We start from the raw sequence: 72,089 nt of genomic DNA on the forward strand, positions 1-72,089 counted from the left end.
TAGACATTTAGTAAATATTTATTCCCAGGCTTTAGGGAGATATGCGTGTTACTGTTCTGTATGCTTGCTGAATGGTCTGAATCACGTGGTGTGGCAAGGCCACGTCTTGGTGTGCTGTGGGCATATGTACAACCATAAGATGACTACAACTATACAGTAACTTAAGTTCAGTCAGGACCGCTTTGTTGAGAAACACACTTGATGTGTGGTTATAAATTTGCACTCACTGCCATTTGCTTTCATGCTTGTTCATTTCAAACTCTCTGAAAGGTTATTGGTTGCCTTCGTCAGATTTGACCAGTTATCAATAAAACTATTGCTGAATTGTAAATGAGCTGTTACATAACTAAACCTGTCAGGTTTGAATAATAGGTGGAAGTCATTAATAAAGTTGTAACAGTATTTTTATTCTTTATGAAAAGTTTCCGGTTGCCATCATAACCACTGTGTTGACTAAAACACACAAGAGCAAAAATCTATAAAAATCCAGGAGCATGCACCATGTGCATGAGAAATGTTTGTCACTGTCAGTAGGAGCTCAGAGTCAGAAGTCGGGCTCCAGCCGGGGTAGCACAGGGAGGATGAGGTTCCCAAACGAGGAGTCCTGTGTGATGAAGAAGCCGGAGGAGTGGACGTGAGCGTGCTGCAGAGCGGCCTTCTGCTGGGCGGCGATGTGCTGCTGCTCCGCGCTGTCCCTCACCTCCTTCAGGCTGGCTCTGGACGACAACGGGATGTTCGCTCCGGGGCTGTTCATGGACTGGCCCTGCATCAGCCTCTTCTTCTCCTTGTCCAGCTCTGCCAGGATGGCCACTCGGGTTTTGTTTTGAAAGCCTGGTCCTGGAGGGTTAGCAGCCATGTCGGTCTAGCGACGTTAGCGGCGAAAATTTAAGTTTTTACAAGTCCATGAAGCAGATAATTACGAAACGTTAGGTCACGTGCTGGTCCGGCTGTTGTTTCCTTTAAAGGAAAATACCGAGAATTTGTGCTGAAGTCGAGTTTGCTCACTGTGGGCTAACAGTGCTAACACTTCCGGCTTAGGCGTTTACCTTTCAAAATAAAAGCACTGAAACCTTTTTGTGTTTACGTCATCATTACATTCGTTGTTGAAGCTCCTAATTTCTAAGGAGAAGCGGCCCACAATAAACTACTTGAGATTTATAAATATATATTACGAGATATAATTTATTTTAAAAAAACGGAAGTCATGGGTGTTAATTATTACACAAAATATGTGGTATACATTTGCTACCGTTGAAGAAACTACCTAACATAACGTTAAAAAGCTGTTTATGCCCTACTCGCATGGGACTAGTAATACCTAGGGACCTCAGTAATTTGTGTTTTTAATCCCGTATGAATCGACCATGTCTGTTTGCAGTTTAAAAATTCCAGGCAAATGACCATATTTCAGCAACACAGACTTCTGATCCCGTACAAACAGGGCATTAAATGATATTGATATGTTTGCTAATATACATCTGTATCTAATATATCTATATCTAATATATGTAAAGTATATACTCAGTACTTTGAATTTAATACTTTTTACTTCTACAGACTAGATTTATCGACTACTTCTACTAAAGTTAATGTACTTTTCCTTGAGCAGGCTTTTTTTCTCTTTTTTTTAACCTCCTGAGACCCTGCATGCACATGTGAGGACATAGCATTTTGGCTTTCCTACAGCACAGTAATAACTCCTGTTCTTATTAATTTCGGATTAAGTTATTTTCCAGAATGTCCATTAACGTTGAACTAATTTGCTTAAAATGCTAGGAGAATTCACTGTTAAATTTTCTTGTATTTTCATGGAAATTTTGGAGATATGTTTGAATATTTTTGAAAGCGTAATTGGACGTTTTGGGGAGAATTTGCTTTGGAATTTTTTAGCATTTTAAAAGATATTAGGCAATTTGTTTGGAGGGATTGTTTGGAAATTTTCATGCATTTTTTTTGTGGAGATTTGGCACTTTTTTGTAATTTTTTTCAACTTGATTTGAATTTTGAAGGGAATTTGCTTTGAAATTTTGAAGGATTTTTTTATTGAAATATATTGAGAAGGGAAATTACAATGGAAATTCATGAAATGGAAAGAATTACTGCATTTGTCACTCATAAACATGAATAGTTCACTTCACTGTGGTAAAAATGGATTAACTATGCCACCCCTGTAGGTCTGATTTTAATTTCAGAAATTGGTAACTGTTGTGCATTCATGATCACTCCCTTTCTGTTAACCACATGTGGTTGCTTTTATTTATTTTGTTTTTTGGCTGGTTAGCAAATGCCTTTATGTAAAAAAATGTCTTCTTCTTCTTTTAAGTCTTACATAAATAACTCTTTGACTTGTGGCAGACATGTTGGATATACAAGTGAATGAGTTACAGCTGTCATTATGTTCTGCCAAATCTAAATAAAAAGATAATAAAATAAAAAAATTTTAAAAAAGGAAAAATATTGAGTCTCAGAGGAAGGGTGCTCTTACAATTTTCAGAAATTTTAATGGAATTTTTGGGGGGTAAATTTGCTTGAAAGAATCATGTATCTATAATTTCTTTGTAATTTAGATTTCCCCCCCAGGGAATTTCTGTCATTTTCATGGAATTTTAAGAAGGTTTTTGTATATTTGGGGGAATTTGCTTTGAAATATTGGAATGGAGAGGGGCAGGAATTTTTAAACTCTATGATAAAGTATTGTCCAAACATTTGGGGTTATTTTAGCAAGTTTTACATCAATTATTTAAAATTTGGGGAATTTCTGGTGCTTCTGGGAAGGAAAGGTTCAAGAAGTTCAGAGTGTTTGTAGAAATTTTGTTGATGCTCAGCCTCAACCAGTCCTTTTGGTCCATCATCAAAAAGAGAAAAAAGGCTCCACCATGTTTTTCAGTGATTGATCATTTCTGACTGAAGACCTCCAAAACTTCGCCAACATGTGTTCTAAAACCGATCCAGGTCCAGAGCTGTATTCTCTGCAGAAACAGGATCTTCAGGAGATTTGTGGTTTAATCTATCAGGTCTTACTGATCTCAAATAAATGGGTGAAACTAAAAATGCATTCCAAAGGAAAGCTCATGTCTCAGGATTATGCCAGCAGTATTTTACTTTAATTACAGGACAAGCCCTGACACTAGGTGGCAGTAGCGTACCGGGAACAACCCTGGGAAAGACTGGAGCCTCTGGAAAAGTTTAACAGAAGGGTTTCTGCCTTTGTAAGCACTCATTTTGGTAATGACTGGTTCACATAAAAGTGATGTTTGGTATGTGATGATATATGTGCAAAAAAAAGCCATGATAGCTAATTTAGTTTTAGTTGAAAACCTCCATAAGAAGTCACTCAAATACATAAAATACTTAAATCAAGGTGTTTGCATTAAAATCTCTCATGATCCTGTGTAAGATGTCCCAGGATTTAGCTGAAGAAAGAAGAAATACTGACACTCATCCACAGTACACTTATTAGTATTTATTAACAACCTTTCTCAATCTCAGCGTTTCTTTCTTAAATTACAATACAGTGTACATGGGGTCGTTTCACTTGCAGCCACAAATATCAAAGATATGTACAAGTTTACATACAATATATACATATGAACAGGAGGCATGTACACAAGGCTTCTGTGTGTCCCCGTGGGATTAAAGCTCACACATTTGGCTACAGCCTCAAGAGTCATGAGAGAAGTATACTGACAGGTAGGTAAAAGACCAGATAAGACATGATGAGATGGATAAGGTTCATTACAGGCAAAGTGAATGAAAATGGCACCATGATGGTATGTACAGTATCCTCTAGGAGGGGTATGCAAGAATTAAAGAGCATGTAAATGAAATAACAATTTCACATCGGCAACTGAGTTGTCAGAAACAACATGTCGAAGATGTAAGAGTATGTATAACATATGACTGTATGTACACATTTCCATATCAACAGATATGAAAAATGTCAATCCACACTTTCATGATGGGGATTGAAACGATCACAAAGCATCTTTGTTGTTCCTTCAATAAACATACACATGTATATACAAAAAAATAAACATTCAAAAAGACACCCAAGAGGGACTGCAACGAGTTTACTTCCCAATCTTTCAATCATTTTTTCTTCACGATTATGTGCTTCCCTTTATGAATGCATATGCAGTAAAGACGGTAAGGATGGCATTAAAAGGTGTGTGAAAAGTTGAAAATCGGAGTCCCCGCTTCCTTATATTGACACCTGCAGTTCAAGACCTTACAGGCCTTAAATAGATATAAATATGGCAAAAAGCAAAACTTTCCAGCAAACACAAATACAGGAAAACAGTAAAATCAAATCTAATAAATATTTAAACAGTGATAGAACTAGATTAGTACCTGTGTAGTCACTGTTTAGCTCGATATTAAGGAAATTAAAGCATGTGGAAGAAAAAGTTCCCCGTGACCAGTAGCTGTCCTATAAATAATGTCATTGCTGGATAAACATTGCAGTTCCGTGTGCAAACTAACTGCTACTATTGTAGTGGTTTCAGTACTTTGGTGGGAGAGTAAAAGGAGCCCTTTAGAGCAAAGCTGTCGCTGTCCCGCTACAAGATCAAACATCACATTATTTCAGCTTCCTTGGAGAAAGAAAAAAAAGCCAGTGGGAAAGGAAGGGGATAGAGACTTACTGGCTGACGGGTTTACGTAAACTACAAGGATTAACAACTCAAGAAAACATTTAAATTGTTCAAAACACACACCAAGTCAATGACTCGAGAGCAAGTGACCGGCACAAGTGTCCGTTCTGAACCCCAAAACGAGGCTGAAAATAAGGCGGCGTCACTGTTTGTTCAAGTTTCTCACAATGCTCACATCTATGAAGTTGATTTTTAACGCAGTGCTGAAGGTCATTAATGCTCACTGTGGTGTGTATGAGGATGGAAACTGTCCCGCTGCAGCAAGTAGCACCAATAATGAATGATGGCAGAACTGGCAAGACATGCTCCCATCACATTTCATGGTTTTTGTGCACTTTTCAACCTAGAGCAAGATCACACTTTAAGAAAACATTTCCTGGCAGTACTCAAAAGTGTTATGTTTTACTAAAAAAGTAAGGCTTTTGAGATCTTACTGAAGAAGCAGGAGAGTGAAACTCATGCCAGAAAACTCTTCTGAAGTCAAATTTATAGAGTCGAAACAGCAGCAATGTGATTGGACAAGGCAGTGTCTACATGATCCATCAGGTTCAGATCTGTTGGTCCCGCCGAGTGCAAAAAATGCCAATCGATCACCCGATTGGTGGTTGAGTCTCTGAAAGGTGCTCAGACCATGTTGGTCAGTTCTGTGGAGTCTGTTTCTGAATCTGCCTCGTTTTCCCTGCAAGAAAGAAAATAAAAACATCAGGATTGACTTCACAGACACAAACGAGCACGGTGGAGTGAAGACATTTCTATCCAAATCCTCACCTCTGCTCCTGAAGCAGCTTTCTGTTGCCTTGCCTCCTCTCCTCATCGATTGGATATGAGTACAATATGCCCAGGCCGATTATGATGAGAGCTACGGGGGCGGCGGAAACCAGCAGTTTTAAGGTCACATCCACTGCCTGTGGCTGGCTGCAGCCTCTGCTGATGTATCCTGCAAAACTGGAAAAGAAGAAACATGAGCATGAGAGTCGGAGGAAAACATCTGCATCTGTGATGGACTTGTTAGTGCAGCAGAGATCTGGATGTGGAGCAAAACTGCTGATCAAAGACAATCCTGTGCAGTAAAGTCATGTGAGGCATGCATGAGTATTCATGCGCTCGGCCTTACTGTACTTACACCGCTTTCTTTGAAGTGGGATTAAGGTTCTGGGAGGTTTAGCTTTCCAAGATTTTTAGTGTGTCCCTGTAAACTGAATGAAACACCTACAAACACTCTGACTTGATTATTAAGCGTGTGCCTGAGAAAATACTTACTCTAAACTGAGGGTGGAGATGCCGAGAGAGACTCCAGAGGCAAACTTGGTGAAGAAGACGTAGAAGGAGTAGAAGAGGGCTTCGTGGCCGGTGGAGTCAGGGTTCTGCACTTGGAAATCATCGACAACATCAGGCAGCATGGACCTATGAAAAGAGGAGAAAAAGTTAGAGTCACGGCCGATTAAACTAAATGTGCATCATGAGTAGAAAGCATGAAAAGGCCAAGCTGAGGTCTTACCAGGGCAGCAGGAAGGCTGCAGCCACTCCCACCCCGGCAGCGAAGGACACGATGTAGGTGACAATCAGGTTACTCTTCAGACAAACCACCAGGATCATGAAGGGAACCACAGACTGGAAGAACAGAAACAAATTACACCACATTAATTCACCCGCTTACTGATCTTTCACACTTTTAAGTGTTTGAGGTGTTTGTTTTTGGCTTACCAAGGTGCCGGTGTAAACCGCTGTCTTCTTCCCAAAGCGAGTCAGAAACCACTGCCAGAAGGGGATCGCCAGAGTAGCAGAGAGCTGAGGGAAAAAAACATTTCAGATCTGGTTAACCATCTGTTTGAAAGACGTTCCAGGAAATTCCACACCCGGACTCCTAATACAGGTAAACATGATTCCCATGGAACAATGCAAAACCCCCTCAGTCAGGTTATGTAATAATAAAGGTTCATAACGTCTGATGCATTCTCAAAATGCTTCAGCCTGAGAAACATGGAGTGTGGTGATGCAGAAAGAGTGGTGTTGCACATTTGACCTCTCACACCAGCCAAACACAACAGCGTGGATGGAAGACAATATGGAATCAGCAGCTCTTCCCAAAACAAATCCGAGCTCGATGTGACGCAGAATTCCACGGGGTCATAACGCGACTCTGCAGGGGGGCAGAGGGCTCGCTAGGATCCATTTGGTGTCTGACCTCTCCATGTTTGAATAAGATCAAGATAACACAAAGCGCTGGTGCAACAGTTTTTTTCCCGTCTTTGCTTATACCAGGAAAACGATGAGCTTGAAAGTGAAACCTCTTTGTCTCACAGCACAGGCATCTCTGAACTTTTATATGGAAAACCACTGTGAGTAAAATTTCTGCTCACTCATTTCCATGTAAAAAACAATATAGCTGTGGTGTTAAAGCAGCTTAGATTAGCTTTTATTTTTCAAAAATTCTTTTTCTAACTTTAGTTTCTAACTTTAAGTTTCAATTGTTTTAGTCCATGTTGTCTCACTTAACCCGACAAACCTCTCATAGACAGTGTTTGAGAAAGGGCAGAGCTCCCCGGAGGGTGACTGGATGAACGTTCTGTCACATAGCCGCTACTGAGCAGTAAACTCCATAGAGAACTGCACAGAGCGAACCGTGGTGACTGTAGACACGTAAGTACTCGACTTTTGTCGTTTTGAAAAGAAAACAACTGAATGCTGTCCTTTTTTTCTTTAAATGAAGAAATGTTGTCAATCCTTTGCTAAAAGTAGGAGAAATGGGTTAGAAGTGCCAAAAATTAGATAAAAGTAGGAGTGCACCGGTCGATCGGCCAAATCGGAATCGGCGCAGATTTCCTCAATTTTGGGGGATCGGCCAATACTTACATATGAAACCGATCTTATCCACCAAGCTTATCTAACTCTACCTACTAAAATGTGAAAAATGAAAGACTAAAGGAACTGATATAATTTAGTAGTTTGGACAGCAATGCTCTAAACTTTTCATTTATATTTAAGAGAACTACCTCATGTGCAGTTAAAACAACAAGTTTGTGTTGTTTCACTGGTATTGTTTAATGTTTTTCAATAAAATAAGATTGGAACATTGGAGGTGTATGCTGTCAGTTATTAAAAAAAAAAAAAAAAAGGTGGTATCGGCCAAAATCAGAATCGGCAGGTCAGGCTTTTTAAAGTTCAGTGATGGTGATCTGCAAGAAAATTTCAATCGGTGCACCCCCAGATAAAAGCGGCAAAAATAACCAAAAGAAGTGGACAAAAATGGGTTAAAGAGGCAAAAACAAGCATATTAAGTGGTAACAGGGGATAAAAAAAGTGGCTCAAATGGTGTTAAAGTGCCAAAAATAGGTGGAAATTTGGTGAAATGGGATGAAAAATTGATATAAGCCTGCAAAAAAGGGTTAGCTCAGGCAGAAATGGGAAGAAATGGGTGAAACTGTTAAAAATAGGCATATCAAATTGTGAAATGTGGTGTAAAAAGTGGTAAAGAGGGGTTGATAGTGGCAATAATGGGACAACAGAGTAAACAATAGGCGGAGAGTGTAAAGATTTGGCTTAGAAGAGGCAAAAACAGGCTGAAAAAATGTGGCGGAGAGGGTTTAAAACTGAGAAAAAAAGAGTTTTAAGTGGCAAAAATGTGTTAAAATTTGGCAAAGTTGGTGTAAAGTGGCAACAGTGTAATTAAAAAAAAAAAATTTGTTTATTAAGGCATCTAGAGACCCCATCTCAGTGTCTGGGGACCCCCAATGGAGTCTCGACCCCAACGTTGAGAACCCCTGCTTTAAATAACTGCCAGATTGTGTTGTGGCTGTACATTTAATTTGTGGTAATTATTTTCCTCTTATAAGATCTGATCTCCTCATATTAATCTGACGTCTCATCAGATTACAGTAGGGGCTGATTAGGATCATGGGCGACTTCTTACGGAGCACTTTCTGTGAAAGCTCACACTCTCAGAAGTCATTTCACTAAATAAATGTACTTTAACACAGGTTACTGCGTCGGTTCTATAATCCTCTCCATAAAGTAAAGGATCAAAGCGAGTAATCTTTCCAACCTCTGTAACCTGGACTCTCTCACACAGTACAGTCTGGCTGTGCGTGCCACAGGAGGCACATCTACAAATTAATTAGCTCTAATACCTGCCAGGGTCCGAGGTGATTCTGGACGTTGTTTTTCAGAGGGATCAGGAGATGAATGGAGGGATAATCAAATCTGGCTCTTTTACTGTCTGTGGGAATGGGATGGCATTCACACAGGGCATTAAGAGCAGACACCCATCAGTGAATGTGCAGCCAGGAGACACTGCTCTTAAACAGAGCAGCTTTGTAACTGAAGATAGTTTATATGTTCACCCTAGGGGGGGAGCTTTTGTCTGCATGCTGGAGCTAATGGCTTAACTTATTTCTGCACAAACGGGCAGATTAAGGTTTCGTGAGCTGAGGGAAATGCGGTCACTGTGGAGCAGAACACCTATCAGTCAATGCGACTGTAAATGCCACTTCTGTACTCACCATGATGATGAGCAGAATGTTCTGGAAGTCGTTTCTGAAGCCCAGTGTGGAGCTGCAGAAAAGGGCAAAGTTTCCCTCCAGGAGCTGCAGAGAGAAGCACAGACACACGCTCAGTCAAATTCTACGGACCGAACAAACAAACACGCTGCGAGCCAACGCCGCAGAGTAAACTCTGGCTGAGAGCGTAAAGCATTCAGAGACGTCCAGCATTCATATCAAAAGGCTCTGTGTCTCTTTATACGCACCATGAAAGCTAGTGAGGTGAAGAGGAAGACCATGACCAGTTTGGCGTACGGTCCATGCCCCATCACCAGCTTAATCCCCTGAAAGAAAGACATGGGCTCCGATCTGGGACGACACGACTCTGGAAAAAGAAGAAAATAAGATAGAGATGAAAGCAACATCAACTGAAAAGCCTCTTTAAAGTCTTTTATATCCATGTTTTTCTTTTTATTCTGCACAAGAAGAGGCTCATCCTCTCCGCTGGATAGTCCCTTCACTGGTCACAAGGCTTCAATTTACTGTGCTCTCTCACTCAGCATGTCAGCCCACGGTCAGGCCACAACATTACACTCCAGCCCAGCATCCTCATTGGTCTAGAGTGAAATCATCAATAACAGTTGTGTCGCATTAGTGATGCCGATCTGCTCAGGGATTTAAACTGGAGCAGCTGACGTTAATGGGAGTCTTAATAATGGCCACAAGTCATGACCACAAAACTTCAATAGTCACAAAAAGAGACATTTAAACATTTAAAGTAGCATAATTTAGGAGACATGGCGCATCAGTTTGAAAATATATGATGCAAAACTAATGTTTGGTAAACTAAGTCAATATTTATCTAACCTCAAGATATAAAACCAAAGCTTGAATTTCTTGTATTAAGTCAGAAAAGTTGTAGTTTTTTATTCTAATAAGATGTTTATAAGGTCTTGTTATAAGGTCAACAAGATATTTTTGACACAAATGGGACTGCGCCCTTGTTCAGATTTAAGTTTTTGATGTTCTAGTTTCCCTTTATCCATCGAGGCAAAATTTTATTTTATTTTAACACAATGAGACAGTTCGAGAAAGGGGACACAGTATGCAAAAATCACTTTTTCAAGCATTTATAACAAAAAAGTGCCCCTGGCCTGTCCACAATCCCCTCAAGTACCAGAAAAATCCAGTCCCTTCCCAACTCTCTTTCTCCACCTTTCAGAAAATGTGTGCTGAAACAAGCCGTTCTCAGATTTTTCCCTCATGATGTCATGTGGGGAGTTAACCCCGCCCCCAGGTTCAGTTGGCCCTCCCTGCTTGGAAGAAGGGTCTGCCCTCCTCTCCTGATCCTCCTCTCAGCTGGAGATGAGGATCCATCCACTAAACCACATCTATTTCCTGAGAGGGGCGGAGTCAGACAGCTCAGTAACATTTAAAGCCACAGACACAGAAACAGTTTGTTCTGAGCATGGCTGAAATACGCGGTTTTTAGACATGAAAAAATCCTACACTGGGATTTTTTTCAGCAACAAACTTCACAGGCATTTTTCAGAAACCTCTGAGACCAATATAAATGTGTCTTAAAAGGGTAAAATATGTCACCCTTAAGTGTCTTACCTTTCTTCTCTCTCACACCGAAGAAAAGAACGATGGCACAGAGGACATAGATCGAGCAGATGACACCAGAAGCAATCATGTATGCGGTTCTCTGTGAAAGGGACAGAAATAATAATAAGCTAACATGTCTTATTTCACAAGCACTTGTAAGAGTAGCAGATGATTTCTAGAGCCCTCGTTGACAAACGTATACGTTGACGTACCGTGTGCTCTAGAGAAATAACTGGCTCTGTGTTGTTGAGTCCGACTAAGTGTGTGCCGTTGCTCAGGTCTTCGACGATGTCCCCAGGTCCCGGGAGGCAGGGTGCATTCGCCATCCCGACAATCTGGCCCTGGATGGCTGTGCCAACAACAGTGCCCAAAACCTCCACTGTCATCCCTGAAGAGGAGAAGATGGAAGAAGTTAAACGGATGAAAAGATGACATCTGGTTTGTCTTTTCTTTCAGGATATTAGTTTAAAAAATAGTCTTTCTATGACACTCACTGTAGGCTGTGGCTGAGTCTCTTTCTTTCTGCTCTGAGCTGATGAACATTGTGAGTGCAGAGTACGGCACATGGAAGCACTGGAATGAAAGGAGAGAGGAAAAAAGGATCAATCGATTCCTTATTTCTACTATATGCTTGAATCATACAAGGATGTGCAGACAAATTATCTTCATCTCTACAATAACTGAAGTCTTAGGCCTGGTTTATGCTTGTGTGTAGAATCTATCCTGCTGTAGTAACCAATGCGTCGTGAGCACTACATAGTTGAGTATTGGTTTGCTCACATTGCTTTGCAATACATGCTGCTTGGAGGTAAAATTTTATGACAGTTCCTTGTCCTGCCACATTTTCTACTTGTTTGTGTTGAAAACTTTTCAGCTGAACGTATTATGTTGAATTTGGAGCAGATGGACACTGAGCAGCAGTTGATTATTACTGCAGTTATTGCACAAAGGAAGGGGGAAGATACAAAGAAGGAGATGGAGAGTACGGTGGCTGAATCAGTTGCAGCAGAGGATTGGGTAATTTTTGGCACTCATTTAGCCTCTGAAAGATGTGGATGAGGAAATGCACTTCTGCTATTTTTGGGTACCAGTTGGTAGATTTTCCCAATCATTTTGTCATTTATTACACACAATATGCCTGATAACAAGAAAGACCAGCAGTCACCAGATGCTACCATGCAAACCAATCACACTGCTAGGGATATGCATTACTAGGATGCATGGTGACATTGTTCTGCAGATGCACAGGCCTCTACATGAACCTACAGGGTATGCTACGGCATAGATCTGACACAGAAGTATACATCAGGATTCATGTCAAAGACAGTTTAAAAGCTTCCCTGCCCTTGCTAAAGCTTCCTACTCCTTCCTTCAGTGGATTATTTTAACACACAACATTTATTAAAGACCCTGTAAGGTGATAATAAATCTGTATTTAGGTCTGTTGTATGACAGGCCACTGTGTTATGAACCCTAAGGTCAAATTCAAGTAAATAAAACATCTCTAAGTTTAGAAAATAAAGCTTCAAAATCATGAAAAATGAGGCAGTAATATCCAGGATGGTGTGGGCGTGTCGGTTGACTGAGCTGAAGCCACGCCCACTCACGAGAAAGAATGCTACAGCCTGATAGGTTAAAAGTAGTCATGCTATTAGCCCGCCCCTTGACCTTTTGTTGACCTTATGAACAGAATGCAGCTGCCTGGCTCTGTGCCAGAGAAGAGACAAAGTCTGTTTTCTGGCTCAAATCTCAGTTATGATGCTTTAAATGATCCATAGACCACTGTGGCTGATAGATCTGGTAAATTTAACTCACAGTGAACAGAAAAACAGCATTTAACTGACTGTTAACTTTCAATAAAGGCAGAGACATCAGCTGACAACAGACTGGCCTGAGATGACCTGCTCTGTGATTTTATACTGTAGTTTAGAGGGGCGGGGTCATTCCCCTCTGTGGGCCGGTGACATCACCAGCCCATATATTAGCCCCACCCACATTAAACCCAGCCAGGAAAGAGGTGAAAAACTTTTTAACAGTCTAAATCCAAAATGCAGTCACATATAGGTCTGTGTTTTCACGTTTACAGCAACCTTATTCCAACATGTCTAGTGTGTTAAGACAAAGTCTGGATTTTACTTTAGAGGGTCTTCAATTTTTTTTGACGAAACAATATGTATATTTAGAAATAAAGCTCCATTTTTTTGCAGAATAGACTTAGAGATTAAACATTTAAGGCTACTTCATACTGACCCAATTATGATGGTTTAATCTAACATCAGTGAGCCAGTATAGCTGCTACATTTCCGAGAAAAGATTCATATCATCCTGTGTTACACAAAAGGAAATCAGATTATTCACTGGGAGTGTCTGTGCTCATGCCTGAGCGAGGTACTCACAGTCTGTAGCGTCTGGAATATGCAGTAGAAGAAGAGGTACCAGATGACTTTGCCATCCTCAAAGGGGGGAACGTACCATATGAGGAAATAGGAAAGCACAGCCAGAGGGGTAGAGAGCACGATCCTTCAAACACGGGCAAAAAAAGAAGAGGGAAGGGGGGAAAGAAGACATAACATCAGTAGAGAAAAACGTGATTGTACTCGAGCATGAAACACTCTTACTCAGAAACAATTAGCAGTCTAAAGGAAGAGGGGGCCACACATTACATAACACCCCGTGGCTGTTTGGGGGCATCGTTCATTCAAGTGGGGCTTCTTTTTCCTCAACTCAGCATTGTTTAGTGTTTCACTTGAGTTAACCATTTCACACCGATGATTATCAATGACACCGCTCCATCCTCATGCTCACATGCATGTAAAAAAAAATATGACAGCTCACAGTGAGGGCGATGGCAGAATGAACACTGGGGAATGCTGCAGAGCATAACAACGGTTCCTGCAGTTCTCTAAGGTCCAACAAGGCGACGATACAACCAAATATTCATCACGATAAAAGCATGTAGTGTTAGTTTTGTGGACACATCCGTGCCAGTCTGTAATCCTCCTCCTAGGAACATGAACATCCCGTAAATCTGCACCATGATGTCATTTTCAGAGGAAAGCCCCACAGGAGGAGAAATCCTTTGGTCACTTCCTAACTACGCATGATCCTCTTCCTATGGTCAGATCCACACTCTCCAATCAGATGCGAGACTCTGAAACTGACGACAGCTTCGGAAATAAGAGCCTGGTTTGAAGAGGAGGGAGCAGTCCATTGGGTCATTATGTTTACGGGAAAACAAATGACTAACATCAGGTGATTCATCCTTATCAGCAGGCGAGGTATGAGCTCATTAATACATCACACTGGACTACTAGGAACACTTTGCTTCTGTTTAACACAGTAATATCAAATTAAAAAGATGGATAATTATTGAACCTTTTAGGAGCTTCTGACAAACAGGAGGTGCTTCAGAAAGAGAAATGTCTGGAGTTGCAGGGCTCAGCAGCGCAGACTCTCCTATGTGTGATGAGATTAGCTGAACTCTTGTGTAAAGTCAGAGTGGGAGTGGTAAGCAAGTCAAAGCAGGAGTTTCATCTGGAAATGACAGCACACAAAGGAATGCATTTTTCACCCCTTATTTCCTCTGTGCAAAAAGAGATGAACGCCTTCTCAAGAAGACATGGTATCTGATTTAACCTTCACAGAGGCAAAGATTAACGCAACATCCTTGTAATTCTAAAATCAACTTCCCATCTTCTTCTCTACTGCACACTAACAAGGCCCAGTCTTACTACAGGCACATCTCACTGTTCTTACTGGACTACAGTGATACTGCACACCATTCGAGTGTCCGCCTGGTGCCATGACAGGAATCATGTTTAAAGCCTTTCTGGAATAGACGAGCTGACTCAGGAGAGGGGGGTTCATCTAGGGAAGCTAACTTAAGAGGGGGCAGCTTTCAGTCTGGTTCATATTATCAGTGTTTCATTGGAAGACAGAGATACGTCAGATCCCTGTTTTGGCAGCCGCCATGGGCTGGGCAACTGAACAGCTGTAATGAAAGATAACTGCCATGCTAGTCGTCTTGCTTTGAAGGCGCTGAGTTCATGTTTGCATGCTTTGATTCTCTGGACTTCAGGCCAGGGTTAATAGTCTTTAGGTTAAAATAACTTTTAGTTTTAGTCACATTTTATTCATTTTTAACCTTTAGAGTTTAGGTCAACAAAAACACAAAAACAGCTCTAGTCAGTAAAAAAGTCCTTATATTCAAGAGTAAATTACATTTACTCAAACTACTGTAACTGAGTAGTTTTTATACTTTTTGAGTACACTTTGAAATCAGTGTTTACTTCTAGAATGGAAGTTATTTTTGCAAGCTTTTCTAAAAAATTGACACTTAAATTCTTATGTTATGTGTAAAGCCCAACATCTCTGTGGCAAATATGGGTAAAAAAACTGGTATTTTTACCCAGTTTTCACTCTGTAGAAACATTGCACTGGTAGAATATTGCAGTAGGGCTGGGCAATGAATCGCAAATGAGACTAAATCCCAAATGGCCCACTGCAATTTTCAAATTGCAGAAGGTGCAATATTTCTTGAACCTTAAACTTGTGTCAAAATACCAGTTTAAACATTTTTGCAGAGCTGTGCATTACATATCAGGCAATCATTCTAGTGGCATATTTTAAGAAAAATGTACCAAAAAAATTACATTTTCTTCTTCTTTTTGTATGTTTTTCTTATTAAATATGAGAAATATATAAAAAATGATCACACAAATCCACATTCATATCCAATTTGCAAAATGAGTTGAAATCATCACAGTTAGATATTTTTTCAAGATCGTTCAGCCCTAGTTTAATCTAATATTGTGTTTGTTATAGTTTAGAATGAATTATTGCTTGTTTTAGTTGGAAAATACATGAGATGAGGAACTTAAGAAATAATCGCAAATTAAATTGGGTAAAAAAAAACTCAATTAGATTATTTTCTCAAATCATTCAGCACCGAACACCGAATTTTAATCAAAATTTCAGTATCGACATATCGATACATATAGTATTTAGTACTTTTAGTCAGAGTTTCAATTGATTTAATTTTTACCCTGAGGAAATACTGACATGCCTTGTATGCACAGAGGGGAAAAATCATGTTTTTTTTTATGTCCAACTCTCCAAATCTACCATTTTAGTCTAGTTTTAGTCTCCATGACAAAAACTAAACTTTCTTGTGTCAGAGTTTTTATCACCAAAGATCTAGTTTTAGCTATGCTTCCTTGTTAAAATAAAAGGTAGTTGACAAACATTTGTAGTCATAGTTTTAGGTCAGCATAATTTACACTACTGTGGGTGGGACAAACCCTCCAAATAATACAAATAACATAAAATATACTGCAACCAAAGCTATTGATCATTCAGAATGAGACCAATGAAAGGAAGACAGGGAGGCAGATTTTACTAAAGCAGTAAATACAGACAGAGGGTTTAGGAAGTCAGTGTTCAAACAAAATCCTTTAAATTCATGCGTAATAATCAGCAGGAAAACTGCAGTCTGTCTCTTCATACGCCTCCAGTCTCTCTGCAGCAGCAGAGCAACACAGTCTACCCTGCTCTGCAACTTGAACTCTAGTAACCCCCTGGATTCCTCAGTCAGTCTTTACAAAAAAGCCTTCGCAGATGAGAGCTCACACGCCATTGGCTCGCATATGTGGTGTGTTGTGGGCTGGACCAATGAGAAGCTAGCCTGACTCTCCTCTCCCCTCCCCCTCTCTGCACAGAGGAAGCCTTTAAGATGGAGCAGCTCTCTGCCGCTCCCACCCCGCTCTCAGGCTCGTCGCTCATTTCCTCACTTCTTTACGAGTGAACTGACCGTAATGTGACTGAACATGCCAATCATTCCTGCATCCTGTCCTCCTCTCACAGCCTCCCCACCCACATCCCACATCCCACATCCCGTCTCTGGTAACAAATGGAAGCGATGGTTCTCGCTCTTAAAGTGCAGAGCCAGGCATGACCCACTTTATACATCTGAACCTCAGCATCCAGATGTCTGCTTAAAATTACAATAATGACACACTGGCCTCACCCTTCTGCAATACAGTTCTATAACTGCTGAAGAATTCAGGACCTTAAGTCTGCTGAAAGGGAAAGCTTTTCTTTAATCTAACAATATTTAAACATCAATGAGAAGGGAGATTCTGCACCAGTTTTGCAGAAGTCACTGCAGCAGCGAGAAGCTCTTCTAAGAACCTTTGCATATCTGCTTGGTTTCATTTCCAAAGTTACATTACTGACAGACAGTGGAGGTGTTTAAACTGAACAGGAGGCTTGTGCATTTGTATTTTAAATCAATTACAGCAGTGTTCCTCATGTGTGAGCAGCTACGGGAACTGTGAACTCTGGGGAAGCTGGCCAAATGAGACCTTAGTGGCAGGGCTCGTCCCAGCGGTGTCCCTTTAAACACGAGGCTTCTCCAGCAGCTAGGGAGGTAATACCTTTAATTAACCAGGCAAAAAAAGTAAATACAGGTTGCGTCTCCCTGCGGTGCCCATTAAACAGCTGCCTCAATCCAAGGCGTTACCTTGCCTCGTCGTTCACTCTCACCTTTTGCCTGAGTGTCTGATAAAGGTCAGCAGTTTCCAAAACAGTGAGGGGACTCTAAAATATCCTCATCTATAACAAGCAGCTCTCACTGACACCCTATACTTCTCTCACGTAAGAGTAATATAACCTAAAGACAAATGGGGTTCAGCAAGATCTGCAGTTTTTGACAATGCGGCGGCCCCGGCTTGTTTGACTTTCTATACCCAGGAATTAATCGTACAAATTGGAAGGAACCCATGTTGGTTGCTGAGGGACACAGAGGCAGAGATCTGGGGGAGGGGGCTCAGCAGCTAAAAGAAAAGGGTCAGCAACCTCTCCTCAAAAAAGGGCCTGAAGCATTTTAGGCGACCCAGTCTCTCAGCCCAGCCGCCACCCACAGACAAAGACGCAAGGCAGCATTTGAGCATTCATTTGGCTTCAGGCTGTGAAGAAAGCAGTGCAATTCAAATTCAATTATTATCAGAATATACAGCTGAGAATGAGCTTTCTTAGAGATTTAACTATGTTGAAAAATGTGCTGTGTGCTTGCTGAGAGAGGAGGACTCAGTAGCAAGGAGGAGTTATATTTGTCAATGCCATGCTAAAGGCCACACTGAAGACCAGAGCCTACAGGATCTCCCTGTGTTTGTTTAGAAAAACCTTTACAGTTCGCCCTCAGTGGTTCAGTCTGGACTGTTTCAGCAGGATGCTGTGTGTGCACAGCTTCAGTTTAGGATATGTGTGTATGTTTAAGCAAAAAAGGGGAGTGTCCTTGAATGGGCACATGGAGGCATGTGTTGACCATGAGGAAGTGGTGCAGCAGTAATTGCATCAGCATGACCCACAGTTACCCCTCCTGGGAGATGGGAGAATTCAAACGCTAAGCCCCGCCCCCAAACACTGACACATGTAGAGAGCATGCCAGTTGGACGACTTCCACGAACAGCTCTGACTCACAAGAGCCCGACAGTGGCTCCCCCGTTACGCATTTCCAACAGCGAATAAGTGACAAGAGCCTTAGTGAAATAACTGGGCTTTTTCTAATGGAAATAGTCTGACAGTGAGAGCAACGTTAGAGCAGCGGGATTAAAGGAAAGTAGACTAAGCCGTCACAGCAGTCCATTAAAATCTGGAGCTCACACTTACCAGGGTAGCATGCGTCCAAAGCGGGTCCATGGACTTCTGGAGACCAGGAACCCCACTGTGGGGTCTGTTATGGCGTCCCATGCTCGGCCCACAAACAAGATGATGGAGGCGTAGAAGGGATCCAGCTGCAGAAGAGTTAGACATTACAATTAGTCCTGCTGCAGTAGTATCTGGCTGTTTTTGTTGAAAGTAAGCACATCTAAATGTTCTCCAGGGTTGTTGCTAAACTCATGATTGGTCCAAAAAGCTTAGCCACATATATAAACATAGCCTTTGACAGTAAATATATTGATCCAGAAATTATACACCATAAGTACAAGGTCAGCACAGAAAATCCTGGATGTAAACATGGCATGTGCTGAATAATTACGTGTTAAAGTGAGCATGTTAGTTACAAGTACAGCTGAACAGTTCGCGATAATACATTTATGATGATGCGTATTAAATAAGGAAATCATTTCAGAAGAAATTTATCCATTGTAGCAGGAATCTGAATATGAGCTTGCACCATGCTTTAGCATATCGTCATATTGCACGCAGCAGGCCATATTGGGATTTAATCTCATTTGCGATTAATGGCCTAGCCCTAGTTCAGTATATAACACAATCCTTTACCCATGGTTGAATGCATGTTTTACTCTTCGATCTACCCAAAATCCCTCATTTTCTTCCAAAATAAAGTGACTACATGTTCACACAGAGTTAATTACCTTTTCTTTAAGATGATGCAGAAATCCAAAATGAAGCAGAAATGGTTTTAATGCAAAAAAGGGGAATTTTAAAATGCAACAAAAGGGGGAGGTAATCAGTTGTAATCATTCGACAGCCCTAGATATTACATAGTGTATATAAATCTTACTGCATGTTCACTAAAGCTATTTTGTTCTGCAGCCCACGTCTCAGAAATAAAATTACAAAATAAAATCTGTTCTCTATTTGAGTGAGTCAACTGACATTTGCAACCTATTTCAAATCAAACACTTGGACACATTGTTACTTCACTAGTACAGCGTCCTGTGCAGCCTTCCATTGAGCCGTTTGGTAACAGAATCAGTGGTGCTGCTTTAAATCATGACCTTAAACTTGACATTACAGGGAGTAATGTTTGGCTGTGTACTTATTTTAAGTCAGTAGTCAAAGGGCAGCACTTAGCAAGGATCCAGTCAAACAGTGAAGGTGCCACTTGGCAGATCGTCCCATCTGCTGCTCAACCAGCTCTGTACAGAGGAGACGAGCCTGACTGGAAGCCAGGCATGATGAATGGCTGACTCCTGACTGTACCATCAGCGCCACGCTGCGTCGGCCAATAGACCCTTAATCAACCGTCTTGGTAGCAGGACAAAGCTCAACCGCTGGGAAGCTGTTGACTTACACGCTATTTTGGCCTAACCATCAGATTAGTGTCAGAGCCCATTAAAGCGAGCCCCTCCTCATCTTGCTACAACGGCCCCCTCCCAACATTTTTCAGAAAAGACCCTGTAAGCCGTTTGATACTGCTGAGCCACACCGTGGAGTCAATTGTGGAAACTTTTTTTCCACCTCTTTATTTTTCCAGGATAATAGCCTCCTTTGTTAGCAAGCTTTGGCGGTCACAATGTCCTGTATGTGCCCTCATGAGAGAGGTGACTTAAGGGCACAGAAAGGGCCATGTATGGCTACTTATTCTCAGTCTGAGAGGGCCTACACAAATACTCTGGCAAGTACAGGAGAGACAGTAGCTGGGGTACAGTATGTTCTCATTCCCAGTGAAGGTTGTCCTTGAAGGGTGACAGGTTGGCTATATTAAGATCTGTGGAAGAAAGTAACACCTAAACATGTGGACAGGTGTAATTTGGGAAGTGATTCCAACTCACCTGAGCTACATCAAGAAGATAGATCTGCAGAAAAAAGCCCAAGGCACATCCTGTGATCTGGTAGGGAGCTCCACCGATTGCATAGCACAGTTTGCTGCAGATTGACAACTTGTCATGATGCTCATGCTGGAAAAAAGAAGGAAACACGGTTAAATTATCGGCTACAGTAACACTTATGGGGTTAAAACAAGTGAAACCAGAAAAAATACATCTTCTATACATAGGGGATAATTCCTGACAAACAGCATTGACTTTAACCCTGCAGGCTGAATGATAGATCCCAAAGAAGTGACAGCAGCACGGCCGCAGAGTTAAACTCCTGAGGATAATACTGATAACTTTCCTTCCCTCTCACGTGTTGCTCTGCCAGTTTGAAGCTTCATCTGATTTCTAGTTTAAAATAGGACACATTTTTCTATGCCTCATTAGTAAATTAGACATTCAATTCTTCATCAGCAGAGTCTTTGAAGTCTTGAGGTTAACTGGCCAAAAGCTAACTACCATGTAGTGTTTTGGCAAACGTCAGGGACAGCCACAGAAAAACAAGAACCCCTTAGTTTTCTAACAAGTGCCCATTCTGTCCCATTTTCTCCACTGTAGTTGTGATAATTTCCTCAAAAGACAGACTATGAAAACTGTCCCACAAGTCTCTACAGATTAGTGCCACGACATGAAATCACCACACACTAAAAGCCGGGGCTTTCGGCTGGCTTCATCTCCAGAGTGATGCTGCCAGTTTGACCACTACTGTCCACAGAGGAACGAAATCACACCCTCCAGTCCGACCAATGAAATCCTCAGTCTCAGATGAAGACAGAGCCACATTTCTTGACTCAGACAAAGGGTAAATCTGTTTCAATTAGCATCATCGGATTATGAAACTGACAGGCTCATTTCAGTGTTCCTCAGGAACATGTCAGTGATAAGCATGAGAAGAAAACAGGCCCTGCCTCATGTCAGATCACTTTGTGATTGAATGAGCCGTCCTCCGTCTTGCTGATACACCCATCAAAGTCTTTGTTTAGGTGACAAAACTCTCAGCGGCTGAAAGGAGAAACCTGCACTATCAACACACAAGGAGATTATTCAAAACTTTAGAGACTGAGCACAATGCTTGGCAGAACAACAGTTACACTACTGAGTGATCTGGGTCAGGTCTCCGCGGAGGTGCGATGTCTGGAGGATCAAACTTGACCCAGCCATGTGAAGCATGTCACCCATCAAAACCAAACAACACAGCCGTAAAGCTGGGAATAGAGTGGGCACTAAAGCAGAGCCACTATCTTCAGTTCCTGCACACCTGTTTTACCTGTACGCATGCAGCTGCACACGTTTAGCCACTCCTTGTTTTAAAATGGCATATGTACCAATATTTCAAAAGAGGAAGTGTTCGTTAAACAGTGAATGAATGAGTGTCACCCTCTTCAAAAGGCTTCAGTGCATGCCAGCAGAGTTACTCCTCTTGCATAGCTATTAGTAATTACATCAGTGATAGTAGAGTACAAGTGACACTGGATTTATCCTGCCTCACCCACAAGAGGATTCCTTAAACTGATGAGTAAACCTGACGTGAAATCTCCCTGTCCTCCACACACTACTATCAGTGATGACATGTCACCACTGCAGACTAATGCCATGCTTAGCTCCAGCTATCCCAGAACACTTGGCTTTTTCCAGTCACACAGGCACCAGAAACGTTTCATTTAACATCAGAATGAAAGAAATTGGCAATCTTCAGTGCTATGTTTGTAATGGCAAAGCGGAAATGTCAAAAACCCTTATTTCGAATGGTATTTTCCGATATTGCTCTGTGCCAGCGTCCTCTGCATGTGACACGTCGCCTTGATGGGCGATTCTTGCTGCATTCAACGCAGTGGGAAAAATGGGAATCTCTCTACAACCTTCACAAGGAACACAAAATAAAGATCCACGTGATTAGTTTTCCAACAAAGAAGATGAGAAATAAAAGACTACACGAAAAAACCGCAGAAGCAACCTCTCCCCTCCTTATGCTGCCTCTTTCATGCACACATTGTGCCCCATTTAACAGAGAGGAGAAAAGCTAGCAGATGAGCAGTAAATCCCAGATTGTTTTGCTTTATTTTGGCTGGTAATTATCGCCTGAATGCCACGAGTATTAAAACAGTAATCATTTTCTCTCCTGCTTCTCATGAGCTCCTGAACTCAGCACAGCCACACGCCTTTTTGGCGACAGAATTAAAAAATGAGCTGGTATAAAGGAGACATAAACCCACCATTATTCAACCATATTAGACGGGATTCTTCGATGTAACTGCAGATATTCAGCATGTATAATTTAATAAAACAGGCTGTTATGAAAATGAGAATCCAGTGCTTGGGTATATTTCATTGGGGGCTTTGAAAGGAGCACGTTATTATACATGGCAGCTGCAAGACAGGGAGATAAATTTAGCTCTACAACGAGTTAAACCTCATTCATTACAGTCCGCAGAAACAAGACTGACTAAATGTAGGGTATTTTACAGTGGAAAACCCACGGTTAACCCCGTTTCTGCTCTGCTGAATTTCACCAAACTCAGAAAAGCGAAAGGGCTTTCTGAGCTGATGTACTGATTTCCACCCATCAATGCTGTGGCGGATAAAGATCCTTTCCAGTGATTTTACCTCGTTAATAGTTCAGTAAGTCCCCTATGGATATTTCTCATCAACACCTGCGTGAAAATGTCACAATGAACCGCTTCGCGCCTATCTAACGTACGTGACTCAGTCACTTAAAATGTCAGTTTACCGGTGTGACAATTCATCCTCTGTGGAAAAGACCCACTCCTCTGACCCAGCCTCGCCCTGTTCTCAGGCTGTCTGGTGGCTCGGTTAACATTTTAAATCTGTCGTTTCAATCTAGTTTTAATCATTAAATGAACATACCTTTCTGGCGAGTTTGATGCCATCCGGGCTGACCGGTTTATTCAATAAACTGGCGTTGGAGTATTGTTCACCACCCTCTCCTTTGGCCATATCAGGGTAGCTCGTTGTCTCTGTTGAATTTCACACAAAAATATAAAAGAAAAATATTTCAGAAGTCTTCCTATAAAGTCTGAGCAAACGCGTCCTGCGGTGTCGTTGAGGTCTACAACGTCTTTGATAAGTGAGGAGATGCAGCGAGGGTGGATGTAGTAATTTTTTTAGCGCTCCCCGCCCCTTTCAACGTGCCATTCACCCCATGTCTGACCCCGCCCCTCCAAGGCGGGCCAGGCTGAGCGGGTACACATGCTTTGTCAACTAGGATGCACCCGCAGTGATAGAAAAGGCAAATTTCACAGCTTTTAACATTAAAAACGTTTCCGGAGATCAAGCTTAAGGCAACAGTTAAGATGTAGACGGCATAAATAGGAGGAAAAATCCTTTATCCTCTAGCCTATATCCCCTGAACATAACCCTCTGAGATTTCAGGTCCATCATTGATGCTGTCTGAGGTCATGACCATGCAGATATAGACATACTGTACATAGAGTACACTGGACATTGTGTCTGGTTATATATGACTGCTTTACCCCGAAGGATTGTTATATCCAGGGGCGTACAAAAACATTTGCCAAATCTCCATGAAATGCTTGAAATTTTTCAGAGAATTCCCCCAAACAAATTGCCAAATTTTCATGAAAATACTACAAATATTTCAAGCAAATTAACCCCAAAATTTTCATTCAAATGCCCCCCCAAATATATTTCAATAAATTCTCTCACATTTAAAAGCAAATTTCCCCCTAAAATTCAAATCTAATTACAAAAACATTTTCCAAATCTCCATGAAAATGCTTGAAATTTCCAAACAATTCCCCAAACATTCAAATTCCCTGGAAAAAAAAAAATCAAATTTACCATGAAATTATAATTACATTTCCATGAAAATACAAAAAAAGAAATTCAAGCAAATTCCCCCCCAAAATTTCCCCCTACAAGTCAAATCAAATTACAAAAACATTTTCCAAAACTCCATGAAAACGCCTGAAATTTTCCAAAGAATTCCCCCAATCAAATTGCCAAATTTCCATGAAATACTGCAAAATTCCAAAGTAAATTCTCCCTAAAACTTCCAACAATACTTTCCAAAATATACAAACAAATCTCCAAAATTTCCATGAAAATACTAGAAAATGTAACAGTAAATTTATTCCAGCATTTCAAGCAAATTACTTTATTTTTAATGGACATTCTGGAAATTATCTCCAAAACCATAACAACAGGAGTTATTACCAAAAGCCAAAATGTTATGTCCTCATATGTGCATGCAGGTCTCAGGAGGATTTAGACATTACCTTCCCAACTTCAGAGCACAGCAGAGTTAGTCCGCTGGTTGTGGGTGTGCTGTATGTATAAGCTTACCGCTAGGAATATGGGGATTTTGTGCTGATGGCTTGTGTCATGTGAGGTTAGGACAGTGGTTCCCAAACTTTTGTGTCCCCCTTTGACAGATAAAATTATTTCAGCCCCCCTCCCTTCCCCTCAGGATACATATAAACATGTAGAAAAATGTAAACCTATGACAAACACACTGGCAGTCATGATTGTTGCAAACAAATGCCTGATTTTTGTTTGTTTTTTTTAGGATTTACCTCAGCATCTACCATAAATATTTGGAGAAATAACAACCATTGCCTCAAACAGTTTTAAAAATCTGGCTCTGATGATGAACAAGTCCCTGAAAATAAAAACTTAGCAAACACCATTAAAGGTTTGCACTTCTAGTCGTGCAATCACTACAGGAACTACACTGGGCCTATTTGGTGCTACACATCTGCTGTAGTCTTGGGGGGCAGCTCTGAGACTTGAACTGCAGCCACATTGTTGAATCTGTAGGTGACATCGGAGAACTGCTCCTCTTCTACAGTGCTGAGGTCATCAGCTGATGTTCCCCTGTCACGCCATCCTGGAGGAACCAGTGTTAGGACATAGTGTCATCATTTTACCGTACTTGTTTCATTTTTAACCCTTAAGTTCCTTTTTCCGTGGCTAAATTCATGTGATTATCTTAAATGTAGTCCAAGTTCCTAATTACCTCTCAGAATTAAAGCAGGGCTGTATCCAGTAAATCAGTTACCTCATAGAGAAGGTTAAAAAAAGTGCAGTTTTAAAAGGGAACTGATTAAACAAGATTATATATATGTACATTTTTTGTCTTTTCTTTTTTATCAGCTCTGCCATAAGCCCAGATCGGTGGACAGCTGCAGTGATGGTGGTCCATCTGGAACTTTGTCCTGTCTCTCGATCGCTCGTTTTGGCCAGGCGACCAGCTCTTGATTATGCAAAACTTCTTCCAGTTGAGAAACCTGGAGGCCGCTGTGCTCATGGGAACCTTCAGTGCAGAAGATTTTTGTAGCCTTTCTCAAATCTGTGCCTCGCAACAATCCTGTCTGAGCTCTGCAGCTCCTTGGACCTCATGGCTTGGATTTTGCTCTGAGGCATTAAGAGGCCTTAAGACCCATTTATGCTCAACGTTAAATACGAATCCGGATACGGATGGGGCCTTCCGTCCATGCTAGGCGTTCATTTCGTCCGTATTTCTGCACGTTTTCATAAAGCTTACGGATACGGGCAAAACGGAGCAGTACCACCGGAAACCGTGAAGGTAGTGTTGCTGTCACTACCAGATACGTAGCTCTAGTGAACAGGCTGGCCGCCTAGCAGGTCCGTCCCTAATAACGGCCCCACTTCTGTTGTGTTGTGACTTTTTATTTGCATCTGTTGCACCAAGTTGTTGTATTTTTGTGCTGTTGTGGATTCTGTTTGCCTCCGCGCTGTGCCGAGTTTATGTATCCATGCACGGCACTGAGTGTTTGTATTCATGCGCTGCAGCAAGTTTTTGTATTTGTGTTGTGAACTTTTGTTTTTGTGTTTTTTTCAAATGTCATCGTGTTTTTTCTTTTTGCAAAGCGTTTTGGAGTTGCATTCGTGTGAGACATCTCAGCCACCGTAGTTTCTAATACAGAGAATCGATTTCATCCACATACATAAACACATATATTTTGCACAAGGCTGGTAATGCTTGTGATTAATCTTGAAACCTTAACACGTTACAAAATAATAAAGCAATTTAAACATATGACTACATTTGACCACAACTTGATCCCGTAGTCCTCCAGCCTGAGGGTAGAGAGGTGAGAGGGTCAGACAGCCAGCAGTGATGAGTGAGGAGACAGGCCCAGGTCTGCTTAACGGTGGTTGTCTTTTTAAAAAGCTGGAGAATGTTGGTGAAGATAAAACCAAAACTGTGGGTACATGCTGCAGTGATGAACTGTCAAGCCATGGTCGTACCACTCTGTTCAGCTGCTTCAGGACAGTTTTCTTCTTCAGCTGCTCAGATAAATGCTGAAAAGTGCTCCAAAACTTTGAGACAGTCCTGTTTGTTAACAATATTAATCCAGTGTAGAAATCCACAGTGGAATCGGCAAAATTGAACTTTACCAGCTGAAGACGGAAAATATGACGCGTTCAGGTAACCTCGGTAAATTAGTTGACTGTATTCTATATATTATGATATGTTCACATGTCACATAAAAATGAGAAAATGTCGTTTGTGGTGATAAACTTTAATAAATACAGTGTGAATGTGTGTTTATATTTGAGAAATATACAATAGATGAGACAGACTGAATCATAGCTTTTTAACTCCAGCACTACTCAGCTAACTATTAAAAGTATTGATAGTGGTATTGAACAGGACTCAGATCAGCACTTTAATTTGCTGTACATAGAATTAAAAGAATAAGAATAAAACAGTTGATAATAAAAACCTTTAAAAAATCTGAAAACATAATAATATACTTAAACTATCTTTAAAAATGCTGTGATTAATCATGATTATTATTTTTTAATCGAGTAACAGCACTAATATAAACATATATTTTGCATAAATGGTTTATTTTGGTGACTGATTGGCCGAGGAGCATGTATGTGTTTGTTTACGTTTATGATCTGGTCAGTCATGCTCTATTTACCCATCATGCCCTGCATGCTGCTGACAGCTCACACGACCACGTCTCTGCATCGACGCTTCAAAGAGAGCCTTTTAACATCTTTCGATACGGCCCTCAAACAGCCTAGCTGCTTAATTTGAAGAATAAAAAAAGATTCCTCATGTGCAGTGGAACTAAAAACAACTTTTCTCATGTGGCTGGTGAGGCTGCCTGCCTGCTGCCTTAGGCTTCCTCTGACTGAACTCTTTATGTGCCAGGCTTGTTCTGCTGTGCATGTATGTATGCTGATTTTAGCTGAGCACACAAACCATGAAGCCTACAGTATACATATACAGTATCCACAAATTACCACTGCTGCTGAGCTTGAATGTGCATCTGTGTGCAGCAGGAACCTCTGGATTGCAGGACATGTATAGACGTTTGATATGTTTACTTATGTCCACACAGTCCTCACGTCTATTCACACACGCTGCTTCAGGCTCAGGCCACACACACCAGCCTCCTCCCTCTGCTCAAACATAATCTATAATGAAAGTTTATCTCTGGATTAAACACGTATTTGTTTACACAAACACACACACACAAACACACAGGAGGGGCATTCCCAGCAGCCTTATCAAATGTGTTTAATGAACTCTGACCCTGCCAACTGTACAGTCAAGTTCAGAGCCTACGCGTACGTGGTGTGAAAGTTAAATGGTACGGACAAATCAATGTGTGTCAACAAGCTGATAAAGCGGTCTGGCTGAGGCTGTGTTGGTAAATTCAGGTGACGGTAACTTGGTGGATTACAGAGAAGTGAACTCCATCAACAGAATTAAAGAAAATCCACTAGACCTGAACATTACTGGGCTGCTGCAGAGTTGTGCACAATTTGCATTATTGCAGTCTTTCTGCAATAGTACTGTCTGTTTTTAAGGCTCATTTTGTCCTGCAATAACATAGCTATAAAACATTTTTACAGCATGATGTAAAACAATAATAGTCACATGTTGATAGTAATCAGTATGGTGGATAATGGTCTACTTTTTACCAATATTGAACTTTTTTCAAAACTTTGGAACTAATTTACACAACTCTTCAAGTCACCTAAGGTCCCGTTACTATGTTTACTCTGTTTTATTTGTATTTCCTGTTTTATTTTCTCAGTTACTTACCTTTACCTCCGTCTTCCAGGTCTGGCTCCTCATGTTTCCCGCCTTCTGTGTCTGCCCCGCCACTCATTCCACACATCTCTGTTTCATTATCCCGTGGCTGTCCTTAAAACCTTCAGGTTGGCCTGCCTCATTTTGCCAGTTCATTTCTTAAAGGTGCAGTGTCTAATATTTAGCCTTGTAGCATTTAGCAAAGCAAACTTGGTAAAAATAGAACACAATATTTATGTTATTTAATATCTTAATTATATACAGTCATGGAAGAAAATATTGGCACCCCTGGAAATCACACCTGAAGCCAGTTAGAATGTATAAAAGTTGACTCAACCTTTGTGTTGTGTGCCTGTGTGTGTCACACCAAGCATGGAGAAGAGAAAGAAGAGCCCAGAATTGGCCGAGGACTTAAGAAGCGAAACTATGGAAAAATATGAACAATCTAAAGGTTACAAGACCATCTCCAGAGATCTAGAAATTCCTTTGTCCACTGTGTGTAATATAATCAAGAAGTTTATAACCCATGGAGCTGTGGCTAATCTCCCTGGACGTGGATGGAAGAGAAAAACTGACAAAAGAATGCAACGCAGGATAGTTGGAATGGTGGATAAACATCCTCAGTCAACTTCCACACAAATTCAGACTCAGGCTGTCCTGCAGACTCAGGGTGCAAAAGTGTCAGCTGGGACCATATGTGGTCATCTGAATAAGATGAAGCGCTATGGCAGGAGACCGAGGAGAACCCCACTGCTGACAAAGAGACATAAAAAAGCCAGACTGGAGTTTGCAAAAATGTACCTGAGTAAGCCTCAATCCTTCTGGGAGAACATTTTGTGGACAGATGAGACTAAGGTAGAGCTTTTTGGAAAGGCACGTCATTCTACTGTTTACAGAAAACAGAATGAGGCCTACAAAGAAAATAACACAGTACCTACAGTCAAACATGGTGGAGGTTCAAGAATGTTTTGGGGTTGTTTTGCTGCCTCTGGCACTGGTTGCCTTGACTGTGTGCAGAGAATCATGAAATCTGGAGACTATCAAAAGATTTTGGGCCGCAATGTAGGGCCTAGTGTCAGAAAGCTGGGTCTGTGTCAGAGGTCATGGGTGTTCCAGCAGGACAATGACCCCAAACATACCTCAAAAAGCACCAAGAAATGGTTGGAGACAAAGCTGGAGAGTTCTGAAGTGGCCAGCAATGAATCTGGATCTAAATCCCATTGAACACCTATTGAGAGATCTCAAAACTGCTGTTGCAAGAAGGAAACCTTCAAATCTGAGTGACCTGGAGCAGTTTGCAAAAGAAGAGTGGTCCAAAATTCCAGTTGAGAGGTGTAAGAAGCTTGCTGATGGTTATAGGAAATGACTGAGGGTGCGAACAATATTGTCCAGCCCATTTTTCAATTTTTTTTGTAAAATTTTGTCATTTTTGGCTTTTTTCTTCTACTTTAGAGGGGATCTAACCTTGCAAAGCAGATGGATACGTCCGTTTCCTTGTTTCTCACTGGTGAATCCATCTTGCAAAGCTCCCATCTGAACCGTTTGGGCCCGGTTAGAAAGTGACAGGACCAATCAGCAACAAGGGGCAGTACTTTCAGGCGTGGCGACAAGAGGCTGGTGCAATTATGGCGGAAGAGCTTAGTGTGGATGCTACTAAAGCACCAGTTTTATCAGAACTTGACAACATTTCTTCGTTAAAAGAAGAACAAAGAACAGCAGTGAGTTGTTTTCTTTTCAAAAATGACAAAAGTCGTGTACTGACATGTCTACAGTCACCATGGTTCACGTTATTCCTCAGTAGCTGCACATGCACACCTCAGTCATGGCTACGTCACGTGTTTTGTTGCTCTGATTGGCCCGTAAAGATATGACAGACAGAATGTTCATCCAATCACCCAACAAGTTTTTTCCAAAAGCTCTGCCCTTTCCCAAATGTTGTATATTGAAGGTTTTCCAGGTGTGTCAGGTTAGCAGGGACCAATTAATGCTAAAACATCCATCCATTTTCTATATTGCTCATCCTGTTGGGAGTCGGGGGGCTGGAGCCTATCACAGTTGTCTCGGTGAGAGACGGGCTACACCCTGGACTGATCACCAGTCAATCATGAACATGCACACTCTGCACAGAAAGGCCCTGACCGGGAAGCAAACCAGGAACCTTCTTGCTGTGATGCAACAGCGCTAACACCCAGGTTGCAGTGCAATCATTACCAACTACATAGCTCAAATAGTCATGGAAGGATTTTCATGAAGTTTTCAGGAAATGTCAGAAATGGCATAAGGAAGAACTGATTAGATTTTGGGACTGATCCGGATCACCGTCTGGATCCAGCAATTTCTTAAAGGATTCTGTACTATTGGGAGATAGAGCTAATGGCGGAAGTCTGCACTCTCTGAGTGCTTTTCTACTGTTGTTACCACTTTACACCAGGAGATGTTGGACATGAGCAACTTCAATCCCAGCAGCAGTTTTTGGGTGTGTTACTATTCAAAGTTTTGGAGTTTGTAGAGTTTGAAAGACGCACGCCTGGTTGAGGGGATGAGTCCGAGTGTAACAGAGAGAACTGTAGCGAGAATACTCACAATGCTGGGAGGAATAGAGGAATATTCACCCTCTGACATGACTTCCAGTTGTCCAGTGAGACCATGGGTTCTTCCACCATGATAGTCCAAACGTAGCGAAGCAAATGCGTTGCTTTACTGTCTTTCCACCCCACTGGGGTGGGAGTAATCGGCGAATTAGATTTTGGGAGTGATCTGGATTACCGCCTGGATCCAGGAATGTTTTTAAAGGATTCTTCACCATTGGGGAATAGGGCTGATGGCGGAGGTCTGCGCTCTGTGAGTGCTTTTCTAGTTTTAAATATTTTGGTGACTAAACTCTAGTTTAGAAAGGCCTACTTAAAAATGTTAATTTCCATTTTTGTTAAGTTTCTTAGCTATACTACTAGGCTGAATATTACACAATGCTCCTTTAAGCCGGCCACACACTACACCAGTGACCATAAACTGGTGGCCTGGGGGCCCCATCAGGTCCCCCATATCTTCCTATCTGGTGGTATTTTTTGAAAAAACTCCCTACAGCTATTAAAACAACTCCAAAAGACTACTGAAATTAAAAAAAAATCTTTTTAGGAATGACTTTATGTTTCATCCATTTTTTTAGAAATCCACCCGTCAGCCATTACTAGCAAATAAGATGGATGTTAAACACGTATTGATCAGTCAATTCTTGAGAAAAACTGTCATTTTCTGGGGCACCTTCTGCTTGGATTTCCCACTTATAACTACATAGCATATTAGCATCAAACCCAGTAATAGACTACATGACAATCAAAGAAATAATCAGCTGAAATATCTCAGCTGCCCCCTTGTGGCCGGCTGCGATATAAGGACTGATCTCACTGTTAGAGCCTGAAGGTTACTAACATTCGAAAGAAAGAAAATATTTAAACAATAATATGTTAATTATATCATTTTTAAAATTTAGTCTATTTTAAAGTTTGGCCCTCAAAGTGCCTGTTTGTGAAAAAAAAAACTGGCCTTTGCACAAATGTAGCTGATGACCCCTGCACTGCACGATATTACACCAGATTTTGTGGCCACATTTTCCAACCCAGATGAGGGTGGGAGCATGTCCTAAGAGGAGGCTTACCACAAACAATTCACTGTCCAAATAAATCTCCAGTGTGTGGTGTTGATGTGATTGTTTTACAGCTCCAAGTTGTGTCGTAATCTCAGTTAACATTAACACATATTTTGATGTTGACAGATCTGTTGTAATGCCTCCATCGAAACACCCACAACAACCAATGAGAGTGAGCAGACTTGGTGATGTCACCAGCTGGTTAGGCACTTCCACCGCTCACAAACATGAACACAACTGTAACAGCATTCCAGGCAAGATTCCATTTCTATTCTTTTCCCTGTTTCTGATTTTTCATGCATGCCAGGAGAGCTGCCCCAGGATTTTGATAGTCTTACTGTGCATGTTTGCCTTCTGAAGTCCAGGTTCATCACAAGAGTCTGTGAGATCTGTGGGGAATCCTGGCTCTGAGGTAGCTGGCAGGTTGGCAGGTGTGGTAAGCCTTAGTAATCCCTGCTCTCATATTCTCTTGTGTTTGGCTCTCTCACATATGACTTTTACCTGTCCATCCTGTAAACCCTGCCTTTTGGATGGATGGATGACTTTGGCCTGTTGTTTTTTTAACCCATCCTTTTGCTTCATCCTCTGACATTGTCTAATGATTGTTTGGATTTGTTGTGTACCGACTTTTAACCTGACAGTTTTAGACTGTTTCATTTATCTATTGCATTTCACATTCTTCAAGGAAACCTTTCATACAGTCTGTCTGCCCATCACTCCTTTACAGACTCTACATGCTTTTCCTATGAAGGTGGGATTTATAGTTCCCCTCAGCCTGGTCATTTTGCTTTGTTACTATAGGTTCTATCGCTTTAAAAAAGAAGTAAATACACCCTTCCTTTGCAATAAAATGATTATTTGACCTCAAACACACCCTTGCTGGAGGCAGCAGTCTTGCCTGATCTGAGAGGCTATTAATAGTGTGCAAGCAAAGAGCTTAATTATCAAATGTGAGCTAAATTTAAATATAAGTTGCTGTGTGCCTGAGATTATCTCTCATCTGCTTCTTTTACCCAATCATCTTCCATTATTCTGTTTGACGGCATTTTATCGGTAGCTCCTGTGTTCATAGCCAAACAATGTAAATCTCAGTGTTACTATTATGCTACTAATAGTAGTTAAATTATAGATAACTACAGCTGCTGCTTGGAGGTTATATGCCACTGTGAGGAATATAATTCCCAGGCAGTGACAGTACAGGAGTGGGTCCAGAAGAAGGGCAGGGGTGTTTTTTGTTGTAGTGTGAGTGGTAGAAATCTGATTTCTTTAATAACTCAAGAATGTGTTCTGTAATAAACTTAGCAAAGCAAAACATAGAGGGGTAAAACTGGTGCATTAACCTCTTGAGACCCGAGCCTTTGTTTTTACTGATTTTTTTGTTTCTCCAACTCATTTAGGATCGCGGCCTGATAAGTAAACCTAAGCTCCGTCTTTAAACAGGAAGTAGTTTTGACCAAAATATGGTGTCTGCATATGGGGACAACAGGCTTGCAACATTTTTTTTCGCATATTTTAACCTTAATTTCAAAGCAAGTTCCATTTTAATTTCTTTAAATCAAATTCCTGCCAATTTACAATAAATTCCACGGACAAAAATATTCAAATCATCCAAACAAAGTCTCTAAAAATTCCATGAAACTTATTGGAAGGAAATTCACTAGCCAAATTTACAATAAAATTTCCCAAACTTTGAAAATTCTCCTAAAATGACCAAAAAAGTAAAACATTTTTAAGTACTGCCCAAGAAAATTCCTGAACATTTTAGGCAAAATCCCCAAAACTTTAAAGCAAATTCCCCCAAAAAATGTTAAAGCAAAGTCACAGAAATTTAATAATAAATTCCATTTAAGTTTCATGGAAAATTTCCCCAAAATCTCCCTAACATCTTAAAGGGCCTCTATGCAAGATTTAGAAAAATATCAGTGTTAGCGACAACGCCGGTCATTAGGCGAACTACAACAACACTGTGTTGCTGGTCCATGATGGCGCGCTCCTTGTTCATGAACGAGCCTCCGGTTTATCAGCTGATACACACACAGACCAAAGTGATTTAGCGGCATCATGTATACAGAGGAGGTAAGTGACGTAACACTTAAAGTTCCACGACGGACACAACACAGAATTAAATATTGGTTCATATTAGGCGATTAAAAAAGGACAATATTTTTGCAACCATTTCTATGAATGAACAACTTCGCTACTTAGTGCAGCATTGACCAATTTTATTGTCTTTTTACTTGTGTAATGTGTGAAGTGTATGGATGGGATGCATTTTAGAGCAGAAGCAAAAGGGCAAACATTGCTTAGCTCTGATAATGGTGCCTCGACCGCGGATATCAGATAGCTGACATTATGTGTGGAAGATATTTTACGAACTGAGTATTAAAAGTAAACTCAGTAAGTTGAGTCCAGTGCCAGGAAGCAAGAAAAAGATGCAAATTATCTGGAAAACACTAAATGAGCAACGTGACGTTCTCATTATTTGGATAGCATCTTCGTAAGCAAGCTAATGTGATGTAGCGTATGGTTTATACAACATAAAACACGACATTGTATTTCATGGTCCTGAGTGATGCCTTACCTTTTCAACAGAAAGACGGCCATCCCTGGATCGGTATTTATCCCGATTGCCGAGCGAAGCTCCCTCCATTTCTCAAATGCTCCACCGATATTTATCCTCGATTTTCCCCTGCGTCGGTTACACTCTCTTTATGACGGGCTTCAGCAGATAAAACTACCTTAGTTTTTAAATTTTTTCACGGAGTTTGTGTGGGTGTTTGGGCTGAGCTAGCTGGTCTTTTACTCACAGAAGCAGCCTTCTCCATTCAACACGCCGTTGTCAGGTATAAAGAGAGCAAGGGGTGCGTGCATTACGTAGTACCCGATGTCACTTCCATTGAGATTTCGTGGAAAATTCGGCCCAAATTTTTCACAGAGAAATGACTCCACAGGCTTATAAAGGCAAACAAGGAAGACATAAAGAGCCTCATTCTTCACATCGGGATAAAGTGTACACCATTATATACTCAAAAGTGGGAATTTTTTTTTTTTTTTAAGATTTATTTTTGGCCTTTACTAGATAGGACAGTGGATAGAGTCGGAAACAGGGAGGAGAGCGGGGAGAGACATGCAGGAAATAGTGCCACGGGCCGGATTCCAACCCGGGTCAACTGCGCACATGGCATGCACCTTAACCACTCGACTACCGTGCCAAAAGTGGAAAGTTTTAAAGCAAAAATCTTACATAATCTTACATAGAGCCCCTTTGACAAATGGAAAATGTTAAAGGAAATTTCCAACCCAAATTTTTCATTCAAATTCCCAGAACTTTGAAAATAATTTACCTAAATTCTCCTGAAAGTACCAAAAATTTTTAAAAAAATCAAAGCGCCTCCCAAGAAAATTCCTATTAAAAGAAAGGAAATTCTGTAGTCATCCCAAGCAAATCATCTAAAAAATTTTAACAGAGTTTTCCGTTTTTTAAGGGAGGCCAGAATGTGACCATGTCCTCGTACGTGCGTGCAGGGTCTCAGGAGGTTTGAAAGTACTGCCCCTCGTCGCTGATTGGTCCTGTCACTTTCTAACTGGGCCCAAACGGTCCAGACGGGAGCTTTCGCCAGTGAGAAATGGGTGAATCCATCTGCTTTGTAGGGTTATTTGACAAACATGAGGCCTAATAACCTTGACTTTTAAACATTGATTGTCTATATCTTATCAATTTTCTTTAATCAGAGTGAACATTTGTGCAAAGTTTTAAGAGAATCGTCTGCATATGTTCTTGGAGGTATCGTGTTCATCAGTAAGTGATGAACATGAGGCCAAAAAAACCATTATTTCTGACCTTTGACCTCCAAAATACTTAAGGACACCCTTGCTTCAGAGTAGATATTTGTGCAAAGCATGAAGAAAATATCTCAAAGCAGTTTTAACATATTGTGTTCAAAAGCAAGTGATGAACACGAGGACTACAGACCTTGACCTTTGACCCCCAAATATCATCAGGTCATCTTTGAGTAATAGTAGAAATGTGTGCTAAGTTTAAAAAAATTACACAAAGCATTCTGGGGATATTGCAAAGTTAGAGGAGAACATTAGGCCCAATTTTGACTTTTGAAGTCGACCCCCTAAATCTTGAAGTCATCCTCGAGTCAGAGAGGACGTTTGCTCACAGTCTGAAGAAAATCTCATAAAGCATTCTAAAGCTCACTGAAACCAACAAAGACCTGTCCTAACTGATTAAAAACCAAACTTCCCACAGTGTTTCACAACAAGATAAAGACTTAACCTGCTCTCCATGTCTCAAGAGGCATTGCCCTTGTCCAGAAAGGTTTCCCATGGATCATTTTACCTGTCCCATTTCTTCTACTTCGGCTTGCATAAACAACGTCTTGGATCTGCCCTGCAGCATTGTGACAGTTGGAAAATCAGTGCATTTGGGGACACAGTGGCACCGGAACAGCTCAATCCAGGCATGGGCACAACAGAGCTCAAGATGTTTGGCATGTGTGTGTGTGCGTCTGTGTTTATGTGTGTGTCCTTTGTGCTACCAGAGCTCTTCAAAGAGCTGGCGAAAGTGGCGCCGCTGTTGTCAGAGTCACACTACCTGTTGTTAGACATCACATCAACACACGAGACGACAGTACAGTATGTAAGGGGATATTTTGATTGTGTGCACTGTATTCTCAACGTGTCTGTGAGGAGCCCCATGACCGTGCATGTTTGTTGCCAAACACAGCGTGTGTGAAAATCAGAGGGGGAGCAATGCAATGTGTTGAATGCAGAGGCCGTCCAATAAGCTGAGCTGTGTGTGCGTCATGTCAGCCAAGCAGCTGGGTTTAGGACATAGCTGCAGGTGGGATGGAAACTTAGAGAGGGGGAGTCGTCATGTGCTTTGTGTTCAGGAGTTAAAAAGTATTTTCTCATGAAGTGGGATTCGAAGAAGACATTAGACCAAATGAGAGTAGCTGTTCAATATCAGGGTTGTCAAACTCAATCACAGCAGGGGCCGGATTTTGGATTAAGGTCCATCCTGAGGGCCTAACAGGGTCCACATTAAACCAAACTGTCAACCTCAATTTCACCAGTAATACATTATAAGGAAAAAATAAGCACTGATGATAAATGATTTTGGATGTAAAAAGTCAAAATGATCCGTTAAAAGGCTCAAAATCTGAGATAAAAGTTATTAGTTAGTTCAAAAGGTCAAAACACAAAATAAGATGTTAAAGTAATTCTTTTAAAAGGCAAACATATAAAAAAGAAAATCACAATCATGCTTTTAAGGCAAAAATATGTCATAAAATTTAAAATGGTGCACCTCAAAGGTCAAATTACAAGATAGAAAGTCAATATCATAAATTGAAAAGCTCAAAATATGAGATAAAAAGTCAAATTATAAATTGAAACAGCCAAAACTATTAGATAAAGTCAAAATTATAAATTGAATAGCTCAAAATATAAGATTAATGGTGAAAATAAGTTGAAAATGGTCAAAATACAAGATAAAAAGTTAAAATCATAAATGCAAAAGGTCAAAATATGAAATAAAAGTCCAAATAATTGACTGAAGTCATAATTGTGAAATGCAAAATTGAAAATGTGAAATGAAAACACAAATTAATTTCTTTTTCCACATTATTTTTACTCTTTAGTTTTTTCACATTTGTATGACTTAAGAATACTTAATATCATCAAGGTTAAGTTTAATTTTTTATACTGGAGGAAATCTGTGGACATTAAATTTAAGGGCCTTTTAAAATAAGAATACGATATGATCTTGTGGGCCGGGTGTAACTGTTCCACGGGCCAGATTTGGCCCCCAGGCCTTGAGTTTGACACCCCTGATCTAGCTCATCATGTGTCTACATACGTTTGGAGAAAAGAAGGTGAATAGTTCTTAATATTTCTTAAATGTGTGTTTTTATAAATAAGATATCAGGTGAGGGAAATCCTTCAGCACTCTGAATTCACAGACCCACCCTCACTCAAACTCCAAGGTCATGAGGGTTCCTCCACTTTGAAACAGCCTGCCTGAGCAGATAAGGCTCTCACAATCAGAGGTGCCTTTAAATCGCTCCTCAAAGCTCACTTTTATGGACTTTCTGATTGTTTCTGTCTCCTTTATTTGCTTATCTTCTTACATCATCGGTCCTCTTGGTCTCTATTTATAAAGCTAAGTTCCATTGATGCTTGTGTTTCCATTGTGATTGGGTTGATTTTTTTTATAATCTCCTTGTTGTCTGTTTTTTTTATGTTGTTTGATGTTGGGTTTTAAGCAGTGTTAATTGTGCTTATGAAAAATATGACCAAAAGTGTATTGCATGCTAAATATATACACAATATGGACAAAAGTGTTCGGCCTGTTCCCACAGGTGTATAAAATCCTCAACCGACCACGCTGTCTGCATTGATTTTTATGCAGAGAAAATAATAATAATAATAAAAATAGTAATAAAATCATTTTAAAAAATGAAATTAAAGAAAAAAGATAAATAGGATTAGAGAATTTTTAAAAATGGACAAAATTTACTCTGATTACCGCTCAACAGTCACAGATTTACTCTGATGACTGCTAAACAGTCATAGATTTACTCTGATTACCGCTCAACAGTCACAGATTTACTCTGATTACCGCTCAACAGTCACAGATTTACTCTGATTACCGCTCAACAGTCACAGATTTACTCTGATTACTGCTCAACAGTCACAGATTTACTCTGATTACCGCTCAACAGTCACAGATTTACTCTGATTACCACTCAACAGTCACAGATTTACTCTGATTACTGCTCAACAGTCACAGATTTACTCTGATTACTGCTCAACAGTCACAGATTTACTCTGATTACTGCTCAACAGTCACAGATTTACTCTGATTACTGCTCAACAGTCACAGATTTACTCTGATTACTGCTCAACAGTCACCCTAAACAAGCACCTAAGCCCTGCTTAGTTCCAGTAAAATATCCTGCACTGTCTTTGTCACCCTGCTTTACTCCATCTCAGAAACTGTAAGAAGCTCTTCATGGTAAAATCCTCACATCACATGCACATTTGCAGGAATTATCTCTTAACCATACCTTAAATTACTGCAGTAAAATGCCTCACCTCCCATGCATGTATGCCTAATTAATGTAGTCACCAAACTTAAATGCTGCAAGTGAATAATATATTTATAGCAACTAAAATACTGAAGGGAGGCTCTCTATGGCAAAATGCCTTTCCTCATTTGGACATTTTCTCTAATTAATCTACGAACCATAACTTAAATCACTGCAGTAAAATGCCTTACCTCATTTGGACATTTTCTCTAATTAATCTACTAACCGTAACTTAAATCATTGCAGTAAAATGCCTTACCTCATTTGCACATTTGCTCTAAATAATCTACTAACCGTAACTTAAATCACTGCAGTAAAATGCCTCACCTCATTTGCACATTTGCTCTAATTAATCTACTAATCGTAACTTAAATCACTGTAGTAAAATGCCTCTCCTGGATGCACATTTGCTCTAATAAATCTACTAACCATAACTTAAATCACTGTGGTAAAATGCATCTCCTCATTTACACATTTGCACTGATTATTCTACTAACCGTAACTTCAATCACTGTGGTAAAATGCCTTACTTGAATGCACATTGACGCTCATCTACAACCCTAAATGACCTTATCTACCTTGTGTTAATCTGCCCACATCTTTGCATAATATATACTCCTGATCATGTCTCATCAACATCTTTGCACCCTTCTTGGAACCATTGTATACTATCAATGCACACTAACATGCATATACTAAAAAAATTACCTAGCAAGAGCTTTTACATATCTAAATCTTAGTTTTTTTTAAATGTATTTTTTGTATTTAATGTTTAATTCCTCTACATTGAGAGTAAATATTGTCAAATTCCTTGTTGGGTAGGCATAATTGGCCAATAAACCTGATTCTGACTCTGACTCTGAAATAGATGTTGCATACACTCACATGCAGGCACTCATAAAGCGTGTGTATTCATGCTTTCTGCTTGATGTGCTTGCTTCGATAGGTGTTGCTATTATTATTATATTATTAAATTGTTAGTTTATCACATTTATGTGTTAGTATTAATTTCTGTTTGTCAGTCATGTTGTTTTTAAACATTTTTTATTTCAACATCATTCAAGTGGCTTGAAAAAGAGTTTTCTGTCTCATCCTGCACCTAATATGATTTTTCTGTGTAATTTGTGCATTTAAAAAATCAAAACTTAAAAACACATCACCTTTTGATTCACCTGTAAGACCTCTGATCAGTGAAATACTTACCCACAACATTTCTTTGGAGCTGACCCAGCTTGGCATTGCATCTCTGGCTTAACAAGTCTCTGTGGTTGTGATTACAGTTAATCCTGCAGGGCATGATGAGAGCTCACCAATGAGAGTGGATTAAACCTCTTTGTTGTTTGGCCTTCTTAACACGTTGGTACTTGTATGAAAAGTGCATTCCTTTCATTTACACCCACGCCTTCAGACTCTGTGTTGATACAACATGATGCTTGCAGTTAAAATAACATCTGCAATGGTGCTGAACACTGACAGTGCAGACAAAAAGTCATCTTCACACCACAGTGGTAACCTGCAGGGTGAAAAAGCTGTCATTGGTAAAGAGTTGAGTGGATATCTCCTATAAGTTGAACCTGCAGATTCTCAGCAGAGAAAAGTTTGATTTTGATGCACTCTACACCTTTTCTGTATAAGCTCATTTATGTGGCTCCATACCTGTTCAAAGGTAACTTTAGTGCAGATCTGTCACACAAAAGTAACTTCATAGCCATTCTCGCTCTGTCAGTATGTCATTCTTAATAAAACTCAGATGTGTGGTTGATCTTAAGCTAAGTCTGGGAGAATCATTGTTTACTTAGACTGTTTAATCTCATCTGCATGTCTCTGCTCTCCTCGGCAGGGCATTAGAAGGTCAAAGATGGGCTCTAAAACTAAAGCTGCCTCTTAAATCCACACTAGAATGCTGTCTGTCCTGCAATGACGTCTCTCAGAGAGGAAAACTTTAGTTGTATATGGAGTTAATCATGTAGCCACTCATTACTTGCATGTGATATATGATACTGTTTAAAGAGTTTAGAGGACAAGTCTTTAAATTATATAAAGTGCAAATCAAAGCTGTTAAGCTGATTATATAAAGCATCATCTAAGGAACGTTAAGCTCCCTTGGCGAGAAAACTTTTGTAGTTATTCATGTACAGTAAACACACGTGATTTACAGTCATGGATGAAAGTATTGGCACCTCTGGAATTTTTCCAGAAAATACACCATTTCTCCCAGAAATTGTTGCAATAGCAAATGTTTTTGGTATACATGTGTTTTTTCATTGGAGCAACACAAAAAAGCAGAGGAAAAAAGCCAAAATGGACATAATTTTACACAAAACTCAAAAAATGGCTAGACAAAATGATTGTCACCCTTTTAAAACTGTGGGTAAATCATTTTATTTCCAGCATGTGATGCTCATTTAAACTCACCTGTGGCAGTAACAGGTGCTGGGAATCTAGAAATCACACCTGAAGCCAGTTAGAATGTCTAAAAGTTGACTCAACCTTTGTGTTGTGTGCCTGTGTGTGTCACACCAAGCATGGAGGAGAGAAAGAAGAGCCCAGAACTGTCTGAGGACTTGAGAAGCAAAACTATGGAAAAATCTGAACAATCTAAAGGTTAAAGACCATCTCCAGAGATCTTGACATTCCTTCATCCACTGTGTGTAATATAATCAAGAAGTTTATAACCCATGGAGCTGTGGCTAATCTCCCTGGACGTGGACAGAAGAGAAAAACTGACAAAAGAATGCAACGCAGGATAGTTGGAATGGTGGATAAACATCCTCAGTCAACTTCCACACAAATTCAGGCTGTCCTGCAGACTCAGGGTGCTAAAGTGTCAGCTGGGACCATACGTGGTCATCTGAATGAGATGAAGCGCTATGGCAGGAGACCCAGGAGAACCCTCTCCTAGATCAATTAGGTTCAAGGATGTTTTGGGCTTGTTTTGCTGCCTCTGGCACTGGGTGCCTTGACTGTCTGCAAGGAATCATGAAATCTGGAGACTATCAAAAGATTTTGGGCCGCAATGTAGGGCCTAGTGTCAGAAAGCTGGGTCTGTGTCAGAGGTCATGGGTGTTCCAGCAGGACAATGACCCCAAACATACCTCAAAAAGCACCAAGAAATGGTTGGAGACAAAGCTGGAGAGTTCTGAAGTGGCCAGCAATGAGTCCAGATCTAAATCCCATTGAACACCTATGGAGAGATCTCAAAACTGTTGTTTGAAGAAGGCACCCTTCAAATCTGAGAGACCTGGAGCAGTTTGCAAAAGAAGAGTGGTCCAAAATTCCAGTTGAGAGGTGTAAGAAGCTTGTTGATGGTTATAGGAAGTGATTGGTTTCACTTATTTTTTCCAAGGGTGTGAAACCAAATATTAAGTTGAGGGTGCCAACAATTTTGTCCGGCCCATTTTTTTGAATTTTGTGTAAAATTATGTCAATTTTGGCTTTTTTCTTCAGATTTTTTGTGCTGTTCCAAGCACATGAAGGAAATAAACACATGTATACCAAAAACATTTGTAACTGCAAAATTGTGTATTTTCTAGTTAGCTAATCTTAAAGGGATATTTCAGTGTTTTTAAAGTTGGGTTGTAAAGCAGTGGTTCTCAACCTTGGGGTCAGGACCCTGTTGGGGGTCTTGAGACCCTGAGAAGGGGGTCTTCAGATGCTCTAGAAAATGGAGAATACTTTTTTTTTAAATTACACTGTTGCCACTTTACACCAATTTTGTTAAATTTTAATCCCTTTTCATTATTTTTCCCACCAATTTTAACACATTTTTGCCATTAACATCTATTTTTTGTCAGTTTTAGACTCTTTCCAACACTTTTTTTCTGCCTGTTTTTGCCACTTCTAAACCAATTCTTGCCACTCAAGCTTAATTTTGCCTCTGTTGACCCATAAATGCCACGGTTAGCCCCTTTTCACCACTTTTTACACCCTTTTTTTCTAATTTTAACCATATTTCACTTTGATATGCCAATTTTTGCTGGTTTAACCAATTTCTGCCAATATCTTCCCATTCTTTTCTTTCTCAGTTAACCCTTTCATGCTAGTTTCTTTTAAAACAATTTTTCATCCCATTTCACCAAATTTCCACAAATTTTCCCCAATTTAAAGCCATTTCAGCTATAGTTAAATTCATTTTTACCACTATTCATGCCCATTTTTGCCACTTCAAAACCATTTTTGCTACTTTTAAAATCCAATTTCACCACCTTTCCACCATTTTTTTTCCATTATTTACCCATTGTAGCAATTTTAAAATCAATCATATATATTTTAAATAAGGGGATTTGCATTATTTAAGAAGGCTATTTATTACGCTAAAGATTTAAAAAGATATTTTTTCTTAAATAAGAGTGGTTATTTTTTCAGATTAAATATGAAATATGGTTACCACAACTTAACTTTACAATGGTTTTGTTGACTTCCACAGGCCCCCAGTTAGCACTCCCATTTATCCCCCTTTATGGACGGCCTTGTCTCCACATGACTATTCTTGAATGTGCATGGCTGTGTTCAACCACCATTGGACAGTGGGTGTCCCCGGTCTGTGGCACCTTTATTTTGGAGGTCGCAGGCTGAAAAGGTTGAAAACTCCTGGTATAAAGTGATGGCACTAGTGGAGGCATGAGCCTCTATAGCAGTGTTTCTCAACCCTGCTTAACCAAAGAGCCATTTTGTTGAAAAATACCTTTGCAAGAGCCACAGTCTAAGAAGTACAAAGTGGCAAAAATGGGTTAAAGTAGCAAAAAAAAAAAAGAAAGAAAGAAAAAAAAATGGTGAAAAAGGGCAAAATAGGTACAAGATGGCAAAGTCTGGGTGGAAAGTGATTAAAAAATGGAGAGAAAAGTGGCAAAAATGGGTAAGAAATGACAAAAAAATGTAGTAACGGTGCAAAGTGTGGCCGAGTGGTTTGAGACGTGCATGGTTGGCCTGGGTTTGAATCCGGCCTGTGGCACTTTACCACATTTCTCTCCCCAACTCTCTCATTCCTGATTTGGTTTCTCCGCTGTTATTGCAGGTATAAAAGGACCAGAAATAAGTCTTAACAAAAGGAGTTACAGGTGGCAAAATGACCAAAAAGCAGTAAAAATGTGGAGAAAAAAACACTAAAAAGACTAAAATAGCAAAAAGGTGGGAAAAAATGAGTGAAAAGTGACCTAAATGGGCAAAAGGCAGCAAAAAGGTCGGAAAAATGGGCAAATGTGGGAACAAAGTAGCATTTAACAGCCAAAAGCAGCTTGCATGAGCGAAAAAGTGTCAAAAGTGACAAAAAGAAGTGGCAAAAATGGGCTGCATGCAGCAAAAATAGATCAAAAGTGGCAAGAAAAGGAAAAAAGGGGGAAAATTGCAAATAAGGGCAATGGAAATACAAAGACAAAAAATAATGGTTGACAATTAAGTTTGACAGTTGAAGCCTGCTGTAAGTGTGAGGCTAAACTGATTAATTAGACTTGCAATATATAATTTCTGAGGTCAAAGTTTCCCTTCACCACATGTGGAGTATCACTGCTCTAGAGAGTTCAGTGTGTTGCCCCTTTAGGCAGATTGCTCTGGGAGCATTGGCTGGGAAACTGGGCTATGCAGGACTACAGATGGGTACAGATGCTCCATGTAATTTAGCAAGTTTTTGATGAAATTGGGCCAAAAATGCAATATTGGTTCTATTTTACGTTGCGTTTTATTAGCAACCAAATGGCGTTTCAAGCCAGCAACAGTTGCAAACGCCTGATATAGGAGCTCCCTGGTGCATGGATCTTTTCTCCTTGCCTTCTATTGTACACTGTATCAAACATTGTTTTTTTAAACTATTTTAATTGTTCACCCAGGAAGCCTCTGTTTTTGGCACTTTTGAGCAATTCAAGACTGGGCTAAGTGCTCTTCCACATCAGTATGCGTGGTCAGCTGTTTGGGTCTGCAGCTTTGACAGAGGCAACAGCAGCAAACTAAGCTAAAACAAAGCTAAAATGAGGGTTTTTTTTTTTACTTGGATGGCGATGACGTGTCATTTACTGTGGATATGAAGGGATACTTTAAGACCAGGAGGAACAACTTCTGCAGCTGGAGACTCGGCAGGAAGTAAGAGAGAGGAGACTGGTTAGCAGGATTGATCAAGTTACCTGGTGGTGTTTAACAACACTTCTGCAGCACATTTCTGATCAGAGGACAGTGGCTCATATACTTGCAGCCTGCATCACTCCCCATCTGGAGTTCCCTGCCTTACCAAACACCAGTGTTTTATGGACCTTCTTTAGCTTTCTAAAGATAAATAACATGCTTTGGAATTTTTCAATAAAGGATACAATTGAGCAAACAGTTTTCTGCTAATTTTTCTCTTAGACTTAATAAATTACTTGGAGAAACTGCACCTGTCTCTTGCGCTATATAGCCTAGCTTTCCTGCCAGTGCCACTGCTGCAAACTGCTTAAGGGGCCAACACACACTGAAAACTCTGGAGGCTATACCACTACGATTGCCAAATACCTTTATAACCCAACTTAGAAAATACCAAAATATGTCTTTGGGAAAATGTGCTTAAAAAAAACAAACAAACAAACAAACAAACAAAAAACAACTCCAGCAAGAACAGATAAATTTGCTCTCTCTCCCAGGGCTCAAGAAAAAAAAATGCAGTCCTGGTTTGGGAGTTTTTGCAGTTTGCACCTGGGCAGATCTTTTTCTCGTGTGGGGTCTGACAGCTATTTTGCGATTGGAAGTGGGCGTGGTTTATTGCAGAAAGCTGAAATGTTGTCATTCCCGTGGGAGGGCCCTATGAGGACTTAGTAGCAGCTCTAGAAAGTATGAAGTGTCTGGGTCTAACGTTGTTTCATGGAAAAGAACACGTTTCTCTGTTCTTGTAACAGGCTTTTGTACAGTGGCCCTGAAGGCCAACAGGATTAATATTTCAAAAGTACAAAATACATTTCACAAAGCACAAAAATTTTCCAATTGATATGTGCATTTCATGCTACGTGGAGAGCATTTCAAGAATCACAAAAGTATGTCCCTTGTTAAAGTAATGCCTTTCCAGCTCAGCGTCCTCTTCCCTCTGTCCTGGTAAACATTTTAAATTTCGCACTAGATCAGCTATTATGGTATCCACTGGAAACAAGAAATGACATGGGTTTCGTCCAATCAGAGACAAGTACCAGGGTCCTACCCTTTCCAGTTTCCTTAAATGTATTTCGTGCTCTGTGAAATATTTTTGTGCTCTGTGAAATTTATTTTGCACTTTTAAAATATAAATCCTGTTGGCCTTCAGGGCCACCGTACTTTTGCATGCCTTATTTTAGCACTAGGTCAGCACAAAACGTCGACATCAGTTTTCTGATCAGCTGTCAGGGTTTAATAAAAACCAGTCTAAACAATGAGTGATTTTAACACCATTAACTCTTGGTAAAGAGGACACTTGAATGGACTGGACTAAATCAGAGAAATATCTTCAGATAGAAACAGATTACTGTTTTTGACTAGCTTTTTTGGACTTTTTGCTGCAGTTTTACTTACACTGAAGTATATTTCAGGGAAATTATTGTTCTTGGTTACATTTTAAAAAGCATCAGTTACTCCACCACAAAAACTAAGAATAAAAGCAAAAATGAGAAGCTTATGACTTTCAATCAATAACTCCAAACTGTTGGCCCACAGAGAGATAAGTGAAACAGCTGCTGTACTTCCCTTTATTATAAGGGTGTAACTTGGCTGTGGATTCATATTCTCATGTTGTTAGTTTCATTTAGGAAAGGTTTTATTTTACTGCACAACTCCTCAGCAGCTACTCAGTACTTTAGGTCAACTTTAAATAAGACAGGTCTTGCTTCAGTAGATTTGTAGGCCAGTAATTTTACTTCTATTTTAGTAAATGTAACCAAAGTAAATGAGTGCGAAAGTCCTGTTCCATTCATAAACATTCACACGCCACTGCAGAAGCAGACGGAGGAATTTGAGGTTAAGGGTCCTGGTAAAGGACAGGTTGGCATGTGACTGGAAGAGCTGACGATCCAATCACAACCTCCTGTTTGAAAGATGACCAACTGTCCCTACTGACCCATGATGTATTTTAAAATGTCTGGTATAGGGTAGGTGACAGATTAATGTCAGATTAATGACAACCTGCCAAAGCAGCTTTTTCAGCCTTTCCACAGAAGATTGCTTATAGAGTGTATACGTAGTTTCAGTGACATCCCCAGGTTTCTGAAGCCCATAGTGGCAGTCTTTATACCAGAAATGCTGCTTAAATTAACTTTAGTCAGCCTCAACTTATCAGAGCTGGAGTTGAGGTGGGCCTTCCTGGCAAGCAGCTGCAGTCAGATCAGCCACGCCTCTGACTAGAACTCACCGTTAAGCAGTCTGTGCTGATAAGAGAAATTCTTCTTCACTGCTGGAAAGCACTGCATGCACAAGCTACCGTTATAAGAGCAGAGAAGAAGAACCAAAGGACCCTCTGCAGCAGAGAATGGAGGCTGTGTGACATTTTTTCTCTGACTGTTATCGTTAAAACGCCTTCCAGACCAGTGCTGTCGTACATGACGAGAAGTGGCACAGTTTATCAAAAGCTAAATAACTTTTGAACCATAAATTGTCACCTCTTACTTGTTTTTCCTCTTGAAGCTAGCCGATGTTCCTTCCCATTGACACTATTGATGCCTTTGAATCCCTTGCTGCAACATTTTCAGCGAGCCTGGAACTCGTGAGACTTTTAGGGACTTTAATGACTAAATCCACACCAGTAAACCTGATACTGAACTTATCTTTATCCAGTTTAATCCAGTTATGATCATTTGTTACCTCTAGCTTTGATGCTAACTGTCATATTGTTAACTCTTTGTGAGGGTCTGTCAGAAAAGGCTGCTCTTTAATCACGTCATGCTGCCTGAGTAGAGCATAAGAGAGAGAGAGCCTGTGCTGCAGCCCCCTGTATTATTGATATTTTAATATTTAGCAGTAAAACTCAAAAATCAGCAGAAAAACAACTCTAGGATCACAGAGATGCTGAGCCATGTTCTGAGTCAAATTTAGGTCTTAAAAAATGTGCTAGTCTGCAGAGTCAGTCCAGAAAGTTCACACCGGTATCAGATCAGCACTCGGTATCGGCAGACACCCAGCACCTTGGTATCGTAATCCCTATCGGGATGCTTTACGGGGCCTGCCCAGGACCCAGTAGGCTGGACTAGAAGTTGGGGTGTCCATGTGCATTGTGGAGGGGGCAGCTGGGAGGATACCTGGAGAGATGAGGCATGGGCCTGCAGCAGGCCTGGAGGCCAGAGCAGTATAGGACGAAAGATGACGTGGTGAAGAGCTGAACCAGCGTATGCTGCCATAAAAAACTCTGAGGTTGACTGGATGAACATTCTGTCTGTCACATCTTTACGGGCCAATCAGAGCATCAAAACACGTGACGTAGCCGCAACCGAGGTGCGCGTGTGCAGCTACCGAGGAATAACGTGACTGTAGACATGTCAGTACACGACTGTCGTTCTTGAAAAGAAAACAGCTCACTGCTGTTCTTTGTTCTTCTTTTAACAAAGAAATTTCCTCAAGTTCTGATTAAACTGGAGCTTTAGCAGCATCCATGCTAAGCTCTTCCACCATAGTTGCACCAGCCTCTGGTTGCTGCTTGCTTACGTCACGACTCCACCACACCCAAAAGTACTGTCCCTTGTCGCTGATTGGTCCTGTCACTTTCACCAGTGAGAAACATGGAAACGGGCGTATCCATCTGCTTTGCAAGGTAGAGGTTGTCTTGGTTTTAAAAACCAAAACCAAAGAAATAACGCTCCAATTACATCATAGAGCAGTGGTTTTCAAAGTGTGAGGTGGGCCTCCCCTGGGGGGCGCCACAGAGCTTCAGAGGAGGTGCAGAACCATAAACCAGAAAAAAGGTGATTTGCTTTGCAAACCTCTGCTGTGCATGGAGCAAAATGGATAAACTTATAGTTACTGTAAGGACTATGCTATAGAGCAGTGTTCCTCAACCAAAGAGCCAAATTATTGAAAATACCTTTGCAAGAACCACAATCTAAGAGGTAAAAAGAGGCAAAAAGAGCTTGAAGTAACAATAAAAATAAGTTAAAGGTGGCAAAAATGGTCAAAAGCAGCAAAAAAGAGGTGAAAATGGGGAGAAAAAGTGGGAAAATGTTGAGAAAGTAGCAAGAATTTGTGAGAAGTGACAAAAAATAAGTGGAAAACAAATTAAATAGGCAAGAAGCAGTCAAGAGTGGCAAAAATGGGCAAAAAAGAGGAAACAAGTGGTATTTAATGGCAAAGGTAGCTTAAATGGACAAAAAGTGGCAAAAAAAAGGCCAAAAAATGGGATAAAAGTGGCAAAACTTGGGAAAAAGTGAGAAAAAGACGTCGTAAAAATGAGCAAATAAATTGGAAAAAAAGGGATATTTAGTGATGAAGGGTAGCTTAAACGGGCAAAAAGGTGAAAAGGGCAAAATGGGATAAAAGTGGAAAAAATGGGGAGAAAGAAGCACAAAGAAGTTGTACAATGGCCCCAAAAAATATGAAAAAGGGGTATTTAATGGCATGATAACTGAATAAGAGGGAAAGGCAGATGTTTAGGACATTTGCAAACCAAAATATCCAAAATATATTAATGTTAAAAATGTTTAAAGATTAGACATAAATGTTTGAAATGGTGTTGTTTAATTTTCTTTTTTCAATTTGAATCCTTTTGTGGGTGGGGATCCACCGAATGAATAATTTCTTCTCAGGGGAGGCTCGCTCTCACACTCTTTGAAAAGCCCTGTCCTAGATCAATGATTACGATGGCTCAGTGGCATGCATGCCTTAACAGATTCTCATGCTTTTACTTCTGTTTTTGCCAAGAGCTAGCAGTTTTTGATGCCTGGCTGTTATTCCAATGAAAACGTCAAAGACGAGGGTGTGCAAATGCCAGAACACATCAGCTGAACGGAACATACAGTACACAGAACACAGGAAGTGTGGTGACTGTAACAAAGTCCACATGACGTGTCAGTGTGGCTCATAGTGACAGAGCATTGACCGTCGCTGTTATCAGGGTGAACCGACCTCTTTGGCATCACCACATGTAAACCAGACGTGTGATGTTATCGTGTTTACATTGACTGTCTGCTGTCAGCTTCTTTACACACCAGGTGGGCGTTTATGTAAGTCCAGGTAACACTTAGGTGGGCTGAAACTGCTCTATACCATCCCAGATACAATATCATGAGAGCTCCAGGTATTCTTATATTAAATTTTGCAACTTGAAACTTCAGAGTTAAGTCAAGGAGTAAGGAAAGTTGAATAATGTGAGCCTCATGTGGATGCCGGAGGCTGTGATCAGAGAAACCTCAGCACAGCGAGGTATTCTAATTTAGTGGGAAAACAACACATCAAGGTGCTGCAGCGTGATAATAAAAAACCTCACACTGAGATCTACATTGTATAACAAAAGCAGTGTTTTCTGTGTCAACAGTCCTGCGTGTCTGCGGGCAGCATCTCCATGAGCCGGAGCAGATATGAGAGAAGCTCCAGGGATTTCCAGGTTCCTCTGAAGGAAGAGGGTGAGAAGAGGAGATTTGTGGGAAAGAAAGGAGGTCATCGTTGACATGCACATGCAAAACATGTTAGCCAGAGACGAAAGTAAAGACTGCTTTTGTATGAAAACAGGAGGAGAATACATGCACATGTACACATAGCAGTAGACCTGCCTGGCTCAGTGTGGTATGCTAATTACTATAATGGCTCTTCTTTTCCCTGCCTACTGTGCCCCACCCTGCTTATGTGATCTAACATGAACTCTGCGATCTGTGAGGTTGAGGGCAAATGATCAAGATCTGTCAGTCATATCTGGGCGATAGCCGTCTTATTTTTAAGACAGGTGTTGTAAATTCTGTAGGTGTGTCAGCTGCATGTTCTGATCCGAGCTTTAAAAGCAAAACATCACACTTTTCCTATTCGAGCTTGTACCGCAGAAGTGAAAGGAGACTTATGATTGTATAACAGACCCAGAGCATGTGTGGTTACGGCTGTGAGAGAAAAGACAGTCAGAGGTGTGACTCTAACTTTGAGAGTCTGCTCAGGCTTCACCCCGTAAACCACAGAATGTCAGCAGCTTTATGTAGGAGCATCACTGTAGGTCCTCTTCAGCTCACCCTGGTTTCATTTGTCCTAAAAGAGAGCCGGCATTCTGTGTATTTGGGTTATATTTACGACCCCATTCCAAAAGAGTTGGGGCGCCAGTTAAAAAGTAAATAAAACCAGAATGCAGTGATTTGTAAATCTCATAAACCCATATTTTACTCACAACAGAGCATAAACAACATACCAGATGTTAAACTGAGACATCTAAAAATGTCATTATTAGCTCATTTTGAATTTGATGGCAGTAAAACATCTCAAAAAAGTTGGGACAGGGCCATGTTTACCATCCCCTCTTCAGTCTGTAAATGTGCGTGGAAAGCAAGGAGACCAGTTACTGGAGTATTGGGAGAGGAATGTTGTCCCATTCTTGCCTGATGTAGGATTCTAGCTGCTCAACAGCCCGGGCTCTTCTTTGCTGGGTTATCTTGTTTTATGATGTGGTGAATGTTTTCTTCCAGCGAGGCAGGCAGGCCAGTTCTGCATGTGTTGCTCTAGAACAGTAGTTCTCAAATGGTGTGCCAAAGCACACTAGAGTGCCTTAAGGCAGGTCTAGGTGTGCCATGGAAATTTTTACAATACTTTGTTACTACAACTTTATGGCAAGTCCTGTAACCAGGCCTGCCAACAGATCTGGACTCCTGAAAACCCCCAGAAAAAGGGACCTCACCAGTTGTGTTTTATTGATGATATCAGTGTATGAGTGTTGGATCAATAGCATTGGTGCTAGCATCCTGGCTAACAGTTACCTCATTAGGAGATGAAAAGCATGGCAAGCTATTATTGGGTTGAAATAGGTGTTGAAGTTATTAATTCATGCTACTTTTAACCAAGTTAACCAATTTTTCTACCCATCCTTGCCACTTCTTTTGACAAACCATTTTGCTGCTTTTTTTTCTTTTAGCTTTTTTGTCACTTCTTATTACTACTTTTGACCCATTTCTGCCACATTTTTGGAGCTTTTTGCCACATCACCTTTAACTCCTTTTTACCACATTTTAGCAACTTTAACCCTTTTTGCCACTTTTCTTCCACTTGTGACTTATTTTGCCACCTTCTTGACACTTTAACCCATTTATGCCACCTTTTGGCCACTTTTTACAACATTTAACCCTTCTTTTAGGCCTCTTGAAACCCATTTTTGCAGCTATTTTGACACTTTTTGCCCAATTTGCCATGTTTTTTCATCATGTTTAATTCATTTTTGCCAACTTTTGGCCACTTTTGCCATCTCCATGATCCCCCAGTTGGCTGGGCCAGAGGAACCTCTCCCCTTTATCTCCCTTTATAGGCCACCTTGACTGTAACATTATTTAAAAAGTCTATTTTGTATCGATTTAAATATGGTGTTCCTTGAGCTTAACGTTTGATGTGCCCTGGGCAAAAAAAGTGTGAAAACCACTGCTCTAGAACAGTGGTACTCAACGCGTGGTTCTTGAGCCACATGTGGCTGTTTTTGATGATTTGTGGCTCTTTTATAACCTGACACGCCAGGTGGATTTGTTTCACACGTCTATCTGGTAAATCTCTCATAGACGGCGTTTGGGAAAGGGCAGAGGCTTTGACAAAATTCAGAGTGTGATTGGATGAATGTTCTGTCTGTCATATCTTTATGGGCCAATCAGAGCAACAAAACACATGACGTAGCCGTGACCGAGGTGCACGTGTGCAGCTACTGAGGAATAACGCGAAACATGGTGACCACAGACATGTCAGTACTCGACTTTTGTCGTTTTTGAAAAGAAAACAACTCACTGCTGTTCTTTGTTCTTATTTTAATGAAACGTCCACGCTAAGCTCTTCTGCTATAATTGACCTATGGCTAAGTCCCACCCTCAAACGCGATGAGCCAATCACAGTGCGTATAGCCATTCCCATACACTTGGACATCCTCTGCATGGACGTCCATTGAAATGCATTGCAGAAAGTCAGTTTTCGTCTGGTTTTATGAGTTATTGGGGGGATTTAAGTTTAAAAATGGTTAATTGTGTTCACGGGGTACATGCGACTCCAACACAAGGCACCCTGAGAGGCTGGGTGATGGAGTGTATTTTTTACCCTTTCCTAAGTCACATCTAAAAGTGTCGTCTTTGGATAAAGTTGTGCAGTAGATCACAACATCAACTCAGCATGAAAAAAATTAACAACATCTGTTTTAAGGTAAGCCAACATCGTATCTGAGGCAGCATATCATCACTTTGCTGGAAAGAAATATAAAGTTATCTTTAACATCGCTAACATTAGCTAAAGTTAGCCTAGCTCCTGGCTGCGTTGTTCGTTATGTCACATTTTTTGTTGGGAGTTCGTTGGCATTTTTTGTTCTAGTTTTTGTTCTTTGGTGATCGTACATCATTGTTAGCTGTTGTCCAAAGGGCTCTAGTTAAACTAACGTTAACTTCTGGAGTTTAGCTTCATTCACTCATCTGTGATAGCCGAGATAATAAAGGTTGGCAAACGTTATGCTGAATGAGTCAATGTAAATACTGTAGCACCAAACTAATGGAGAGACACTCTTGGTAAAGATGGCAAAAAGGCTGTTATATTTTTCTATATTCTGAGCCAAAAACTTTAACTTCAGTGGCTCTTTGATGCTGATCCTCTATCTTGTGGTCTGAGATTGTGATGGGAACAAGATGCGGTTGATCTTGTTTGCACTGGGACCTGTAAATTTTGGCTTGAAACTGAAGCTTTTTATCGACCTTCTGGACAATAAAATGATTAATATATCCATCCAATGTGTAGTATAGACCCTTTTGGTGACTTCTAGATGATCTGTGATCTTTCTGTCTCCAAAAGTCATCAAGGGCCTCCTGTGAAATGTCTCCTACTGTGACACCTGCCATAGCGCCCGTCACTGAATGTTCATTGTTTGTCCGAATGAGTGTAGGGGGCGTGGCTTAGCCATAAGTCAATTGCATTGACCTCTTGTTGCTGCTTGCTTACGTCATGACTCCGCCATGCCTGAAAGTACTGTCCCTCGACGCTGATTGGTCCTGTCACTTTCTAACCGGGCCCAAACTGTTCACACGGGAGCGTTGCAAGATGGATTCACTAGTGAGAAACAAGGAAACAGGCGAATCCATCTGCTTTGCAAGGTTAGCTTTTAATGTCTTCATTTGAGACCCCCACTCCCCCAGAAAACCTCGAAACAGGGAAACTTTGACCTCAGAAATTATTCATTGCAAGTTACTTTAATCAGTTTGTTTCCCACTCTTACAGCAGGCTTTAATTGTCAACCTTTATTCATTTGTCTGTGTATTTCCATTGCCCTTATTTGCCCCCCCCCTTTTGTTTTCCTTTTAGCCACTTTTAATCCATTTTTTTCTGCTTTTTTTAGCCCAAATTTTCCACTTCTTTTTGTCCTTTCCCCAGTTTTGGCCTCTTTCACCCTGATTTTTGCTATTTGCAAATTTTTCCCTCTTCTTGCCAATTTAAAATGCCTTTTTTTAATTGAATGCCACTTTTTTCCATTTTTGCCACTCATACCCATTTTAGTTTTTTTTTTTTTTGACCATTTTCCCATGTTTTTTTCTGTTTTTTGACTATTTTTTTTCCAACTGTAACTCATTTTTTTTTGTTATTGATTTTGTCACTTTTTCTCCCTATTTTTGTAAATACACCCAGTTTTTGCCATTTCATGCCTCCTTTTGGCCCTTCTTTGCCCCCTTTCGACCATTTCTACCACTTTAACCTATTTTTATTGCCACTTTAAAGGTGTTTTTCAACAATTTGGCTCTTTGGTTGAGTAACACTGCTCTAGAACCTCTGTATTTCCAGCATAGATCCTATGCCGTAACCCCGTACCATCAGAGGTGCAGGCTTTAGAACTTTTTCATGTAATAATCTATTTCTGTAATCTATTACTGTCAGATGGTGGCATAAATGCAGTAAAAGGCTTTTCTTAAAAAAAAGAAGAACCTGTTCCTCTTTCTAGAGTTAGATGTTCACATTTCAAGGAACAGAAGTCGATCCTAATTTTAAACTGATTTGTCAGTACCAGGAAATGTGTGACCAATAATAAAAGCCAGGATTAGTAAATCCAGAGAGGCTGACAGGGATCATCATTGGTTTCAGAGACTTTCTTTTATTTAAAAATGTCCAACCCTTACCTTTAAAGAGCAGCCTGTGGATGTGGATGTTTCCCTGAAAGTATTACTGTAAACTGGTGACAGGATAATATTACACAAGTGATTTTATTGATTTAAATGAGACAGACTTAGGGAATATTTTTCTGTCAGTGACTGTCAGGAATTAACTAAAGACAGAACCAGTACAGACCAGTCTCCAGTGCATGTCTACATATGGTCACTAACCAAGATGGCCAAAAAGATTAAATCTAAGTCTTCAAAGTAGGGCTTCACAAACCAGGCCATGTGTCTTCATCCACTTATCTCATACTATAATTCATTAGATAAAGTTTTAGTCTGTATTCTTTCACCTTTCTGAAGGAAACAGGATCTAAAATTGGAGTGAAAGACTCGCGTTTCATCTCTGGTGATCACTGAAGTCACTGATTCTGTGCTGGACGTCATGTGCCGTTAAAGGACTGGATCAATAATGTGCTGCGTGCTCTGACATACAGAACAGACAGACATTCAGAGGGTATGAGCCACATGGACGCAGCAGACAGTGCTGGAACATGAGGTAAAGGGCAATCACTGTATAATACACTGCTTTAATCAGCATTGGCTCTTAATGCATGCAAACTAACACTGCTGCAACACATTAAAGGGATATTTCAGTATTTTTTATGTCAGGCTGTATGAGTTACCTAGCAGTCAAAGTGAATAAGCCTCCAATGTTATCACTGCTCCATTAGAAAGGACTAACTGGTTGTACCAGCCAGGAAGCTATACAGTAGGGGTGGGACAAAAAATCGATACACTGAAATATCGCGATACTTCCTGGCGTGATATTGTATCGATATTTTAAAATGCAGTATCGATATTTAATTAATTAGCTAATTATTCACTTTGTTGGTGCGGTAGTTTGTGGTGTAATTTCACCCCCTGACCTCTAGTTGGCGGCAGGCATCGCCAGCTGGCAGTTGACTCTTGCCTCTTCTCTCTTGAGACAACGAGATCACACGAGACTTCCGGTCTGCGTGAGCCGGTTGCTTGTACCTACCCAGCAGAGCGACTTCTGCCGCATTCATAGTGGATGTGTGGACTTATTTTGGCTTCCAAAACATTAAAGACAGCACAAACTTAGACAGGAGTTAGACAGTCGTTTGCAAGATATGCCACGCCAGAGTAAAATACTGAGACAACACAACGAATCTACTAGTTAGGCATCATCGCGTTAGCGCTACAGCTAATGGCTAACGTCAACAAACAAGCCCGTTGAAGCTACCGCTGGTCTCTACTCATGCAACCATAATCACAGTCGTATTATCTGCAAGGACCGGTCCCGTTGACGGCTTCGGTAACACAAGAAAGAAACACTGGCCTGTCATGTCATGCCCTCCGCAAAACACAGTCCATCAGTCTTAAAGCTGGACGTGACGATCAGCTCATCTCCCATAATCTCCCTCCGCAAACACATTATGTGATGACATAAAAAACTGATGAAATATGAAATATAAAGGATTGGAGTACATTCACTCTATAATAATTTATTCCCCTTTTCTTAAAAAAAAAAAGTCACGGTAGCATTTTAATTCAGTGCAACAAATGGGGAAAATCCTCATCTTCAGATTGAACAAAGATAGATAAAATGCGAGATGATGCAGGACTATATATTTTTTAAATAGCTTAATTCTACATTGTTAAATTCGATATTAACTTAAAATTACATAATAAGTTATACATATATATACTACACACATATGTATAGACTTTATGCACTTCATATTCAGTATTTAGCTCAGTCTGTGTCAAATTCTGTGAAATTGATACTAAATTGTTGTGAATAAAATCCTGCACTTGACCATTTCATAACTATTTTGTATTCTCTAGTTAGGCATATTTTGTGATGTATCGTTATACACGTGATGTGTATTTTTCCTGATATAGTCTGTAGGTATCATTATCATTCATCTTTTTCACTGGTGTTTAAAAAGCTAACTAAAGATTGCAAAAATCGGCAATATCGTAGAATCGCAATTTAAATCGAATCGGCACCTAAAAAAATCGTAAAAAATCGCATCGGGAGAAAAGTGAATCGTCCCAGCCCTACTATACAGCATAACAGATGGGGACACTTACTTTGAGGAATTCAAAAAAAAAAATGGGCCACAAAACCATGTTGGCTCAAACATACGTGCTACGGAAAACTCTTGAAGCATTTTAGTTTTATACCCAGAAAGCTTTTGTGCTTTTGTCATTATTTTACAATGCAGGCTTTTACGTACTCTTGAACTGAAAAATTGTGACAAAAACAGAAAGGCTTTCTGGGTAAAAAAAATAAAATGCTTCAAAAGTTTTCAGTGCTACGTATGCATTAGCCAACATTGTTTTGTGGCCCATTTTTTACCAAAAACTCTCTAAATTCTGTGGAGAAACTGTACCCATCTGTTACACTGTATAGCCTCACTTCCTGGCTGCTACAACCAGCGAGTCCTTCTTAAAGGAGCAGTGCTCACTGAAATCACTGGAGGCTGATGCCACCATTACTACCTCATATAACTTCAAAAACACTGAAGTATCCCTTTAAGACCAGAGATTTGAGCCTACAGAACAGGGGTGTCCAAACTATGGCCCGAGGCCCATTTTTGATTGGCCCCAAAAATTCTTTAAATTGATAAAATATGGCTGTTTACAGTGCATGAATCGTGTGCTAGACTGTATTACTCGTCTTAGTTTCAGAACAAGGCAGTGCTACCAGGCTAACACTGTAAACAAACATTTTGACACGTTTTTATGTTAGTTTTTCAAGGACTAAATTGAGACAACACTATCAGTAGTAAACATACTGGCAACCAAAATAATGAAGATATCTAGATTTATAACACCCTGATGGATGGCAGCGTATAGCAGCACCAATGATGTTTCAGGGGCGGAGCCAGAGCTGACCGGGGACCCATGAAACCTGATTGGTCTCCCAAAATCCTTAAAAATGACTGGCTATTTGCCTTATCAGCCAAGCATACCAAACCACTGAGCATATCTAAATCTACATGAGATTGATTATCCGTTAACATAGAGGTGAGGCATAGACAGAGGTGGAAAAAGTACCAGACAACTGTAGTCAAGTAAAAGAACAGTTACTCTGGTTTAAATTTACTTAAGAAGAAGTAAAAGTACTGGTCTATAAATCTACTCAAGTAAAAAGTAAGTCATTTAATGTCTACTCAAAGTACAGTGAAATATGAGCTGTCCTTAATGTGCATAACAAGAACCTAGGGTTGCTAGCAGCACTAAAGGGCCCTCACACCCCAGCACATGTCATAGGGTTTTTATCGTAGGTCTGATAAGGATCCACATGCAGATCAAGAATGATACGCCTAGGTTGAAAGGTGTGCAGGGAAAAATGTTTAAAGGTGTTTTAAAGGACAAATTCAGAGGAGGAAATGATCAATTAGCAGAAGGGGGCGCTGTGCCATGGTGATGAAACTGATGCATAAATGTATTCAGAGTTAAAGTGTGATCATCCCTGCTAAGTTTGGTGATTATTGACAGAAGTACTGTAGAGTTATATAAAATCAAAATAGTTGGCACACTTCAAAAAATATGGAAAAATGATTTTCCAACTTTTGGCCCTGTTCACAGCCCCGCTACGGTGAAAACTCACAGTTTGCACAACGTTAGATCTCTATCTAGTCTAGGATAAGGACAAAAATGTGGAGACAATCTGATGAAATCTGTAGGTGGAGACGCTTCAAATGTGACAGCAGTGACCCAGCTCAAAAATATGACCTTTAACTGTTTGTAGTGTGTTTCCTGTAAATATCAGGGGATGGTTCCAAGTGACTTTTTATTTTTTCTAGCTCTGATAAATATGTGTACAGTTTTTCATGCATGTTGCTCTTACCCAGTCCTCTATGTCACACTTGTGGCCCCCTGTGCAAAGGACTTGCCTGATTCCACCAAAACACAAAGATTTTCCCCTTGGGAACAGTTTTCTGGCTTGTTTTTGGGGACTTTTTAGTCACTTCAAGGCCCCAAAAACAAGCCACAAAGTGTGGGAAAAATAATTTCTAAGAGCGCTCTGAGGTCAGTGCTCCTGGACCTCCTACGGCAATGATCATCAACTGGTGACCCGGGGGCCAAATCAGGCCCCCCAAAGCCTCCTGTCCGGCCCCCAGAAGATCTTTAAACTCATAAACGCAGGAAAAGAAAATGTTCTGGTTTTGAGAGTATCTTTTGGCTTTAAATGTCTGCAGCTGTTAAAAAAAAGCTATTCATATTCAAATAGTTTTAAAATGATATTTGATCTGTTTTCACAGAAATTCACTTGTCAGCCATTATTAGTAAATATTTAAAAAATGTGTTAAAACTGGCAAAAAAAGGCCAGAAATAAAGTGATTAGAGAGTGGGGGATAAGCATCCAAATGGGTTGTGGAGTGGCACAAAGGGACAAAAACTTACAGAAAAAGTGGTGAAAAGAGGTTCAAATGTGGCAAACCATTAGTATAAAAGGAATAAAGGGGCAAAAATTGTGAAAAAAAAGTATTGAAAAGTGACAAAAAAGGATACAAGAGAGATAACAAAGGCAAGAAAAATGTTTTAAAGGAGTTAAAGAATGGCAAAAAATTGTGTTAAAGAGACAAAAAAGTGTAAAAAGTATCAAAAATGGGTTAAAAGGGGCAAAATGGTGCACAAATAGCCAATGGCAAAGCAGTGAAAAGGCAATAAAGTAGGTTAAAGAGTGATAAAATAGCAAGAAGTGGCACAAAGTGTGGCAGAAATGGCAGAATGAAGCAGTGAAGTAGTGAAAGATGAGTTTATATTGGTACTAAATCATAAATGTTGAGGGCCCATTGTCTAGGATTTTCAGGAGCCGATTGTGTGGGCATGCCTGTCTCCTTATATTATTATAAATCGGGACAGATCTCACTGGTAATGCCAAAAAATGTCCTGGGATTTGACAGAAAATCCAACACTAATAAAATAATACAGTAATCAGAACAAAATATTGATTTGTCTTTATTTGGGAGTCCGGCCCCCAGAGACTCTGTCAAGGCTAAATCTGGCCCTTGTGCAGATGTACTTGATGACCCCTGACCTGCAGGGTTGTTTATTATAAGGTGTGACCTGACCTAAAGTCCAATGCAGCGGCTGTTTTGGGAAGTAATATGGACTCATTCTCTCACTATGAACATGTACTGACCATCATGTGTTGTGAAAGCCAAACAACTGGTACAAGGGACTGATTTTTAAAATTTAATTTAATTTAATTTAATTTAATTTAATTTAATTTAATTTAATTTGATTTAATTTAATCTAACTTAATTTAACTTATTTTATTTCTACTGTTTCATATTATTTTTTTATTTTTTTTATTTTTGCTCTTATATCAGTGGAACCCACAAGTGTGTATCTGGAGTTTTTACATGTAAACTTAGGACCCATTTTGAAACTGGAGCCATTTCTTGTTGGCATTTTAAACTATTTTAGTTTTTCTTTGTTCCATCTGTCACTCCTCTATGAAGCAGACCTCCTGTATGAAAGTTGAATATATATAAAGGTAAGTTGAGTTAAGGTGAGGCCTTTTATCATGGTCATCTCAGGCAGCAGCTTTATCACACTCAGAATAAGATGTCAGTGATTTCCTGTCTGTGCTGGATCATAAGCTCGGTGTTGTGGGACGTCCTTCATGGTGTGATGTGTAATGATTTAGCTGCAGGTCACCTTGAGCCGCTGAGGGTCACTCTGACTCTTAGGGGCTGTTTGAGGTCAGAAATACGGGCATCAGTGTTCGATGTGTCCGTATCCTTTAACCCAGTGATTTGTGGGTGAATGAGTGGCCTGGATTGTTTCTGTTGAGCCGTCAGACGTTGTTGTAATAATCAGCATGCCGTATAAATATTCAGTTAGTCATGTGATGCTGCACAGCAGCTGGGCTGTTATAATGGACTCCTTAGCGCTGACTGTGTATGGTTATGCTCTCAGGAGGAGTATTTATGTTTGGAATGGAAACTGTGACGTCTGCATGAGTGTGCATGTGTCTCTCTGTCCCTCAGGAGAAAATAGACAAGGACGGTCAGAGGAAGCTGGACTTCCCAAGTTCATTGCCAGCCACCTGTAAGCTCAGTGAGCTGACGCCTGCGTCATCTGTCCTGCTGCTGCGGAGTCTCTGTTGTTGTTTAGACGTCAGTGTGCTCATTTCTCCTGAAATAGAACATGTCAGTATTTACAGCATAAACGGGTCACACAGTGCAAGTTTATCTGGAGGAAGCATGATTCCATTAGAATGATAATCACAGGGTTACTGATCTATAGGAGTCAACCATTATCTAAAATCATTAGCCCTTATCTTTATTGCTCTGCAGTAATGCTCCCTTTAGTACTTCCTGCTCTCTCTGACCTCTTATCTTCTCATAACTTTCTCTGAGGAGGCGGAAGTGTGGACAACCAGACGAGAAAGCTTTTATTTGATCACACTGACATTTAATGGTAGCAGAAACAATAGACTCTCAGCAAGCAGCTTCTACAGTTTCAGAGATTTCTACTTTATTTTTTTTTTTGATTGTCCTTGAAGAATGAAGCTGGGCTGCAGGCTGAAGGTAAGCTCTGGTCTGGGCCGCATACACCGAAGGGCCCAAGGCAAAGGCAACAGTGCATGTGCATATATAGTGTGAGATTCATGGTGATTAAAGGGTTTATTTTGAAGAGGCTTAGAGTGGAAAAATGCTTCAAAACTGTTTTAGACCATAAAAAAAAAAAAAATCCTAGGAATGACCCCTGGCCCAAACATCAACGTCCATCTCCTTTAAAAATTAATAATAATAATCATAATAATAATCATAATAATAATCATAAATAATAATAATAATAATAATAATAATAAATGATAACAATAATAATAATAATAATAATAATAATAATAATAATAATAATAATAATAAATGATAATAATAATAATAATAATAATAGTAATATAAGACAAAGAATTTTGCCAAGCCATTCTGCTGCAATAAATTGTTGAATTACTCTGCTGTAAAATTGGACATAATAAATAAAAATGTAGGAATTATGCTAGAAGAAGAGCTATTGTACCAAAAGGAAGCATACATTTTCATTTCTAGTAGTTATACCTGTAGCAGAGACAAGCTAAAGAAATGGTGGTATGGCCTTGTGTTACTCTTGCTGCATGGAGCCGTTAGCTATCTCTGACTCTGAGGATGATGTGGGGAGAGAGGGCAGGTTTGCTCTGTATTTTTATTGACACATCATTAAGGGAATAGCCCCTCCATAAAGGCGTTAGCTACTGTTTAAACTCAGCTGCTGGTAAAACTAAACACGGTTGATGGTGAACTGAGGGTCTGGCCTTTACCATGATCTATTATGATGCAAGCCTGCCGCCACCTACTGGAAGAGTGCTGTAATTACAGAGTCAGACAGGAGAATGCCAAGCACACATAACCTGACAGGCCAGATGGATTTGTTTCACACATCCTGGATTCACCAGTGAAAAACAAGGAAACGGGCGAATCCATCTGCTTTGCAAGGTTAAAGCACACATTAATGCTAAATGAAACTCCGTTCCAGAAATGTTGGGACACTGTGTAACATGAAAAACAGGATCAGTCCATATTCAGTTAAATTCAGAAAAATGACATGATATTTAATGTAAAAACTGATAAACTTTATTGATTTTGTGGAAATATACACACAATTAAGAGTGATATCTGCAGCACATTTCAGAAAAGTTAAGACCAAGGTAGTTTTAGTTAACTAAGACTAAATAACATAAACTAAAATAGAAAAATTAGTTAAATTAGTTAAAGGTAACTAATTAAACACTACGCTTTACTATGGTAAAATTATTTATAGATTTTTTTTTTCTGTACTTACAACACAAACGTTTAAAAAGAAGAAAAAAAACAAACAAAACAAAGTCTCCTCAGCAGCAGACTGACGGGCACGTCCAAGTCTGGAGAGAGTAAAATCACCCGAGATGTTTTTAAAAAAACGGTAATTCTAGGTCTTTAGTTGTATTAAAACAACTTCTTTAATAAATAAAATGAAAAGTGAAGAGCCCTTTTAAGTAACTCTCCTGACAGGTTTTCCATACTGCAAAAAAACAAACAAAAAAAACTAAAACTAACACTAAAACTAATAAAAACTGAACTGAAACAAAGCAATTTAGCAAAATAAAAACTAAACTAAACCAACAAAGCAGCAGAGAAAACTAATAAAAACTAAAGTGAAAGCTAAAACAAAAGAGAAAAACTCAATAAAAAATAAAAACTCCAAACTATTATAACCTCGGCTAGCACAGAGACCAGAAAGACTGGTGCACTTGTGGAATTCTTGTAAATCACCTGATGATTCCACAGGTGAGTAGGTTAATCAGTAAAAGGAGATAGTTCCTTTACAGGGCGCAGAAGGACTCCTGACAGGCTCAGGTGTTAAGAATTCCTCATTATGCAAATGCAAGGAATGTAGGAATTTCACCATCTACAGGCCGACAAAAAAACAAAAAACAAAGAACGAGGAGAACTCCCTAAGGTTAAAGTGGCAAGGCCAAAAAGCAACCTGTGACCTTTGAACCTTCAGGGGCATTTCATCAAGAGCCGGTATCGTTCTGTGATGGATATTATAACCTGGGCTGAGGAACACTCCAGAAAACCGCTCAGTTAACTCCATACATCGCTGCACCTACAAATAAATAGAAGTTAGGACTTGACCATGCAACATGAAGCTACAACATCCAGAAGCTCAGCCAGCTGGTCTTGGCCTAAACTCCTCTAAGACCACTAAAGTGAAAAAGTGTGCTGTGGTTTGAAGAGTCAGATGTCTTTTTCAAATAAAGACAACTTACACATCTATGAAGGCAAAAATATTACTGAGAGGTACATACAGGTTCAGGAGAAACATGGTAAATGGACAAATGCTTGTAAAAGTGATTCTATAGTCATCTGACAACTGAAAGCATTTTTACACTGCAGGCTACACCGTCCCATTCACACCATTCACACACTGATGGCAGAGGTTGCTGTGGAGATTCCATCCATATCTCTATACACACCATCGACGAAGCAGCAGGGATTAACGGTCTTGCCCAAGAACACATCGACATGTGCAAGAGCTGGGGATTGAACCCACGACCTTCTGATTGCAAGACATTTCAGAAAGACCAAGCCACATTCTGCACAAGTTACAACAGCATGGCTTCACAGTACAAGGGTGTGGGTACTAGACTGGCCTGAGTGCAGTCCAGACCTGACTTATCCTGAAGATGTACAGCACTTTATAAAGTGCAGAAAATAACAACAGAAGCATTTCACTGAACAAGAAGGTGAAATAATTCCACGTTTAAAACTTTAACGGTTACATACAGACGATGTTTGAAGAAAAGGTGGTGTAACACATGCTATTATCCCAACTTTTCTGGAACATGTTGCATACAACAAATTCAGCACATGTATGTGTTTCCAGAAACAAAATTTTATCACTTTAAATGTTAAACATCTTGTCTTATGCTGTGTTATATTATATATACTGTAGGTAGAGAAGGATCAGCAAATAACTGTAATCTGTTTGTGTGTCCCAGCTTTTTTGGAATTTGGATTTGTACCTGACACCTTTTGAAGTCCATGAATCTTATCTTATGTTGACAATAACCAGTCATTTTGTCAAGATCTCAAGGTTTTGCCTCAGTATCACAGCAAAACCAGCCTTTTTTATCTTGAAAAAACAAGATAGCAGTGACAGGTTCATCAGTATTCCTTGCTACCATTACACCATGAAGACAAAGGAACACCCCAAGCACTTCTGAGAAAAGGGTATTGAAAAGTAGAAGTCAGGGGATGGGTACAGAAACATTTCTAAAGCTCTGAACATCCCCAGAGTTCAGATAAATCCATCATGAAGAAATCTGCCTAGATCAGACCATCCTCACAAACTGAGTGGGCGTGCAAGAAGGAGACTAGTGAGAGAGGACACCAAGACACCTATGACTACTCTGAAGGAGCTCAAAGTTTCAGCAGCTGAGATGGAGAGACTCTGCAGACAACAACTGTTGGCCGGGTTCTTCACCAGTCAGAGCTTTATGGGAGAGTGGCAAAGAGAAAGACACTGTTGAAGAAAACTCAGATTCAATCTGGACTAGAGTTCACCAGAAGGACTGTGGGAGACTCCATGGGCAAGAGGAAGAAAGTTCTTTGGTCTGATGAGACCAGAATGGAGCTTTCAAGACACCAAACACTGAAAATCCCCACAGGGGTGGCAGCATCATGCTGTGGGGATGCTTCTCAGCAGCCGGCCCTGGGAGGCTTGTAAAGGTAGAGGGTGAAATGAATGCAGCAACATATCGGAAATCCTTTGAGGACAATCTTATGCAGTCCTGATGTTTGAGACCTATCCACACAGACTCAGTGCTTTGACTGCAGCCAAAGGTGACTCTACTAAATACTGAATATTTATGCAGTCACCCACTTCATATTACTTGTTTTTGTTTAACTGACAATACTTTGTAGAAATCTGTTTTAATTCTCATATTACAGAGGAAAAAAGCCAAATTATATTGACCACGACTGATTTATAAAATCAGTTAAAGCGTTAACCCTGACATAACGATAATCTTTTAGCCTGGAATTTGATGACTTTTCCTGAAGTGACCCAAAATACAAACTAATAAAAATATTTTACTAATTCATATTTTTGCATAGGTGCTACACATTTTGCACACTGAGGCTGTTACGGGTCAAATCAGATGGATTTTAGATCTACCAGTGTGGGTCAAATAAAGGAAAATTGTGGTTTTATGGAATCTTGAAACTGTGAGAATGTACATGTCATGTTTGTGTACATTTTATAGGTGGAAGAGGTGACAGAGTTCAAGGGGACTTCACCACTGTCACGAGAACTGTCACCAGCAGGTGTCTGCAGAGACAGACACCTGCTGGTCTTTGGAGGGGCAGGGGAATCCCAAAATATTGAAATAGTAAAGAATAGTAATAGTAATAGAATAGTAACAACATAGGAGTGATCATATATGGTGCATAAAGGGAACAGAAGTCATCCAGAGGTCAGACGGTGCCTTCATAGACACAAGATGTGCACCTGCAAGCACCTGCACCTGCAATGTAATACAATAATGTGCAAAGTAACAAACTGGAGTCTGTTTGGGGTGGGAGGGAGGTGGTGGGGGTCACAACATTATAAAGGTATTTATGAGCTGCCATTTCAGTGACAGACATCATGGCAGCAAGACTGAATGTCCAACAGGTAAGAGCATTGGTAGGAGCAGTGCAGCAATCTGAGCCCGGCCCTGACCAGGAAGCAAACATGAGGGAACAGAAGAGAAGGAGATGCAGCTTCTGCCCTGAAAAAAGACTGTAAAACAGGGACAACCTGCTGCAAATGTGGGAAACACATGCGCAAGATCCACACACGGAAAGTGTCCCACCTCTGCTTTGAATGCAGAGACTAGTTCACAATAATCACTTTATATCTTATGATACAGCAGTGAGGACGGCGTTCAGTGGTTATATTATGAAGTCCAAAAGTTTCAGAATGTTCATGTAATTTTCAAGGTCAGTAATATGTATCCAAATCAGTATGGCTTTTATATTTTGTATTTCTTACATATATTACATGACATTATACTGTGTAATAGATATTTTCACCAAAAAACGAGTGGTGTGAAACTTAAAAAATACTCTTTCCCTGCTCTTTGAAACATTTATGAAGGATTAATCATTCATTTTTTTAAGTGGCATAGGTTATTTAAACATTCTGAATAGGTTTGTTGTTAAAAATTTGGTGGAAATACTTGTTACAAGGGAGTTCTTGGTCCGGGTCAAAATTGACCGGGACTATACTGTGAAGGTACAGAATATGAACAGTATGTAAGGTTAAACATATTAGGGGGTGAATACTATTTTTAGGGACAAATTAACAAGAAAACACTTAAAATATGGAGCGGGAAATGTCTGAGAATTAGTTGTGTGTCTGCTTATGTAACAGTCTGTGGTTTTCCTTTATTTCTGTAATCTCTAACAGGGGTTCTTAACCTTGGGGTGAGGACCCAGGGTCTCCAGACACTGAGAGGGGGTTTCCAGATGCCCTTAAAAAAACTAAGAATATTTCTCACATTATACTGTTGACACTTTACACCAATTTTGCCAAATTTGAACCCTTTTTCATGTTTTTTTCCCACCAATTTTAAACCATTTTTGCCACTTAACATCTACCTTTGTCCATTTACACCATTTTTCTGCCTGTTTTTGCCACTTCTAAACCAGTTCTTGCCACCTAAGCCTAATGTTGCCTCTGTTGACCCATTATTGCCACTATTAACCCCATTTTTACCAATTTTTTCACCCAATGTTTTCCATTTTAACCACATTTCACTATCTTATATGCCCATTTTTGCTAGTTTAACCAATTTCTGCAAATATCTACCTATTTTTTCTGTCTCAGTTAACCCTTTCTTTTGCCAGTTTACATCAATTTTTCCATCTCATTTCACCAAATTTCCACCCATTTTTGCCCATTTATAGCCATTTCAGCCACTTTTTAACTCTCTTTTACCACTACTTATTTCCATATTTGGCATTTTGAACCTATTTTTTGAACCTGTCTTTTTTTGTTTTTGTTTTTGCCTCTTCGCTCAAATGTGTGCCACTTCTAACCCGTTTCTGCTACTTTAAAAACCAATTTTACCATGTCTTCCATCAATTTTTTAACCATTATCAACTGATTTTTTAACCTATTTGAATCCTTTTTTAAATTTTTTTAACTGAGCTGTAAATTCCAGGAAATGTGTCTCACCAATAATGAAAGCCAGAATAAGTAAATCCAGCTTCATCACAGAGGGGATGATGGAGATGAGGCCAGATTGATCCTGTGCAGGAAAACAACACGCCCAGCAGGGAGCAGCAGAAGTCAATGCTGCTGCTGCTATGGCGACCAGGAGCAGCATCACTGATGTGTGCTGTAACTATTCCAGGAAATGTTTCTCCATCACCTTCTGTCCATGTTTATACATGAAGGATATTTTTAGTCTTACTATAGATGATATGACTGGAATGCCGGTAAAAATGATGGCCCTATCTCTGTGTTTGTTCTCATGTATGAGCGCTCCTCCTCTCTAGGAGGACCTTGGCTCTGACAAACAGCATTCAGGGACACGAGAGAGAATTCTGGTCCTTGAACTGAAGCCGAGCTTTGATGCTGAAGTCGAGTGATAAGAACACAAGGCTGACATGCAGCTCCAGAGGAAGGAAGACTCTCTCTGTGGTCTCTCTTTCACCACGTTTCCATTAAAATGCTGTGAACGCTGAAACTAAAAGCAACCATTAGGAGTTAAAAGGCTGGTAAAAGTGTGTCATCCCTGGATATGTGCCCTCTCTTCAGTGTGATAGATGTGACAGATTAGTCAGCCTTGCTTGAGAAATGTGAGGAGTTGCCGTCAATGCTGCCATTCAATGAAAGTCCTTCAGTATGAATATTTATGTTGTTATGTAATGCTGGCAGCTTGAGAAGAAAGTGATGCTTGCAGTAGTCAGTCTAAGTTCTAACAACAAATAAATAAAATATCCAATCACAAAAGACTTCTCTGTTATCGAGGCCTGATGGGACCAAATGAAGGAACTCTGAGCCTCCTGGAGAGAAACAAGGAGGAACAGATTTGCATGGGTATCTTCTTTGGTTGTTGGTGGTCTGGTAGTCTTTCATAATGTCTGCACTGAACTCTGCGGCAGAAATCACAGCTCATCATCTCAGGCTATGTTTTATAATCCTCCATCGTCCAGGTTAAGTGAGTCTGTGTGGATCGTAGCCTCAGTTTCCTGTTCTTGAGTGGCCATCGGTGTGGTCTTCTGCTGGTCTGCTTCAAGTTTCGAGGACTCCGGCTCATTTCCCTGCCACTTGAAACAGAGCTACAAGTGGAAGTGGAGGGACCTTCCCCTACAAAATACCACCCTACAAGTTCTTAATACGTCATCAGTGGCTGTGGTAGTATCTATGATGGACTTTTCTACTCTGAGTTCACACTTGAAAATGCTTGTTTGAAACAAAGGGGCCATAATGCATTAAACCAGGGGTCCTCAGACTTTACAGCCCCAAAGTAAAGGTGCCAGAGACCGGGGGGCACAGCCATGAACATTCAAGACCAGTCATGTGTAGACAAGGCCGTCCATGAGGGGGATAAATAGGAGAGCTTCCTGGGGCCCAGCTGAACTGGGGGACCATGGAGGTCTGGAAACTCATGGTCCACTATAAAATAAAGTTGTGTATGTGTTTACCTGAATAATAACCACTCTTATCAAAGCAACAAGTATCTTGTTTTTCTTTCATCTGTGCTGTAGTATATAGCCATGTTAAAAATATGAATCCCTTTTCTTAAAAGCAGGATTAAAACTGGTTAAAAATGGCGAAAATGGAACAACATGTGGTGAAATGGGATTCTAAAAGTAGCAATAATGTTTAAGAGAGGCTAAAAGTAGCCAAAATGTGGTGATATTGGCTTAAAGGTGGCAAAAAGGCTGGTGACATTGGATTAAATAGTTGAAAATTTTGGTTTAAACTGGCAAAAACTGCAGACATATAGGTAGAACCTTTCAGTAATGGGAAAAACTGCCAAACATGGGCAGAACAAAGAGTGAAATTTGGTTAAAATGGGTCTGAATGAAGTGAAAGAGGGTTAAAAGTGGTACAAAATGGGTCAACAGAGGCATTAATAGGCAGAAAGTGGCAAGAAATTGTTTAGAAGTAGCAAAAATGTGTAGAAAGTTTGTAAGTGTTAAAAAGTGTCAACAATGGCTTAAAAATGAAAGAAATTGGAATAAAAGTGGCAGAAATTAGTCTGAAGTGGCAAAAGTATGTAAATAGTGGCACAATTGGAGTAAAAAGATGATGAAATGGGATTTTAAAAGTAGCAGCAAAGGTGCAAGAGAGGGAAAAAAAGGTGGAAGTGGAAAAAAGGAAAAGAAATTACCCTAAATGTGGGGGGAAATGGTGGAAGTGCTGGTGACATTGGATTAAATAGTTGAAAAATTTTGGTTTAAACTGGCAAAAACTGCAGACATATAGGTAGAACCTGGCAGAAATGGGTTAAACTGACAAAAATGGGCAGAACAAATAGTGAAATTGGGTTGAAATGGGTCTGAATGAAGAATAAGAGGTTTAATAGTGGCAAAAATGGGTCAACAGAGGCAACAACAGGCAGACAGTGGCAAGAATTTCTATAGAAGTGGCAAAAATGTACAGAAAAGTGATGGAAAGGGTTTTACAGTGTCAACAATGGCTTAAAAGTGAAAGAAATTGGATTAAAAGTGACAGAAACAAGTTTAAAGTGGCAAATGTAAGTAAAAAGTGACAAAAATTGGAGGAAAAGGTGATGAAATGGGATTTTAAAAGTAGCAGAAATGGATCAAGAGAGGCAAAAATGGGTTAAAGAGGCAAAAACAGGCATAGGAAGTGTTAGAGTTGGTTTCATATTGGATTTAAAGTGGCAAGAATGGGTGGAGATGGTGTTGAAATTGGAGTAGAAGGTTGAAATTGTTGGTTTAAAATAGCAGAAAAATAGGCAGAATGTGGTTTAATAGTGGCAAAAATAGATCAATAGTGCCTTCTTCTATAGTGTCAGAGGACACTATAGAAGAAGAGAGTGGCAAGGATTTATTTAAAAGTGGCAAAAATGTACAGAAAAAGTGGTGGAAAGGGTTTGAAAGTGACAACAATGGCTTAAAAAGGAGAACTTGGCAGAAAAGGTGGAGAAATGGGATTAAAAAGTGGCAGAAGTATGTTTAAAGTGGCAGAACTGGTGGGGGACAGTGATGAAAACTGGTTCAAAGAACCAAGTTTAGTGTAATGTTGCAAAAATTGGTAAACAAAGGCAAAAATGTGCTCAAATTGTGCAAAATTGATATTTGCATACATACATATATGTACACCATCCACAATGTGAAGCACTGTGGTGGCAGCATCATGCTGTGGGGATGCTTCTCTGGCTCTGGAAGGCTTGTACAGGTAGAGGCTAAAATGAGTGCGGAAAAATACAGAAAAACCCTTGATGACAATCTTATTCACTGCAAGAGAACCACAGATTGGGAGATTTATTTTCTAGCAGGACAATGAGCCGAAGCACACAGAGAAAGCTGCACAGAAATGGTTTAAAGACAACAAGGAGAATGTTCTGGAGAGGCTGAGTCAAAGCCCAGACTTCAGTCCAACAGAGAATTTATTGCTGGACTTGAAGAAGTCTGTTGATGCCCGACACCACATCTGCAGAGTCCAGATGTTTGAGCCTGACTGAGATCTGTCCACACCGACTCAGAGCTGTGACTGCAGCCAAAGGAGACTCACTAAATACTGACTAGATGGAGGGAACATTTATGCTGTCACTTATTTTACATTACATATTTTTGCTTGATTGACATTTCTTTGTAGAAATGTGATTTTACTTTGAGGATTTTCTGGAAAAAAAGAAAGTAAAGAAACCCAAATAGACCATGATTGCTCTATAAAATCAATAAAAGGGTAAAACATCAGCGGGGCCGAATACTTTTTACAGGCTCTGTATACAGGGACAGATTACAATTTGTTTAAAAAGCTGAAAGCCACATTTTTGTATGTATTTCTAGCCCTACCTTGTTTTCATAGAAGAATAATGATAATTTTGAAACAGCAAATAGGCCGTTATGGTACAGGTCATCAAACTTTCTTTGTTAAATGAACATTTTTAATACACCAACACAGTCCATCTCAATTCTTTCCTGATGTTATTTCATTACATTAAAAAAAAGTTCTGTATTGTTCTTGTT

The 72,089-nt window shown here is 40.1% G+C and overlaps 2 protein-coding genes across 3 annotated transcripts; both read right to left on the reverse strand.

Annotated features, from left to right (window-relative positions):
• Positions 1 to 386: 386 nt before the first annotated feature.
• On the reverse strand, positions 387 to 1,032 carry LOC121524295 (SOSS complex subunit C-like). The gene has a single exon (XM_041809618.1). The coding sequence runs from the start codon at positions 854 to 856 to the stop codon at positions 545 to 547; it is 312 nt and encodes a 103-aa protein (XP_041665552.1). The 5' UTR covers positions 857 to 1,032; the 3' UTR covers positions 387 to 544.
• A 2,424-nt stretch (positions 1,033 to 3,456) lies between these two features.
• On the reverse strand, positions 3,457 to 28,447 carry mfsd2ab (major facilitator superfamily domain containing 2ab). Of its 2 annotated transcripts, XR_005993081.1 has the most exons (16): positions 28,373 to 28,447; positions 23,167 to 23,276; positions 20,260 to 20,385; positions 18,407 to 18,531; positions 13,135 to 13,258; positions 11,233 to 11,311; positions 10,951 to 11,126; positions 10,748 to 10,838; positions 9,397 to 9,515; positions 9,152 to 9,235; positions 6,357 to 6,440; positions 6,151 to 6,263; positions 5,913 to 6,056; positions 5,421 to 5,597; positions 5,087 to 5,331; positions 3,457 to 4,995 (listed from the first exon to the last, which is right to left on the reverse strand). XR_005993081.1 is itself a non-coding variant. In XM_041809092.1 (15 exons), exons 1-15 carry the CDS (start codon positions 28,437 to 28,439, stop codon positions 5,277 to 5,279), a joined length of 1,674 nt encoding a protein of 557 aa, XP_041665026.1. In that variant the 5' UTR covers positions 28,440 to 28,447; the 3' UTR covers positions 3,457 to 5,276. The 2 variants fall into 2 exon arrangements, 1 of the variants encoding a protein (XP_041665026.1); XM_041809092.1 differs by having other exon boundaries at positions 3,457 to 5,331.
• Positions 28,448 to 72,089: the final 43,642 nt, after the last annotated feature.

The sequence above is a fragment of the Cheilinus undulatus genome, linkage group 16, assembly GCF_018320785.1.
Source record: "Cheilinus undulatus linkage group 16, ASM1832078v1, whole genome shotgun sequence".
In the NCBI taxonomy this organism is placed as follows: domain Eukaryota; kingdom Metazoa; phylum Chordata; class Actinopteri; order Labriformes; family Labridae; genus Cheilinus; species Cheilinus undulatus.

Excerpts from the sequence above, each read along its gene's own strand:
- LOC121524295 (XM_041809618.1), bottom strand. The coding sequence starts at position 856 with ATGGCTGCTAACCCTCCAGGACCAGGCTTTCAAAACAAAACCCGAGTG.
- mfsd2ab (XM_041809092.1), bottom strand. The coding sequence starts at position 28,439 with ATGAGTGGCGGGGCAGACACAGAAGGCGGGAAACATGAGGAGCCAGAC. Across the intron at positions 20,386-23,166 it reads GCATCAAACTCGCCAGAAAG|CATGAGCATCATGACAAGTT; the intron begins GTATGTTCATTT and ends TCTTTTTTCCAG. Across the intron at positions 18,532-20,259 it reads ATCTTCTTGATGTAGCTCAG|CTGGATCCCTTCTACGCCTC; the intron begins GTGAGTTGGAAT and ends ACTCTTCTGCAG.